The following is a 72,089-nucleotide window of genomic DNA, read 5'->3' as shown; positions in this document are numbered from 1 at the left end:
GTGGACACCCTTCAAATTAGTGGATTTGGCTATTTCAGCCACACCCGTTGCTGACAGGTGTATAACATCGAGCACACATACATGCAATCTCCATAGACAAACATTGGCAGTAGAATGGCCTTACTGAAGAGCTCAGTGACTGTCAACGTGACACCGTCATAGGATGCCACCTTTCAACAAGTCAGTTCGTCAAATTTCTGCCCTGCTAGAGCTGCCCCGTTCAACTGTAAAGTGCTGTTATTGTGAAGTGGAAACATCTAGGAGCAACAACTGCTCAGCCGCAAAGTGGTAGGCCACACAAGCTCACAGAACGGGACTAGGCCCCTTAGGGGAAATCTTAACGCAACAGCATAGAATGACATTCTAGACCATTCTGTGCTTCCAACTTTGTGGCAACAGTTTGTGGAAGGCCCTTTTCTGTTTCAGCATGACAATGCCCCCGTGCACAAAGGCGAGGTCCATACAGAAATGGTTTGTCGAGATCAGTGTGGAAGAACTTGACTGGCCTGCACAGAGCCCTGACCTCAACCCCATCGAACACCTTTGGGATGAATTGGAACGCCGGCTGCGAGCCAGGCCTAATCGCCCAACATTAGTGCCCAACCTCACTAATGCTGTTGTGGCTGGATAGAAGCAAGTCCCCGCAGCAATGTTCCAACATCTAGTGGAAAGCCTTCCCAGAAGAGTGGAAGCTGTTATAGCAGCAAATGGGGGACCAACTCCATATTAATGCTCATGATTTTGGAATGAGATGTTCGACGAGCAGGTGTCCACATACTTTTGGTAATGTAGTGTACATACACATTACTGTTAACAAAGTAAGATGCCATAAATTGACTTCCTGATATTTGTATTATTTTATTTAACCTTTATTTATCTAGGCAAGTCAGTTAAGAACAAATTCTTATTTACAATGATGGCCTATCATCATATGGCTTTCTATTAAAAGTGTACAGCTCCCATGGGGTCTTATCCCCAAGCTAATTCAACCATGCACATGATGGTTTCACACTACACACATGGCTACATGGGTAATATATGCAAACCCTGACATTTTATCCCTCCTGTATTGTTTGACTTGGAAATAGGAATTCCTGGAGGTCGTCCAAGATGTGCTTCAATAAACGTAATTGTATGGGGCTGAAGCAATTATCTGGATCAAGTCAGTTGGATCATGTCGATACTTTTAAGAGTTTTTAAAGATATTCATAACACCATGAACTTGTTTTTCCTTGACTGGGTGCAGTAATATGTGACATTTTGGGACCTAATACAGCACTTTTCGTTAGCAAAAGCCATCTTGCTTTAGATAATGACCAAGAAATGGCAATGCTCATTTCATATGAGAGATGGACTAAAAGGGCTTTCTGTTTGTGTGAAGACTCCTCTCTCATCCTTTCTCATTGATTTTCAGTATTACAGGGGAAAGCTGCGTTTTCTTTTATTCACTTAAAAATATATATTTGACTTCCTCATTTGCAATTCTAATCAGATTATCAAAAAGTTGACTGTTTAGTATTTCGACCGACATTGCTCTCGCCTTTTTACAGCTGGAATATTTTCCGCATTCCTCTGCCCAGGCATGGGGTGCATTATAATGGTGATAGGTAGAGGAAGAACCATATAAATCTATTTTTAGTTCTGTGGGAAGAACGTAATGCATTACATATACACTTTAACTCACTGTCTAAGCTGGTATAGAAGGAAACATGATCTGAGGCTATTTCTTACACTGTCATTTTCATACTATTAACACCTACTCATGTGAACACCTATTTTTCTATATACAAGATGATGCCATGACATTAATGGTGTTCTTGCTTTGCTCCAATATTAGATCACACCATCTGTTACCCTTGAGTTTGTCACAGGCTTATTTAAATGATTTCCACTGTTGTGGGTTAATTACTGGGTTATTGACAGATAAGCATTAACTATAGGCCTACTGTATTTACCTGCTACGTAAATTCACCTAACCTTCGTCGTTAGTTCACCTAAACACCAACTTAAATTCTCCCATTAATTCTCTTTTTTGTTGTTAAGCAACCTGGTCTTAGATAAAGATACAGTATAATACTATTATAATAATATATGCCGATGATGTACAGTACCAGTCAGAAGTTTGGACACATCTACTCATTCAAGGGTTTTTCTTTTTTTTTAAACTATTTTCTACATTGTAGAATAATAGTGAAGACATCAAAACTATGAAATAACACATATGGAATCATGTAGTAAGCAAAAAAGTGTTAAACAAATCAAAATATATTTTATATTTGAGATTCTTCAAATAGCCACCCTTTGCCTTGATGACAGCTTTGCACACTCTTTGCATTCTCTCAACCAGCTTCACCTGGAATGCTTTTCCAACATTCTTGAAGGAGTTCCCACAAATGCTGAGCACTTGTTGGCTGCTTTTCCTTCACTCTGCGTTCCGACTCATCCCAAACCATCTCAATTGCGTGGAGGTCAGGGGATTGTGGAGGCCAGATCATCTGATGCAGCACTCCATCACTCTCCTTCTTGGTAAAATAGCCCTTACACTCATCAGACCAAAGGAAAGATTTCCACCGGTCTAATGTTCATTGCTCGTGTTTCTTGGCCCAAGCAAGTATCTTCTTCTTAATGGTGTCCTTTAGTAGTGGTTTATTTGCAGCAATTCGACCATGAAGGCCTGATTCACACTGTCTCCTCTGAACAGTTGATGTTGAGATGTGTCTGTTATTTGAACTCTGTGAAGCATTTATTTGGGCTGCAATTTCTGAGGCTGGTAACTCTAATGAACTTATCCTCTGCAGCAGAGGTAACTCTGGGTCTTCCATTCCTGTGGCGGTCCTCATGAGAGCCAGTTTCATCATAGCGCTGGATGGTTTTTGCGACTGCACTTGAAGAAACTTTCAAAGTTCTTGAAATGTTCCATATTGACTGACCTTCATGTCTTAAAGTAATGATGGACTGTCGTTTCTATTTGCTTATTTGAGCTGTTCTTGCTATAATATGGACTTGGTCTTTTACCAAATAGGGCTATCTTCTGTATACCCCCCCTACCTTGTCACAACACAACTGATTGGCTCAAACGCATTAAGAAGGAAAGAAATTCCACAAATTAACTTTTAAGAAAGCACACCTGTTAATTGAAATGCATTCCAGGTGACTACCTCATGAAGCTGGTTGAGAGAATGCCAAGAATGTGCAAAGCTGTCATCAAGGTAAAGGATGGCTATTTGAAAAATCTGAAATATAAAATATATTTTGAGTTGTTTACACTTTTTTGGTTACTACATGATTTCATATGTGTTATTTCATAGTTTTGATGTCTTCACTATTATTGTACCACGTAAAAATAAAGAAAAACCCTTGAATGAGTAGGTGTGTCCAAACTTTTTACTGGTAGTTGTCAGGGCGACGTGTATGCTGTGAGCGAAGTCAAGCGCAGGACACCGAGCTACTGGCAGACGAACTTTACTTGCACAGTAATCAAAAATACAAACAAAACCTCCAAACAGGGAGGAACAAAATACGCATACACCCGAACACTGCCGACCTCACGGAAAACAATCACACACAATAACCAATGAGAGACAGGGGGTTATAAAGGGAATACAATGTAACATAATGGGAAACAGGTGAAAACAATCAAGACAAACTAGACAAACACTGAAACATAGATCGGTGGCAGCTAGTACTCCGGGGACGACGAACGCTGAAGCCTGCCCGAGCAAGGAGGAGGAGCAGCCTCGGCTGATTCCGTGACAGTAACCCCCCCTTGACGCGCGGCTCCAGCCGTGCGCCGACCCCAGCCTCGGGGACGGCCAGGAGGACGCGGAGCAGGGCGAGTCGGATGACTCCGGTGGAAGTCCCTCAACATGGAGGGATCTAGGATGTCCCTCCTAGGGACCCAGCACCGTTCCTCCGGACCGTACCCCTCCCACTCCACGAGATACTGCAGGCCCCCCATCCGACGCCTCGAATCCAAGATGGAACGGACTGAGTACGCTGGAGCCCCCTCGATGTCCAACGGGGGCGGAGGAGCCTCTCGTACCTCATTCTCCTGGAGTGGACCAGCCACCACCGGCCTGAGGAGAGACACATGGAACGAGGGGTTAATGCGGTAATTAATGGGCAGTTGTAACCTATAACATACCTCGTTCAATTTTCTCAGGACTTTAAATGGCCTCACAAACCGCCGACCCAGCTTCTGGCAGGGCAGGCGAAGGGGCAGGTTTCGGGTCGAGAGCCAGACCCGATCTCCCGGTGCATACACCGGAGCCTCACTGCGGTGGTGATCGGCGCTCGCCTTTTGCCGCCTGATAGCCCGCTGCAGATGGACATGCGCAGCGTTCCAGGTTTCTTCCGAGCGCCGAAACCACTCGTCCACCGCAGGGGCTTCGATCTGGCTCTGATGCCAAGGTGCCAGGACCGGCTGATAACCTAGCACACACTGAAAAGGCGTAAGGTTAGTGGAGGAGTGACGGAGTGAGTTTTGGGCTATCTCTGCCCAGGGAATATATCCCGACCACTTCTCCTGCCGGTCCTGGCAATAGGACCTCAGAACCCTACCCACATCCTGGTTCACTCTCTCCACCTGCCCATTACTCTCGGGGTGAAAACCTGAGGTAAGGCTAATCGAGACCCCCAGACGTGCCATAAACGCCCTCCAGACTCTAGAGGTGAACTGGGGACCCCGATCAGACACTATATCCTCAGGCACCCCGTAGTGCCGGAAGACGTGTGTGAACAGGGCGTCAGCAGTTTGTAGGGCAGTAGGGAGACCTGGCATAGGAATGAGACGGCAGGCCTTCGAAAACCGATCCACAACGACCAAGATCGTCGTGTTTCCCTGGGAAGGGGGAAGGTCTGTGACAAAATCCACCGATAGGTGAGACCACGGCCGTTGTGGAATGGGTAGGGGTTGTAACTTCCCTCTGGGCAGGTGTCTAGGCGCCTTACACTGGGCGCACACCGAGCAGGAGGAAACATAAACCCTCACGTCCTTAGCTAAAGTGGGCCACCAGTACTTCCCACTAAGGCAGTGCACTGTCCGACCAATACCAGGATGACCAGAGGAGGGTGACATGTGAGCCCAATATATCAATTGATCGCGGACCTCGAGCGGCACGTACCTCCGACCCTCTGGACACTGTGGGGGAGTAGGATCGGTAAGTAACGCCCGCTCGATGTCCGCATCAACCTCCCACACCACCGGTGCCACCAGACAAGACTCCGGAAGTATGGGAGTGGGCTCAATGGACCTCTCCTCTGTGTCATATAGTCGGGACAGGGCGTCTGCCTTAGCGTTCTGTGACCCTGGTCTATAGGTGAGCTTAAATACAAATCAGGAAAAAAACATAGCCCACCTTGCCTGGCGAGGGTTCAGCCTCCTCGCTGCCCGGATGTACTCCAGGTTACGATGGTCAGTCAAAATGAGAAAAGGGTGTTTAGCCCCCCCCAAGCCAATGCCTCCACACCTTCAGGGCTTGAACCACAGCCAACAGCTCCCTGTCCCCCACGTCATAATTGCGTTCCGCCGGACTGAGCTTCTTAGAATAGAGAGCACAGGGGCGGAGTTTTGGTGGCGTACCCAAGCGCTGAGACAGCACAGCGCCGATCCCTGCCTCGGATGCATCCACCTCAACTTGGAACGCCAAAGAGGGATCCGGATGTGCCAGCACCGGAGCCGAGGTAAACAGGTCCTTCAGATGTCTAAACGCCCTGTCCGCCTCAGCCGACCACTGCAGACGCACCGGACCCCCTTTAGCAGGGAGGTAATGGGAGCTGCTACCTGTCCAAAGCCCCGGATAAACCTCCGGTAGTAATTGGCAAAACCCAAGAACCGCTGCACTTCCTTCACCGTGGTGGGAGTCTGCCAATTACGCACGGCAGAAACGCGGTAAATCTCCATCTCCACCCCTGACGCGGACAACCGATGTCCCAGGAAGGAGATGGACTCCTGGAAGAACAGACATTTCTCCGCCTTTGCATACAGGTCATGCTCTAACAGTCTACCAAGCACTCGACGCACCAGGGACACATGCTCGGCTCGTGTAGCGGAGTATATTAGAATGTCATCAATATACACCACTACACCCTGCCCATGCAAGTCCCGGAAAATCTTGTCCACAAATGATTGGAAGACTGAAGGAGCATTCATTAAACCGTATGGCATTACGAGGTACTCATAGTGACCCGAGGTGGTACTGAATGCTGTCTTCCACTCATCTCCCTCCCTAATGCGCACCAGGTTGTACGCGCTCCTGAGATCCAATTTTGTGAAGAATCGCGCCCCGTGTAATGACTCTGTCATACTAGCAATCAGAGGGAGAGGATAGCTGTATTTGATTGTGATCTGATTGAGACCACGGTAATCAATACATGGGCGTAAACCCACATCCTTCTTCTTCACAAAAAAGAAACTCGAGGACGCAGGGGAAGTGGACGGCCGTCTGTATCCCTGTCTCAGAGATTCAGTGACGTATGTCTCCATAGCCGCCGTCTCCTCCTGAGACAGAGGATACACATGACTACGCGGAAGCGCAGCGTCTACTTGGAGGTCTATTGCACAATCCCCCTGTCGATGAGGTGGTAATTGAGTCGCCTTCTTTTTACAGAAGGCGAGTGCCAAATCGGCATACTCAGGTGGAATGTGCATGGTGGGAACTTGGTTCGGGCTTTCCACCGTTGTTGCCCCTACGGAAACACCTACACACCCTACGGAAACACTGATCAGACCATCTGTTGCCATGAAATGTTGGGGTCATGAGATGTTAACCAGGGAAGCCCCAACACCACGGGAAACGCAGGAGAATCAATCAAATACAAACGTAGTATCTCCTCATGACCCTCCTGCGTTTTCATCCTGAGAGGCGCTGTGACTTCCCTAATCAATCCTGACCCCAAAGGGCGGCTATCTAGGGCATGGATGGGGAAGGGCACATCAACAGGTACAATAGGAATCCCTAACTTATAGGTGAATTGGCGATCGATAGAATTCCCAGCTGCGCCTGAATCTACTAGCGCCTTATGCTGGTAGTGAGGAAAAACCTTGGGAAACACAACTTTAATACACATATGCGCAACAGAGAGCTCTGGGTGAGTTGGGTGCCTACTCACCTGGAATGACTCATCAGTGCGCTGCCTACCGCCTCGATTCCTAGGAGACCCTCCCCAGCACCGACCAGCAGTGTGTCCTCTGCGGCCACAGTTGGTGCAGGGGACGGCCTCCCTCCTGGTCTCTCTCCTGGTCTCCCTAGCATCAGCACCTCCGAGCTCCATAGGGGTCGGCTCGGAAGTGCTGGGGGATGGAATGGACGGCCCTGAATCCGGACGTCCGCGGGTAGCCAACAGGGTATCCAGGCGAATGGACATGTCCACCAGTTGGTCGAAGCTGAGGTTGGTGTCCCTGCAGGCCAATTCCCGACGCACGTCCTCCCTCAGGCTACATCTGTAGTGGTCGATGAGGGACCTCTCATTCCATCCCACGTTGGCAGCCAGCGTCCGGACGTCCAGCGCGAACTCCTGTGCGCTCCTCCTCCCCTGTCTAAGGTGGAATAGACGCTCATCTGCCGCTTTACCCTCTGGTGGATGATCGAATACTGCCCTGAAGCGGCGGGTGAACTCTGCATAGTTGACAGTAGCAGCGTCTATTCCCCCCCACTCGCCGTTGGCCCACTCCAGCGCCTTGCCGGACAGACAGGAGATGAGGGCGGACACGTTCTCGTATCCCGAGGGCACCGGGTGGATGGTTGCTAGGTAGAGTTCAACCTGGAGCAGGAAACCCTGACACCCGGCCGCTGTGCCATCATAATCCCTCGGGAGCCGAATCCCACTGGACCCCGGAGGTGAAGCGATGGGCATCGCCGATGGTGGTGGTATCGTTGGAAGAGGCGTAGGCAGACCCCCTCTTTCCCATCGCTCCATAGTGCTCACCACCCGTTCCATGGCGGTGCCGAGAGCCTGGATCATGGCCGCTTGGTGTTCGACGCGTTCCTCCATTGATCCAGCTGGCACCGCCGGTCCTGCTGACTCCATGTATGGTGTGTGATTCTGTCAAGGCAACGTGTATGCTGTGAGCGAAGTCAAGCGCAGGACACCGAGCTACTGGCAGACGAACTTTACTTGCACAGTAATCAAAAATACAAACAAAACCTTCAAACAGGGAGGAACAAAATACGCATACACCCGAACACTGCCGACCTCACGGAAAACAATCACACACAATAACCAATGAGAGACAGGGGGTTATAAAGGGAATACAATGTAACATAATGGGAAACAGGTGAAAACAATCAAGACAAACTAGACAAACACCGAAACATAGATCGGTGGCAGCTAGTACTCCAGGGATGACGAACGCCGAAGCCTGCCCAAGCAAGGAGGAGGAGCAGCCTCGGCTGATTCCGTGACAGTAGTGTATATAAACCCTGGATTGCTGATGCTATGTACTGGCCAATGAGAGGCTTTGAAGCCACCGGTCAGCCATATTGGAACTTTTAAAAAATTCTACTTTAAGGAAAATGTTTTTATATACTTTACTTTTTTAAATGTTTAGCTCACATAATATAATTTTAAAGTATGCATTAATGTGTATGTGGGGGAGTGCCAAGATGGAGGCATGGTGGCTTCAAAACAGCACCCCCTGTTAGTCATCTAGTGTATATATAAATCATTGGTGCATACATTTTACGTTTGGGTGGTACAAGCACCTTGCTCTACCAACTGAGCTAAAGAGGACTGTCTGAGTGTTATTGTTTTTATATACAGGGGCGTGACCTGCACATCTTCTCAGCTAGCCTGGCATAGCGTCAACCCAGGACTGATGGGCAAAAGGCTGGCATATGACAGATCTTTATTTCTCCAATTATCCCTCTGTGCAGGGTGCCGTTTCACTGTTTCACACTCCGGCGACATTCCAGATGGCTTTGTTAAGTTGGATGGGGCCTTGGCTGGCTCACTGGCAGACACCTAAAGATGACTCTGTTCTCTGTAAACAGTGCTTAGCAGAGGTTATGATGACTAAACACCCTCCAGGCATTCCGTTAGAAAGTGCAGGTTGATGTTTATTGTCCTGGAGGCAGAATTGAGCAATTTCCCCTTAGATAGGCCAGCTGCAATGTCAACATTTTCTATATTGTAACAATTAATGAATTCAAAATTCAAAATTGAAGGTTAGGGTTTGGCATTAGGGTTAACAGTGTGGTTAAGGTTAGGGTTAAGGTTAGTGTTAGGTTTAAAATCAGATTGTATTACTTTGTGGTTGTGCCAGCTAGTGACCACTCTGCAGAGCTTCCTCCAGAACAAGATTCATGACGAAAAACGCAAACCTGTTAAGAAATTGTTCTTCTTTGCACTGCACAGAAGCTCTGTCTCTCCTCTGTCTCTCCTCTGTCTCTCCTCTGCATTCCCATGATGCAGTGGTTGTAGCCGTTCTCTCTCTTGCTCCTGTGTGTCTTTGATCTTGGGTAACCTTTTGGACTATTAAGTCTCCTCATATTTCAGATATGTTTCCTTTCAATGGCAACATGTTTGCTTCCAAGAATCGTTTCACTGCCTTGGTATTCAGAAGGCTGCTACAGGGGTGCTGCACTGTAGTTGACCTTGTGCTCCAACCTCTTTGTATGTGTGTGTGTCTCGGTGGGGTTGATATAATGCAGAGAGACACGTTTCCTTTTCCTGTGGACATGGACAATAAAGTAATCTTCTCTCTTAATTGTGAGTGAAAAATACAGATACTGGAGGAAAGCGCTGGTTTAGTACAGTGTGAAATGGTTTGGGTCGTTCTAACCTCATTTAAAAATCCATGAAGAGTTACAGTAGCTTATTCCACAAGTCATTCCGACCTATAGCAGGCCTGATATGGATATCCTACTAGACCATGCACACACTGCCCTGGATAACATCACATAATCCAATGTAACGCAACATGATGCTAACAAGTCCCCTGCTTCCCTGACACTCCGAAGGAGATGTTTCCTGTTTAGATCACTCAGCACTTAGCTGCTCCGCCACTGGGTCAGGTCACCAAGGTTAATGGGTTCTGATCCGATCCATGGCCCTGCGCTGCATCCCAAATGGCACCATATTCTCTGCATGTAGTGCACTATTTAAGGAAATAGGGTGCCATTTGGGACGCACACAGCCCTGGGCTTTTAACGGCCTGCTGGAGTGCACCCACAACTTGTCGCCCTCAGCTCCCTTCCTTTCAGACCTCTAGGTACATCTTTATGAGACTGTGATTCATTACTGTAACAGTATTCATCAAAGTTGTGTAGTAGTGCAATGTCTTTTTCGAGCACAATTACTTGCGCAAATACCAGCCGGAGCAGGAGGGATGGCATAGTAAATATAGTGATTGGGTGAGATTGAAATGTATACAGAATCTACTCAATATAGTCCATTTAAAATCATATTTTTTTTACAGACCAAAGATATGTGAATAATGTTTTTCCACCATCGCTCCAAAATCCCTACACCACTGTGATAAAGCACTTTAGCGATTTGTCAGTGTGTTATCATTCTATCAGAGTTTTCCAATGCATGAAAGAGAGCGCCACCCGGTAAGAGGTGGATCCATAGAGTTGCTAGTAAAAGGTTGATGGAACAACTGCCCTAGGTCCCCGGTTAGAGGGAGATGGATCAGTAGGAGACGGGTAAAGAACACAGGTTTATTGCCAGGCTCAACACACACCAGCATTACAGGAGAATAGGAGTGATGTGTGAAGATAACGTGTGATGTGAAGTGTGATGTGTGGTATTTTAGGCATTGACGCACACACACTAAAGGAGACCAGAATAAATGTGTCCAGAGGTGGTAGTCCTTGGATGGAGAGTCCAGAGGTGAAAGGGAGCAGCACAGAGATACAAGAGCATCAGCTCTCTCTGTGCAGCTGGAGGAGACTAAGGTCAGAGCAGCCTTAACTGCTCCAAACCAGGTAATTGCCTGCAGCTGATTGGCTAGATATGTCTGGTGATTCTGATCAAGGTCAGGGAGTTGAGAGAGTTCAACAGCCAGACACCTTGGCACCGGAATGAGGAGGGGTGTCATTGTGGGCAGTTGAAAGCTCTTAGTTTTGGGGGAGCCACAGGGGGTTTCCACACGTGTCATTCAGTCAACCGGCCTTGCTGTACATGTACAGTGGTTATAAAGTACTTAAACAAACTCACAAGGAAGCCTGAGCAGGACTTTTATCCACAACATGCTATCTGTCAGTTCAACACCTGACCTGGTCGCTGGTGTTGTATTGAATATATATATTTAATTAATAGACTTTTAGCAAAGATAGTCTCTTTCAGAAATGAATGGGATGGCTCACAGAATTGTACTGAACAAAAATATAAACGCAACATGCAACAATTTCAATGGTTTTACTGAGTTACAGTTCATATAAGGAAATCAATCAATTGAAATAAATTAAATAGGCCCTAATCTATGAATTTCACATGACTGGGCAGGGGTGCAGACATGGGTGGGCCTGGGAGGGCATAGGCCTACCCACTGGGAAACCAGGCCCAGCCAATCAGAATGAGTATTTTCCCACAAAAGGGCTTTATTACAGACAGAAATACTCCTCAGTTTCATCAGCTGTCCGGGTGGCTGGTCTCAGACGATCCCACAGGTGAAGAAGCCAGATGTGGAGGTCCTGGGCTGGCGTGGTTACACTTGGTCTGTGGTTGGACGTACTGTCAAATTCTCTAAAAAGACGTTGGAGGCAACTTATTGTAGAGAAACATTCAATTCTCTGGCAACAATTCTGGTGGGCATTCCTGCAGTCAGCATGCGAATTGCACGCTCCCTCAAGACTTGAGACATCTGTGGCACTGTGTTGTGTGACAAAACTGCACATTTTAGAGTGGCCTTTTATTTTCCCCAGCACAAGGTGCACCTGTGTAATGATCATGCTGTTAACTCAGCTTCTTGATATGCCACACCTGTCAGGTGGATGGATTATCTTGGCAAAGAAGAAATGCTCACTAACAGGGATGTAAACAAATTTGTGCACAACATTTGAGAGAAATAAGCTTTTTGTGTGTATGGAGAATTTCTGGGATCTTTTATTTCAGCTCATGAAACATGGGACCAACACTTTACATGTTGCGTTTATATTTTTGTTCAGTTTATATAGATTCTTCTAACATGTGATAGGCCTGCAATTTTATCCACAATTGAAGTACATGTTACCCCACAGAATCAAAGGAATGGATTGGATATTCACTTGAGATTATAGTATGTGAATGTACTTTCTGACAGTAAATGCAGGGCAAGTTGCAACTGAGTTGACCCCTATGCTTGGTAATCTACCACACTGAGGTATTGAATTGGTTGGGGAAAAAGACACTCATTTGGATATACCAGACCTAAAGTCCTCTGATTACTGCTATCTGCTCCTTTATGTCAAAAATACAGTACCATTCATCATGCCGGCTCTCTGCATCTGCTTCAGGCTGTGTGTTATCTCCCTCCACAACAAGTGTTCATTCATACAGACTTGGCACAATTTCATTACATTATCAACACTCCGCCAAGGCCCTTTTCATCGGCACACCTGTTCATTGCGTTCTACCCTAAACCCACTGTAATGTTCACAAAAGATGACAGGGGGGCTATTTCAGCACATTCAGGACAGCACTCCATTTGTAGCAAAGCGACAGGCACTGAGGATGCGCGTGTGTGTGTGTGTGTGTGTGTGTGTGTGTGTGTGTGTGTGTGTGTGTGTGTGTGTGTGTGTGTGTGTGTGTGTAGTGTGTGTCTGTGTGTCTGTTTGCGCTTGCTTTGAGCAGCATAGCTCCCATGTGAAGTCTAGAAGTGTCAGACAGACAGTGAAAAAGCACAAGCTGCTCCTAGCGATAATGTTTTTTGTCCATTTGAAAGCAAAATAGAAACGGACAGAGCAGCTGATACCTGACCAATGTGTTCAGCTTTCTTGGAGATTTAAGCACATTAAGTAAGTAAAGCTTCGAGCCAGAGCGGCCCATAGAGCAGAAGCCTAACGATATATTTTGTTCTGTGTGATGCAGCTTGATGTACAAGTACACCCCCTGGACAGGACGGTGTATGTCAAATTACCTCACATAGTCTCGCAACACTAGTGTGGTAGGGTAATTAGAGAGCAAGTATTCATTCTGAATTTCTCAATAGGAAGTTATCAATTGAGCCGACATTGTAAAAATGACTATTTATATCAGTCCCCCCCCGCAACCTCCATCTCCATTACAGTTCTTGCACATAAAACCATTGGTAGTACATTATTAATCTCCTCATTATAACGAATAAAAAATACATAATCCAGGATTCAATTACATCTACAATTTCAGTGAAATCTAATCATTTTGATTGCAGATTTCTAGATTGAGCATGTGCCCTTATCAAATATCATAACACATTCATATGCAACAATTTTATATTCTTAGGTTTACATACAGAAACAGAAGTACTGTCTGAAAACAAAACAGATGGTAAGACATGAGTATCTCCAATAACTGCAAAGAAACATGCCGTAACCTGTTACATTACAGAAGTAAACAGAGATCAATGACAATGTTGTAGTTCTTGCTTAGCCATGTAGCCTATCATATGACCCCTGGGTATCATGCAACCTGATTTAGACCTATTTATACATCTAAAAGACAACCTCGCCTGGTCCCAGATCTGTTTGTAATTTTGCCAACTCCATTGCTCAAACATTTGGCATGACAATGAGTGACAAGGAGTTGGCATGATAGCACAAACAGACTGGCACTGGCTACCTCTATATTGCATCATAACCTACCCTTTAGTTGTAGCCTAGGCCCTGCATTGGTTTACTTTGTTTGTTTTGTCCCAGAGTAAGACTCAAAACATTTTTAAATAATTATAGGCCAATCTCAAAGCTGTCACCCCTGGTGAAAATACTTGAAACCCTTGTAAGTGAACAGCTAAAAGAGTTTTTATTTACTAACTCTATTTTATCAATGTATCAATCGGGCTTCAGGAAGAAGCATAGCACAATTACAGCAGCCATGAAGGTTTTAAATGATATCACTGAAGCCCTTGACAAAAAACAGCACTGTGTCTCACTTTTTATTGATCTCTCTAAGGCTTTTGATACAGTTGATCATGCTATACTAAGGCAGAGATTGTTGAGTGTAGGTCTTTCGGAGCATGCAGTTGCATGGTTTGCTAACTATCTGTCTGATAGAACTCAGTGCACTCAATTTGATGGGCTTATGTCTGTTAAATTGTCTGTCCTGAATGGTGTGCCCCAGGGCTCTGTACTTGGTCCTCTCTTATTCACTATTTATATTAATGATTTAGACAAAAATGTCCAAAATGCACAACTTCATTTTTATGCTGATGATACTGTTATTTACTGTTGTGCCTCATCTCTTACAAAAGCTTTCCAGAACTTGCAAACTGCTTTTATACTGTTCAACATACCTTGTGTCAATTGGAAGCTTATCCTCAATACTGACAAAACTAAACTAATGGTGTTTTCTAATGCAAGAAATAGACCTCTGAACCTTTCACCTGTTACTACCTGTCAGGGCAAGGAGATTGAGGTTGTAACCTCATATAAATATCTTGGAATTCTAATTGATGACGGCCTCTCTTTTAAATTGCATATTCAACAACTTACAAAAAAATTGAAGCTGAAATTGGGATTTTATTTTAGGAATAAGGCCTGTTTTTCTTTTGAAGCCAGAAGGAGGCTAGTATCAGCTACATTTATGCCTTTACTAGACTATGGGGATATTTTATATATGAATGCTTCCGCTCAGTGTTTGAGATCAATTGACACTCTTTATCATGGTACTTTGAGATTTATTTTAAACTGCAAAACCCTTACGCACCACTGTACTTTGTATACCAGGGTTGGCTGGCCTTCTCTAGTCACTCGTAGGCTCAGTCACTGGTATACTTTTATTTACAAAGCCATTTTGGGTTTACTACCTTTTATTTGGGCATTTTTGTTGTTCAGAAATGTGGTGGGTACTCTCTTCGTTCACTGGACTTTATCCTGCTAACTGTTCCAAATGTCCGAACTGAATTTGGTAAAAGGTCTTTTATGTACTCTGCGCCATCGTCTTGGAACACCTTACAAAATAATTTTAAACTGGAAGAACTTGTCCCGATTGGTGTTTTTAAATCTCTGATGAAGGATTTTGAGGCTGATTCCCTGACCTGTCAATGTTTTTAATTTGCTGTTTTTGATATTGTTATACTCTTGTGAATTCATGAATGGTTTTTACTAGATTACTTGTAGTTTTTCATGTTGTCTGTCTGTAATTTTTTTGTAATGACTTGGTGCTGCCTATCTTGGCCAGGACGCTCTTGAAAAAGAGATTTTAAATCTCAATGAGCCCTTCCTGGTTAAATAAAGGTTAAATAAAATAAATAAAATAAAATCAGTCACAGAAGAACTAGGCTAGTCCATCTGATCTGTATTATGATTGGCTGCAGAGCATTTCGTATTATTCTGTACGTAATCCGAGACACTCCATTTAGTATGATATGTTACGTTTCATATGGTATGTATTAATTTGTAGATGTCCATCACCCATTTCGTATGATATGTTACAAATTTACAATTCGTATGATAAAACGTACAATATGTTACGCATTTGCAAAATGTATGATATGTTATGAATTCTAGCTAGGTGGCTAACGTTAGCTAGCTGGCTAACGTTAGCTAGGCTAGGGGTTAGGGGTTAGGGTTAAGGTTAGGGTTAAGTTTAAGAGTTAGGTTGAAGGGTTAAGGTTAGGTTTAGGGGAAGGGGAAGGGTTAGCTAAAAGGGTTAAGGTTAGGGGAAGGGTTAGCTAACATGCTAAGTAGTTGCAAAGTAGCTAAAAAGTAGTAAGAAGTTGAAAGTGGCTAATTAGCTAAAATGCTCAAGTTGTCTGTGATGACATTCAAACTCGCAACCTTTGGGTTGCTAGACGTTCGTGTTATACGCCCACTCATCCACCCAGGCCTTTGTAACCATACCAAACATAACATATCATACTAATTTGAGTGTCCCGGATATACATTTACTATGTTACGTCTAGTTTATGAGACCAGGCTGTTGATATAGATCTCCCTCATACTGATACTGTATGTCCTCAGAGGGTCCTCACCAATGGGCCTGTAGTGTTCTAGTGCCCTAGGGGCCTGCCTGCCTGGTCCTGATATCCTATCAGACTTCAACTCCCATTTTCCATAGGCCTATTCATATCAGCTAAAACCTATTGAGTTGGAAACATCACTCAATATAAATCATGCAGTATGATTGCTATATTGCCTGGTGAATGGTAATGAGAATGCTCAACTGCTTCTAGCAAAAGTTGCCCCCTAGTGTTACAGTGCGTTTCATTCAAGTGCGACTCACTGACAACCTTGATATTTGTAGGGAGACGAAAACCAAAGCAGTCTGTAATAACCGGCAGAACGATTTTTTATGAGTTCTCCGGATAAACTCGATAAAGTCCAGATTTAGAACAATGAGATCAGTGCACTCCTATGTGCAGGGCTAATGGGGCGCGGATTATTCGAAGGTTCTGCAGACCCTCAGTTGAAAATCTTCAATTGGCAAATGTAAGGACACCTGATGAACGGTTCAGCGCGTGCACCCACACCGCCGGAAATCGCGCTCAAAAACCCACTGGCTCGTTGAGGACTACCAACGTTCAACGGAGACAGATTTATTCATTTCCATTAAGAATTTTAAATGATGACGCTCCAAAAGAGTTTGGGAAAACGATACACAGTAAGCGATGCGTTGCGCACAAAACTTACCAATACTTCTTAATGAGCACACTATACCTTTGTATTAGGATGTTGTAGTCAGACTGTAGTCTGATCAGTCACAGTTGTCAGTGCAGGTAAATGTTGCCTTTTTGCTTATCGACTGCTCGATTACCTTTAGAACAGCTGCATCTGGTTTCTTTAAAATGTTAATTGTGTGGATACTACTTGTGTATAATCCAACAAAACCCCCCACAAATAATAAGGTATATCTGAGTTCTTTAGATATTATCTGGCTTACTGTTTTGGAATGACTTGTTATTTAACTTGAATAACAAATTCATTTAGTATTTTCTCCTTCAGGGAATTTATGTTCGGTTTCTTTGTGTTTATGTAGGCTATGTTGATTATTACCTGTTTTAAGATAATAAAATAGATCTAGGGTGTATCTTTCCAGAAAAACAAAAATCTAAAGTAAGTATGTTTTAATTGGATAATGCTCAACAGAATGCATGGAAAATTACTTATCATTCATAAAATTATGATTGTCTTTTTCATTGATGCGTAGGCCAATAGCCAATCCTATTGAAAAATTCGGCTATAGGCTTCAGGCTGTCTAGGCGATTTTAATTAAATGATTTCCCATTCCTTTATTGAATCTTATGTGAATTTATGATAATTTATGATAATCCAATAGAAATCGACTGATTCGTCCATATGTTTAACATAAAGTCCCCATCCCATACTTTATCCATGAGGGTTAATTAATAAAATGTCGATTTGGAATTTAAACAGCTTCCTTCTTTAAGACTTCTAGCTCGAAAAGTGAGCAAATGGAAATTACATGGAAATTGCAAAGTGGTGTATTTCGGACATTAATGACACCATGGGGAATTGTGTAGGAGAGACCGTGCCAGCCATGGACTGCTGCACATCTTTTTCTGAAGTTCGGTGTTCGTAATGGAGTGTGCGCACGCGCGTACTAGTATCTGCGAACTCCAAAGCTTGGAGTGGGGGTTGGGGGCGAGGAGTAGCAGCCTCTTCCATCCTTCTTTTGAGATCACCATTACATGCGTTTGCACTCCTGTCCTGTAGATTATCTAAACAAAGGTTACATGTGACAGGAAAGAGAACACAAATCTGTGGATCTTTGAATAGACATATGGCTCTGGCCCCATAAAATACTAATAAAATCTTTATTTGGGGTGCTAATGCTAGAAATATTATTGAGGGGCTTCAGCACCTTCAAGCCGGTCCCTGGAACCACCGTCGCATGTCGCATGTTTACTGGATGAAGACAGATTAACACTGAGAAGAGGGCATTCAGGCACTGGGAGAGCTTCATCTCTTTTCATGAATCACCCTGTGCTTAGCCTCACATGAATGATAGGAAAGTATTATGTCCTCTTTTCACATAAATCGCATAATGTTGTCTTTTCTGTCTGGATGATTAGGATCAGTCATTAGTAACACCTACAGGTGTAGTATCTTAATTTTCTGCGTGCCTTCCTCCGGCACCTGTTTCGAATAGATATCCTGGATGGGTGGGAGCACGGTCCCAGTGATTCACAACCCGCTGGAGGGCCTTGAGGTCATGGACGGAGCAATTCCAATACCAGGCTGTGATGCAATCGTTCAGGACACTCTCGATGGTGCAGCGGTAGTATCTGGAGAGAATTTATTCAGCTGCCTTAGGTAGTAGAGATGCTGTTACGCCCTCTTGACAAGAGTGGGGCTGTTGTTGGTCCATGACAAGTCTTCGGTGATGTGGAACTTAAAACTCAAGACTCTCTCTACTGCAGTCCCGTTGATGTGGATCGGGGCATGTTCCCTCCTCTGCTTCCTGAAGTCAATGATCAACTTATTTGCTTTGCTGACGCTGATGGAGAGGTTGTTGTCATGACACCACAATGCCAGTTCACTTACCTCCTCCCTATAGGCTGACTCGTCATTGTTGGTTATCAGGCCTACAACCGTGGTGTCGTCAGCAAACTTGATGATGGAGTTGGTGTCGTGCAAAGCCACACAGTCGTGGGTGAACACGGAGTACAGCTGAGGACTGAGGACACACCCCTGGGGGGCCCCTGTGTTAAGAGTCAGTGTGGAGGAGGTGTTGTTGCCAGTCCTCACAGCCTGTGGTCTGCCCGTCAGGAAGTCCAGGATTCAGTTGCAGAGGCTGGTATCCAGACCCAGGGTTCTGAGCTTGGTGTCAAACTTGGAGAGAACTATAGTGTTGAATGCTGAACTGTAGTCAATTAACAGCATTCTCACATAGGTGTTCCTCTTGTCCAGGTGTGTTACGGCCGTGTGAATAGCGTTCGAAATGGCATCTTCCGTGAATCTGTTGGAGCGGTAGACAAATTGGAGTTGGTCCAGTGTGCCTGGCATACTGGCCTTGACGTGGGCCATGACCAGCCCCTCAAAGTACTTCATGATGATTGAGGTGAGCGTGACGGGGCGATAGTCATTTGGGCATGTCACCTTGTTTTTCTTGGGCACTGGGACAATAGTGGTCTCCTTAAAGTAGGTGGGGACTACAGTCTGGGACAGGTTGAAGATGTCCAAGAAGACACCCACCAGCTAGTCAGCACACACTCTGAGGACGCGGCCAGGGATGCCATCTGGGCCGGCAGCTTTGTGAGTATTCACTCTTTTGAGAGTTTTCCTAACATCAGCCTCGGCGAGTGAAAGGACTTGGTCGTCTGGAGCGGCGAGTGTCTTCCTGGATGGCTCGGTATTGTCTGCCTCGAAGCGAGCATAGAATGTGTTAAGCTCGTCTGGAAGGGAGGCTTCAGTGGTCACCGCACAGCTGGATTTGCCTTTGTAGTCCGTGATAAGTTTGAGTCTGTATTGTCTTTTTGCATCCCTAATGGATTGTGGAGCTTTTACCTGCTTGCCTTGTACGCTTCGTGTGCCACCGAGTCATCGGGGTTGGTTCTGCTGACATTAAATGCTGCAGTACGGGCTCATCCCAAATTACACTCTATTCTCTATATAATGCACTACGTTTTACCAGGGCTCTAGGGCTCTGGTCAAAGTAGTGCAATGTGTAAAAGAGTGCCATTTGGGATGCAGCCAGGGGTTCTATTTTCGTCTGGCCCTTTAAGACCCACAAAAAACAGGTCTAAACGGTAACACAGTTAATATTGGCATGGATTTTTTAGAGCGGAAGCGCAGCTGAGATGCACAGTGCCCATGGAAGAGAGATGTACCCTTTGTGCCGGTGAATCTTGTATTTAGAAACATAAAACAGTTATTGTTTCCCCAATTCCTGTATCACAGCAAATCCAATTAAACTATTGACATACACACAAAGAAACAGAGCTTGATTATGTATTCATGTCTGTTATGTTATGACATTTTAGGAGCGGGAAGTCTTACCACCAGCCAAATTTAGAACAGATAAGCAAGAGTTTAGGACAGCCGGAAAGAGAATCTGAATCCCAAATGGCACCCTATTCCCTGCATAGTGCACGACTTTTGACCAGAACCCTATAGGCGGTGGTCAAAAGTAGTGCACTACAGTATATAGGGAATAGGGTGCCATTGGGAATGCAGACAGAGAGTTCTATTTCAGAGTAAAGTGAAACTTTCAATACTCATTCATTCTCCCCCAGGGAGGGACATTATACATCTAACAGGCATTGAAGTCAATGAATAAAAAGTCTAATCTCACAAGCATTGTTCATAACAACTTTGACAGTGCATTTACAGTACAGTGACATTACTGGCTGGCGTTTGGAAACAAGAGTTTAAAAGGAAACAGGAGTTTATACCAAAGCATTCTGAGGATTGTTATCTGGCTGGGTTGTTTTAAAGTCCTACTCCAGTCTCCTTATCAGCTCATTTATCACCTGATTTACTTAAAGTTGCAATGCAGTGGTTCTTATCTTAATATCAAATCATTTCTGGGTGACAATTAAGTACCTTACTGTGATTGTTTCAATTAAAATGGTAAAAAAAGAAACAAAAATGGCTTTGCTAGGACTGTCTGGGAGTGATCTGAGTGGGGAGGGGAAAACAGAAAACTCTCTTTCATAATAATCTAGTTACTAAGGCCAAAACTCCATCCCACCAAAACAGGCTGAGATTTCAGGCAGTCTTTTCAAACAGCTCTTACAATAAAAGGGCATTATCCAAATTTTCACAATTTCACAGTATTATTCCAACCTCATAGTGTGGAAATATACACTATATGGCCAAAAGTATGTGGACACCCCTTCAAATAAGTGGATTCTGCTATTTCAGCCACACCCATTGCTGATAGGTGTATAACATCGAGCACACATACATGCAATCTCCATAGACAAACATTGGCAGTAGACTGGCCCGTACTGAAGAGCTCAGTGACTTTCAATGTGACTCCGTCATAGGATACCACCTTTCCAACAAGTCAGTTTGTCAAATTTCTGCCCTGCTAGAGCTGCCCTGGTCAACTGTAAGTGCGGTTATTGTGAAGTGGAAATGTCTAGGAGCAACAACGGCTCAGCCGCGAAGTGGTAGGCCACACAAGCTCACAGAACAGGACCGCCGAGTGCTGAAGCGCGTAGCGCATAAAAATAATCTGTCCTGTTGCAACACTCACTACCTAGTTCCAAACTGCCCCTGGAAGCAACGTCAGCACAAGAACTGTTCGTTGGGAGATCCATGAAATGTATTTCCATGGCCGAGCAGCTGCACACAAGCCTAAGATCACCATGTGCAATGCCAATCATCGGCTGGAGTGGTGTAAGCTCGCCGCCATTGGACTCTGGAGCAGTGGAAATGCATTCTCTGGAGTGATAAATCACGCTTCACCATCTGGCAGTCCAACGGACGAATCTGGGTTTGGCGGATGCCAGGAGAATGCTACCTGCCCGAATGCATAGTGCTAACTGTAACTTTTGGTGGAGGAGGAATAATGTCTGAGGCTGTTTTTCATGGTTCGGGATAGGCCCCTTAGTTCCAGTGAAGGGAAATCTTAAAGCTACAGCATACAATGACATTCTAGACGATTCTGTGCTTTCAACTTTGTGGCAACAGTTTGGGGAAGGCCCTTTCCTGTTTCATCATGACAATGCCCCCGTGCACAAAGCAAGGTCCATACAGAAATGGATTGTCGAGATCGGTGTGGAAGAACATGACTGGCCTGCATAGAGCATTGACCTCAACCCCATCGAACACCTTTGGGATGAACTGGAACGCCGACTGCGAGCCAGGCCTAATCGCCCAACATCAGTGCCTCACTAATGCTCTTGTGGCTGAATGGAAGCAAGCCCCCGCAAAAATGTGTAACATCTAGTGGAAAGCCTTCCCAGAAGAGTTGAGGCTGTTATAGCAGCAAAGGGGGGACCATCTCCATATTAATGGCCATGATTTTGGAATGAGATTGACAAGCAAGTGTCCACATACATTTGGCCATGTAGTGTATATAAAACACAGGAAAATCACGTTTTTGACTGCACTGGGCCATTAACAAAAGGTACATCTCAATAGGTTCTCTATTGCTCCTCTATTGTTCCTCAAGCAAGGGGAGGCAGATTACATCAATAATCCCCATTTGACCAACTCCTTTAATGCCCTACTCCTTGAAGTTTACAGTTGTTTTACCCTTTAGTGTGTGTACTTTGCTTTATTTATACTTGGGATATCGCTTTTCAACAGTAAAAGTAAAAGGAATCACTGGAGGACGTCTTTAAAGAGCCACTGAACATGCCGATTGGCTTGTGTGTTTGTTAGAGAGCAATCACCGCAGCTGTCTACCCCATGTTATTGGGCAAAAGGACATCGTCAAATCAAAACTCAACCCTCATTTACCCCTTGTGACGCATGGATGTTCCAAATTTATTCCAAAATTATCCTATTTACACATTGTAGTACATTTTGACACTAGAATAACTATTTCGGACTCATGTCGATGCCACATATGCCGTTTTCAAAGGCATTTTCAAAGGCAGTCGACAGGGAAGTGGCAGGTGGGATTTCAGGACCTTGGACAGTACCCCCTCCTGGTAGACCATCTGCTCCTCCACAGCAAGATTTACATCACAACTTTGACAGTGCATTTATATGGTGACATTAAGAAAAGTTTAAACCCCAAAAGTTTAAACCAAAGCATTCTGAGGATTGTTATCTGGCTGGGTGTGTTTAAGTGTGTTTAAAGCTGAGCAGAGACATAGTACTGTGGACTTGTAGGACCTAGGTCAGTACAAGATACTGCCTGCCCCAACTTTCACAGTGTATTCTTATGGGGACATTACGACCTGATGTTTTGGTGACAAACTAAACGATTATGATCAGAAACAGGACTTAAAACCAAAGCATTTGAAGATTGTGATCTGGGATGTGTTTAAAGTAGAGCCATGGCAGTGGCATCATAGTGATTTCAGCACCTTGGACAGCACCCCATATACCTTGTCTGTCCCACTCTCCATCCCACCAAGATTAACATCCTGAAAGCAACTGTCAATCAATGTCTGTGTGACAGGTTAGGTAAATGTGGGGACAGAGGCCCCTGCATCAATCAATGTCCTCCGCCTTCTTACACAGTAATATATTGTTGCTGAGGTTCCATCTTAAATGGTGACAGCTGATTGTTATACTACCTGTTCTTGCTACCTTGAGAAAATATGATGTTTCAGTTCATGGTCTCATGGTTCAGGAGTGAATTATAGGCCAATTGTTTATGTCAGACATGTATTTATTTATTGTGTTTAAGGCGGTCACATTTGATTTGTCGCTTCTCTGAGTGGGTACATCAGTTGCGTTTAAACTGGACAAGAATTGTGTTCTTGGTAAATAAAAATGGCATCCCCTCCATACACAGCCTTTCAGGAACTTTAAGAGTCTCAAAATACCACCTATTCTTCCTCTATTAAAGCCAAGAGCAGAGTTATCCCCTTGCCATGGTCCATCATATTCAGAGCCTGTTACTGTGTCTCAAATGGCACCCTATTCCCTATGTAGTGTACTTTTGATTTGCCATTTGGGACCACCTCCCTAATGGTCAAAATGCATTCCAGAGCAGGAGGCTAGTGGGGGGAATAGAGGTGCAAATAATATGCCTGGATGTCATAACATCTAATTGGATATGAAATGGAAATGGAGATAGGTTTGACCTCTTCCTTCACCTACAGGTGTAGGATCTTAATTTGACCAGTTTCTCACAGCAGGAAGAAAATTTTTACTGCAGCAACAGGAAATTTGAATTATTGTGTGGATTATAATTAATGGACATTCAATAATTTGATAAATTTTTAGTTGAGGCAAATCAAGTCTGGAATTTGAAAGTGTAAAACAACAGGGTGATCAAATTAAGATCCTATGCTTGTATCATCTTTCCATTTCTATTTCCTGTCATCTCTTTGCTCCAGGCTGTTGTTTGTTCCACTCATCAGGTAACAAGTACCCCTGTCTATCTTAATTTTCCTTATACATTTTGCATTAATGTCCCCTTTTCTAACAATAGGCTTAGCAAAGAGATCATTAACGGGTTTGAATGATAGAATCGGACCATTATTGGCTATGATAGGTGTACAGTGTATGTTGATGATGGATTGTTCGCCCACAGCTTGTGATACAGAGCCACAGGGATCTGTCAGTTTTATGATAATGCAAGATCACCATTGCAATCTCCACTCCTGAAAGGTCATCCATTTCCCTGGTGAGATGATAGCTGAGTAATAGCATCGTTTCCCGACATCCTGAGTGTAATTTGCCTGGCTCCCTACAAAAGTAAGCACAGTCAGCATAGTCAGTGAGTGATTTAGATGTCATCCATCAGTTACGTTAGGTTACATTATGAATGGAATAGCGGTCATACAATATCATACGAATTAGAGGATGTATAGTATCACACTTCTTACCTAGTCGAACAATAACAAATTAATTGGATGACGTAACTTATCATACGTTGGCGGATGCATAGTGGAGAACGTATAGTATTATACGTCTTTCTCTGAGACCAGGTTACTTGTTGTGTTATAACAAATAATAATACAAATATGCCATTTAGCAGCCGCTTTTATCCAAAGCGACTTACAGTCATGTGTGCATACATTTTTGCGTATGGGTGGTCCCGGGGAACAAATCTACATTGGTGGTAAGGAGAACTAAAACGACAAAGGTTAGCTCAAATTCAACAGTTGTCCCCAATGAGACTCGAACACGCAACCTTTGGTTGCTAGACAGTCACAGTATACACCCACCCATCCTCCCGATTAACCTCCCTGCTTTCGATTCAGGCCCATGGACCAACTTCACCCCCCCCTTGGTAAGTTAGTCTAGCAGCCAGCTATCTAAACTTGTATTAAGCATGGTCGAATTACCGACCGGGATGGGGCCCATTGGTCATCAGTTATCATATAAAAAACTGCAAGACCCACGAGCCACTGCGGCCCCTCATGATGAGTCCCAGGTTTTTTTTGCCCCCACTCCCATCAAAGTTGCCCATCCCTAAAGTCTAAAGTAACTATACCATTAGTACATCATACATCTTGGAGGTGCATAAAAATATGTATAGTATCGGCGCTCTGAATTACAGTAATTTGCCATTTTCCAAGCCTACTCTGTCTCATTATCTGAAACCGACAAACTGCGGGATTTGTGCTCATTTCTAGAAAGATCAACAACAGCATAACATTGGATATGTGATGCTGCAGCTGCCCTCAGTAATGGGTTGGGCCATATTTTCAGCTTCTGTTTTAGCCCAATAGACAGGTCATAAACTTGGGTCAGCATAGGTCATGTGAAAGAGATATGTGCCTTTCCAGTGGAAACAAATGGGGCATCTGAGTCCAAAGCAGAGTTATTTCAGTCTCTGAAACTTAGTTTTTACATTAGATTTGAGAGGGACTTGGTGCTCTTTAGAGGGTTGACTAAATGCTTCTTTCATTCCCATTTGAATCCCATGTTTAATGACAGCCTTGCAGCAACTTTGCTTGAATCAGAGAGGGAAATACTCCAAAGGGAAAAAAGGATTGTTTGGTGTGTGAGAACCTTTTGATGTTTGACAGTCTCAAAGCCCCACTGATTATATTTCAATACAAAGTGATGGGAGTGTTTGAGACATGCTTTCATTTCCCCAGGGAGGTCAAGTATAGAAAAGCAAGGGGTGTTCAAATGGCATTATATAAAAACCAGGTCAAAAGGATGATTAGTACACAATGCACACAACTACACACAGAGTAAAGGAGTGTTATTTTCAATTGAGTGATATCTTTATTGAGCCAATATGCAATTATGCATTCTCAAGAAATATGAAAAGCATTTTGAAGAAGTGGTTGCTGGTTGTTGTCTACATACTCTGATGTTATTGGCCTGATTAAGATTAAAGATACATGTTCATCTTTCAAGCACCCTGCCAGTAGCACCATACTATTAAAGATCTACTAAAATACACTGAACAAAAATATAAATGCAACATGCAACAATTCCCTATGTATCCCAGGCTGTTGATTGTGGCCTGTGGAATGTTGTCCCATTCCTTTTCAATGGCTGTGCGGAATTGCTGGATATTGGCAGGAACTGGAACACGCTGTCCTACACGTCAATCCAGAGCATCCCAAACATGCTCAATGGGTGACATGTCTGTTGAGTATGCAGGCCATGGAAGAACTGGGACATTTTCAGCTTCCAGGAATTGTGTAAAGGTCCTTGCGACATGGGGTCGTGCATTATCATGCTGAAACATGAGGTGATGGCGGCAGATGAATGGCATGACAATGGGCCTCAGGATCTCGTCACGGTATCTCTGTGCATTCAAATTGCCATCGATAAAATGCAATTGTGTTCGTTGTCTGTAGCTTATGCCTGCCAATACCATAACCCCTCCGCCACCATGGGTCACTCTGTTCACAACAATGACATCAGTAAACCGCTCTCCCACACGTCTGCCATCTGCCAATTACAGTTGAAACCAGGATTAATCTGTGAAGAACACACTTCTCAAGCGTGCCAGTGGCCATCAAGCATTTGCCCACTGAAGTCGGCGCCAAACTGCAGTCAGGTCAAGACCCTGGTGAGGACGACGAGCACGCAGATAAGCTTCCCTGAGACGGTTTCTGACAGAAATTATTTGGTTGTGCGAACACACAGTTTCATCAGCTGTCTGGGTGGCTGGTCTCAGACGATCCTGCACGTGAAGAAGCTGGATGTGGAGGTCCTGGACTGGCGTGGTTACACGTGGTCTGTGGTTGTGAGGCCGGTTGGACGTACTGCCAAATTCCCTAAATGATGTTGGAGGCAGCTTATTGTAGAGATATGAACATTAAATTCTCTGGCAACAGCTCTGGTGGACATTCCTGCAGTCAGCATGCCAATTGCACACTCCCTCAAAACTTGAGACATTTGTGGCATTGTGTTGTGTGACAAAACTGCATATTTTAGAGTGGCCTTTTATTGTCCCCACCACAAGGTGAACCTGTGTAATGATCATGCTGTTTAATCAGCTTCTTGATATGCCACACCTGTCAGGTGGATGGATTATCTTGGCAAAGGAGAAATTCCCACAAGCAGGGATGTAAACAAATTTGTTCACAATATTTGAAAGAAATACGCCTTTTGTGCGTCTGGAACATTTCTGGGATCTTTTATTTCAACTCATGAATCATGGGACCAACATTTTTTGTTCAGTGTATTTTGAGTCATACTTTAATCAAATATCAGGCTCAAAGGAATGTCTTTAAAGCCATGGATAAAAGCTAAATGTGCTGTCTCGTTGCTCTGGTCTACCATAAATGGTGTGACAGTGGTGTGCTGAGACCTTATTCCTCAGCGGAAATGGCCTTTCAAATGCCAGACTGAGTGGTTACATGAAAGGGCTCAGAGGGGGGGCAGTAGGATGTACTGCACACACACCTCTGTATTCTCCCAGAGAATGTTTGACAGGTTAAGCCATTGATGACTCACCTTCAGATGAGGGGAAAGCGTTTTTTGAAAGGTACTGTATTCCTTGAAAAGCAACTGTTTTCAAGCCTCTGCACACCTCCATTGTTGACTAAATGGTAATACGAACTAAGGGATGTTTTACTGGTACTTCAAAGTAAGTTAGATTATCGTTTTCAAATAGAGATGTATTATGAATTCAATGTTTTCTTTTTTTTCACTCCACTCTCCTTTCCCTCTACTCCCACCAAGTGGATAGTCGTAGTAACTAGTTACATTCAGTTTTACTGGCTCATGCAAATCATTATCAGCAGGGTAAATGTACCATACTGAGGATTTTGCTTATTCTCTGTATGAAACTCAGGCTAAATCAAATCAAGCAAATGAAGGAAAATGTCTCGTTGAAAATTCGGAAGGGACGCTAAAGACTGAATGATTCCATAATGCATGGTCTTTAAGTCGAGGCCCCACAGGCTGAAAATGACTTTTTTGCATCTACTTATCAATGTTGAGATTTTTGGGTATTTTGGTCGTTTAATTTTAGAACTTTAAAAAAAGTCAACATAAAAATGTAAAACTTGATGTACATGTATATTTTCTTTTGTTTATCATACTGTCATAAAAATTTCATGAATTTTAACCACTTTCAAATGGACATAAATCCAAAATGTCAAAGCTCACTACATTGAATCACACAAAATTTTAAAGCCCATTACATAGAGAATGTTACAAATGGGACTATATGTAGTAACTTACTTTGTAGAGATGGTGATTGGGTTTAAATAGGCATTTGACGATTGCTTGTCTAAATTCAATGTACTTTTCTTTAACTGCCATTTTCCGAAAGTCAGACAGTTCCCACACGCCAGACTGTTCCCACACGCCAACTAATTTCCTTAGATATATTCTCCAGACTTGTATAGAGTATAAATGTATATAAATTGTTATTCTAGATAACGTTTTCTTTGGAAAAATTTACCAAAAACTCATTTCACATACATGTCTTTAGTATTTTACAGATAGAAAGATGAAAAAAGTATAAATCAACAATCTGCTCTATACAAGTCCAGTCCTGGAATGTCTTACCAATATGAAACCAAAATATTTAGGCTGACATCATCCAGTGTCCAGAAAAATGTATATTGCCTAATTTGCATATTTTAACATAATATTTCAGAAAAGTCGTAATACAAAATAGTTATATATTGATATATATACAGTACCAGTCAAACGTTTGGACACACCTACTCATTCCATGGTTTTTCTTAGTTTTTACTATTTTCTACATTGTAGAATAATAGTGAAGACAGCAAAACTATGAAATAACACATATGGAATCATGTAGTAACAAAAAAAGTGTTCAACAAAAAAAATTTATTTTATATTTCAGATTCTTCAAATAGCAACCCTTTGCCTTGATGACAGCTTTGCACACTCTTGACATTCTCTCAACCAGCTTCACCTAGAATGCTTTTCCAACAGTCTTGAAGGAGTTCCCACATATGCTGAGCACTTGTTGGCTGCTTTTCCGTCACTCTGCGGTCTGACTCATCCCAAACCATCTCAATTGGGTTGAGGTTGGGGGATTGTGGAGGCCAGGTCATCTGATGCAGCACTCCATCACTCTCCTTCTTGGTAAAATAGCCATTACACAGCCTGGAGGTGTGTTGCGTCATTGTCCTGTTGAAAAACAAATGATAGTCCCACTAAGCCCAAACCAGATGGGATGGCGTATCGCTGCAGAATGCTGTGGTAGCCATGCTGGTTAAGTGTGCCTTGAATTCTAAATAAATCACAGACAGTGTCACCAGCAAAGTACCCCCATACCATAACACCTCCTCCTCCATGCTTTACGGTGGGAAATACACATGCGGAGATCATCCATTCACCCACACCGCATCTCACAAAGCCACGGAGGTTGGAACCAAAAATCTCCAATTTGGACTCTAGACCAAAGGACACATTTCCACCTGCCTAATGTCCATTGCTTGTGTTTCTTGGCCCACGCAAGTCTCTTCTTCTTATTGGTGTCCTTTAGTAGTGGTTTCTTTGTAGCAAGTCGACCATTAAGGCATGATTCACACAGTCTCCTCTGAACAGTTGATGTTACTTGAACTCTGTGAAGCAATTAATTGGGCTGCAATTTCTGAGGCTGGTAACTCTAATGAACTTATCCTCTGCAGCAGAGGTAACTCTGGGTCTTCCATTCCTGTGGCGGTCCTCATGAGAGCCAGTTTCATCATAGCGCTGGATGGTTTTTGTGACTGCACTTGAAGAAACTTTCAAAGTTCTTGAAATGTTCCGTATTGACTGACCTTCATGTCTTAAAGTAATGATGGACTGTTGTTTCTCTTTGCTTATTTGAGCTGTTCTTGCCATAATATGGACTTGGTCTTTTACCATATAGGGCTATCTTCTGTATACCCCCCCTACCTTGTACACAACTGATTGGCTCAAATGCATTAAGAAGGAAAGACATTTCACAAATTAACTTTTAAGAAGGCACAATTGTTAATTGAAATGCATTCCAGGTGACTACCTCATGAAGCTGGTTGAGAGAATGCCAAGAGTGTGCAAAACTGTCATCAAGGCAAAGTTTGGCTATTTGAAGAATCTCAAATATGAAATATATTTTGATATGTTTAACACTTTTTTGGTTACTACATGATTCCATGTGTGTTATTTAATAGTGTTGATGTCTTCACTATTATTCTACAATGTAGAAACCAGTAAAAATAAAGAAAAACCATTGAATGAGTAGGTGTGTCCAAACTCAAACTTTTGACTGGTACTGTATATTCAACTGGTAAAAGTTCATTGTGATATGACTAAGGGGAAAAAATAACCCTATTAGGGTGTGGTGCCTATTGGGGCGGCAGGTAGCTTAGTGGTTAAGAGCATTGTGCCAGTAACCGAAAGGTTGCTGGTTCTAATCCCCGAGCCAACTAGGTGAAAAATCTGTCGATGTGCCCTTGAGCAAGGCACTTAACCCTAATTGCTCCTGTAAGTCGCTCTGGATAAGAGTGTCTGCTAAATGACTAAAATGTAAATGGTGCCTCACCTTAAGTTCTCATTGTTATTTTACAACTGTATCAGTCTAAGACCTTAGTTGCTCTGCCTCGTGTTGAGTTAGACAGACAGATGGTCAGGACTAATTTCCACATGCCTAATTCATACCATACCCTGGCTTGGCCCACCTGTCAGTGTTTATATTGACTCAGCTGAGGTGTGCATTAAGAGTTGCACTAGGGGCAGTAGTGAACCATGTCCATGCTGACAGCTACCATTGAAATGTTCTGTCTACCTGGTCTAGCTAAGGCTGCGTCCCAAATAGCACCATATTCCCTACATAATACAATAGGGTTCTGGTCAGAAGTAGTGCACTATGTACGGAATAGGGTGCCATTTGGGAAACAGTATCCTTCAGCAGTCTCATGCCTGCTTGCAGATATAAAGCCCAATATTTCTGCCTCTCAGAGAGAATGAGAGACATTGTATGCGATAGATAAGCCTTCTTAGATCGATATTCCTCATTTACACTAGCCCCATTGCTACATTCACTCACTGTAACATAGATTATTCTCTTTATTCTCTGTCTCAACAGTTTGCGCCTTATTAACTTTTTGTAAGAAGCAATTACTTTGTCAGATTATAGGGTATTTTATGTTGGATGGAATTGGAAATCTGGTACAGTAAAATATATTTATATGTCAGTGAAATCATGGAGGATCAAATGAATGTTTATGGAAAATCTCTTTTCAAGCGTTCAATTACAGACAAAACAAGAAAATAGCAGTGATAATTAGCAGTGTGGCCTCTACTTTAGGAACATTCTCCACTCGGTTTTATAACTACTCTCTGTGTTAAGTGGCTTTTCATCTCCCAAATGACATTGCTTAAAAAGGTTTCCTGAGTATAGGTCCAAACCGTTCACCTTTCAGAAGCTCAATTACTGCCATGGGCTGCACTATTTCACCTTGATTGTCAGTCATTATCCTAACAACCCCCAATAATTTTGATTAGAAAGGCAGGTGAAAAATACAAATACTAATTTAAAGTTTGCCAGAGCAAAGAAACTCTGTGCCCTCTATTGTGTAGCAGTTATTACAAAATATATAACATATATAATTATGTCTAGTGTACTTGTTAGAATTCTTATAAAGTATCATACTGAAAAACACATTTTCACCAAGGTCTCTGTGACAGTGTAAAATATTTGTTCTGAAATAATAATATTTAAGCACTTTTTTGTGTGTTGCAGGGTGACCTTTGATCCATAGTGTGGATCATCCTATCCCTGGGAGAGATTGTGTCCAGCAGAAGGGGGATATCTGGCACTGTCTGGGGATGGAGATGGAGATGGAGAGGTACCATGGGGACAGCTTCACAGGGCCCAACATCACCAACAGCACAGGAGCCCCAGCCAGCGCTCTCCCAGTGGTGGTGTTTACAGACAGGATGGTGGTGCTGGTGGTTCTACTGGGGCTCCTCACCCTCCTCACTGCACTGGTCAACGGTGCCGTCATCACAGCCATCTGCACCACCAAGACGCTCCACCTGCCTGCCAACTACCTCATCTGCTCGCTGGCGTTCACTGACTTTCTGGTGGCTATCCTGGTGATGCCGATCAGCATCCTCTACATTGCCACGGAGACCTGGTCGTTGGGCCAGGTGGTGTGTGAGGCCTGGCTGAGCGTGGACATGACCTGCTGCACCTGCTCCATCCTGCATCTGTGTGTCATAGCGCTGGACCGCTACTGGGCTATCACCAAGGCCATCGAGTATGCCCATAAGAGGTCAGCCCGCCGGGCAGCTGTCATGGTGGGCATTATCTGGGTCATCTCTATCTTCATATCTATACCTCCCCTTTTCTGGAGACACAGTAGCCATGGCCCAAAACAGTGCATCATAGAGCACAACCATGTGGGCTACACCATTTACTCCACTTTTGGGGCATTTTACATCCCCATGTCCCTTATTCTCATCTTGTACTATAGGATTTACAATGCCGCAAAGACACTTTACCAGAAACGGGTCTCGTCGCGGCACCTGAGCAGCCGAAGCACTGACAGCCAGAACTCTCTGAACCACTGCCGCGTGGCACACACCTTCTGCATATCGGACCTGTCCACCTCAGACCCCACTCTGGAGTTTGACAGGCTCAATGTCACCATCCGTATCCCTTCATTTGAGACAGAGATGGAGGCGGCAGATGAGAAGCACCAGATCTGTACCTCCCGAGAGAGGAAGGCAGCACGTATTCTGGGCCTCATCCTTGGGGCTTTTATCCTCTGTTGGATGCCTTTCTTTCTGAAGGAGCTCCTTGTAGGCTTACAGGTCATAACTGCCTCCCAACATGTATCTGACTTCTTAACCTGGCTGGGCTACATCAACTCACTCATTAACCCTCTCCTTTACACCAGCTTCAATGAGGATTTTAAGTTGGCCTTTAAGAAACTGCTCAGACGAAAGGAGCATGCATAGGTTTGCAGGCCCAGGTTGAATGTACAGTATTGTCCCATCAGGGAATGTATGAGGGAAAGTGACATGCAGTGTGTCCATTGGCTATATGACTTGTGTGATGTGGTTTTCTAAATAAAAGTCTTAAATGTTCTGCTTCTTGTTCTTTGCTGAAACACAAACTTTGACCAAAAATAATCATGGCTCATAAATGCACATCCATACACAAAGACATACAGTCATGTCCAAAATTATTGGCACCCTTGATAAAGATGTGCAAAAAAGACTGTATAAAATAAATAATACCAATACTGAACTACAGTATATTGTATGCTAAAACAATGGGACAATTATTTGATTTGATCCTAATACAATTGCTCAGAGTAAGAGATTTTGTTTAACAAGTAATAAGCCTTTTTCTAAAATGTTTTATGAGATTGGAAAACACATTAGGAGAGATCTTATACCATTCCTCCATACAGAATCCTTCCAGATCCTTGATATTCTTCATTTGAATTGTGAATTGTGCATTTTGAATTGTGCTTGGGGTTATTGTCTTGCTGGAAGATCGACTTGCTGCCAGGTTTCAGCCTCCTGGCAGAGGCAATCAGGTTTTTGGCTAAAATGTCCTGGTACTGGGTAAAGTTCATGATGCTGTTGACCTTAACAAGGGCCCAAGGACCAGTGGAAGCAAAATAGCCCCATAACATCAAAGATCCGCCACCATATTTTACAGTAGGTATGAGGTTATTTTCTGCCTATGCATCCTTCTTTTGACACGAAACCCACCACTGGTGTGCGTGGCCAAAGACCTCTATTTTCATGTCATCTGACCATAGCACTGGTTCCAATCCAAGTGCCAATACCGTTTAGCGAACTCCGGGCGTTTGCATTTGTTGGAGGACATGAAAATAGAGCTCTTTGGCCACGCACACCAATGGTGGGTTTCGCGTCGAAAGAAGACTGCATAGGCAGAAGAACCCCATCTCCAGGCCATCAGACTTTCAAACAGTAATCACTAGCTGGCCTCCAGCCAGTACCCTGCCCTGAACCTTAGACACAGTCACTAGCCGGCTACCAACCGGTCCTATAAAATGACTGTTGTATACACTTTTTCTATTCACAAACTGTCTATACACACCATTCACATACAGTGCCATGCAAATGTATTCAAACCCCTTGGACTTCTTCGCATTTTATTGTGGGATTAAAAGAGTATTACACAAAATACTCTCATGTCAAAGTATTATTATTATTATATATATATTTTTTTATTGATATAAATTAAATAACTAAAATATAGTCATTGCGTAAGGATTCTGCTACCTAAGTCAATACATGTTAGAAACACCTTTGGCATCGATTACAGCTGTGAGTCTTCTTTGGTAAGTCTATAAGCGCTCTGCACACCTGGATTGTGCAATATTTGCCCATTATACATTTCAAAATTCTTCAAGCTCTGTCAAGATGTTGGTGTTAATGGCTATACAGAATTGTTCAAGTCTTGCCATAGATTTTCAAGCAGATTTAAGTCAAAACTGTAACTTGGTAAGCAACTCCAGTGTAGATCTGGCCTTGTGTTGTAGGTTATAGTGTCTGGCGTAAAGGATTTTGCCTATGCTTAGCTCAATCCCGTTTCTTTTTATCCTGAAAATCTCCCCAGTCTTTGCCGATGTCAAGCATGTCTATACCATGATGCAGCCACCACCATGCTTGAAAATAAGGAGGCAGTTACTCAGTGATGTGTTGTGTTGGATTTGCCCCAAACATACAGCTTTACATTTAGGCCAAAACGTTTATTCCTTTGCTGTTTTTCTTTTTCAGTATTACTTTAGTGCCTTGTTGCATACAAGATGCAAGTTTTTGAATATTTTTATTCTTTCTATTTGTATTCTTCTTTTTACTATGTCATTTAGGTCATTATTGTGGAGTCACTGCAATGTTGTTAATCCATGCTCAGTTTTCTACCATCACAGACATTGAACTCTGTAGCTGTTTTAAAATCACCAATGGCCTCATGGTAACATCCCTGAGCAGTTTCATTCCTGTCCTGCAGCTCAGTTCAGAAGGACGACTGCATCTTTAATGTGTTTAGGTGGTTAAATATATAATCCACAGCATAATTATTAACTTGACCATGCTTAAAGAGATATTCAATGTCTGATTTGTTATTGTTACCCATCTACCAATCACTGCCCTTCTTTATGAGGCTTTCGAAAAGCTCCCTGGTCTTTGTAGTTCAATCTGTGCTTGAAATGCAATACTTGACTGAGGGATCTTACAGATGTTGTATTTATTGGGGACAGAGGAAGTTCATTAAAAAATCATGTGAATTGTTAAGCCAAAATGTACTCCTGAACTAATTTAGACTTGCCTAAAATGGATGAATTATGTAACAACTATATTTTAGTTATGAATGTTTTATTTATTAAAGCAATAATTTACAACTTTGACATTACAGAGTATTTTGTGTAGATTGTTGACAAAATATTACAATTTTAATCCCACTTTGTAACACAATAAAATATGAAGAAATCCAAGGGGTCTGAATACTGTATATCCCGGACTCTGTTCCAGAAGCTAATTTCCTACATTATCAAATCAAATCAAATGTTATTTGTCACATGCTTCGTAAACAACAGGTGTAGGTTAACAGTGAAATGCTTACTTATGGGTCCTTTTCCAACAATGCAGAGTAAAGATGAAAGATGTTTCTTTTTTTTAATACAAAATAGAAATAAATACACAGTGAATAACGAATAGCAATAATGAGTAAAAATAACATGGCTATATACAGGGAGTACCAGTACCGAGTTGATGTGCAGTGGTACGAGATAATTGACGTACAGTAGCTATGTACATACAGTGCTGTGAAAAACTATTTGCCCCCTTTCTAAATGTCTCTACTTATCAGATCTTCAACCAAAACCTAATATTAGATCAAGGGAACCTGAGTGAACAAATAACACAACAATTACATATTATTTCATTTATTAAATAAACAAAGCTATGCAACACCCAATGGCCCTGTGTGAAAAAGTAATTGCTCCCTTACACTCAATAACTGGTTGTGCCACCATTAGCTGCAATGACTCCAACCAAACGCTTCCTGTAGTTGTTGATCAGTCTCTCACGTCGCTGTGGAGGAATTCTGGCCCACTCTTCCATGCAGAACTGCTTTAACTCAGCGACATTTGTGGGTTTTCAAGCATGAACTGCTCATTTCAAATCCTGCCACAACATCTCAATTGGGATTAGGTCTGGACATTGACTAGTCCATTCCAAAACTTCAAATTGGTTGCTTTTTAGTCATTTTTATGTAGACTAGATTGTCTGTTTTGGATCATTATCTTGCTGCATGACCCAGCTGCGCTATAGCTTCAGCCTGACATTCTCATGTAGAATTATTTGATACAGAGCAGAAATCATGGTTCCTTCTATTAAGGCAAGTCGTCCAGGTTCTTAGGCAGCAAAGCATCCCCAAACCATCACACTACCACCACCATGCTTGACCGTTGGTTTAAGGTTCTTACTGTGGAAGGCAGTGTTTGGTTTTCGCCAGGCACAATGGGGCCCTTGTCCCATTGTGTGTGTGTGTGTGTGTGTGTTGGGGTGTCAGTTGAGTCCGGTGTGTGTGCATAGAGTCAGTGCAAGAGAGTTAGTGCAAAAAAGGGTAAATGCAGGTAGTCCAGGTAGACATTTGATTAGCTATTTAGCAGTATTGTTTAGCAGTCTTATGGCTTGGGGGTAGAAGCTGTTCAGGGTCCTGTTGGTTCCAGATTTGGTGCACTGGTATCGCTTGCCATGCGGTAGCAGAGAGAACAGTCTATGGCTTGGGTGGCTGGTGTCTTAGAAAAATGTTTGGGCCTTCCTCTGACACCACCTGATATAGAGGTCCTGGAGCTCAGCCCGAGTGATGTACTGGGCTGTCCTCACCACTCTCTGTATCAAGCCGTACCAAGCAGTGATATAACCAGTCTAGATGCTCTCAATGGTGCAGTTGTATAACTTTTTGAGGATCTTAGGGCCCATGCCAAATCTTTTCAGTCTCCTGAGGGGAAAGAGGCGCTGTTGTGCCCTCTTCACAACTGTGTGGGTGTATGTGGACCATGTTAATTCCTTAGTGATGTGGACACTGAGGAACTTGCAGCTCTCGACCCACTCCACTACAGCCCCAACGATGTGGATGGGCCATGCTCGCCCCTCCGTTTCCTATAGTCCGCGATCAGCTCCTTTGTCTTGCTGACGTTGAGGGAGAGGTTGTTGTCCTGGCACCACACTGCCAGGTCTCTGACCTCCTCCCTATAGGCTACCTCATCGTTGTCCGTGATCAGTCCTACCACTGTCGTGTCGTCAGCAAACCTGATGATGGTGTTAGAGTCGTGCGCAGCAACACAGTCGTGGGTGAACAGGGAGTACAGGAAGGGACTAAGAACACACCCCTAAGGGGCCCCCATGTTGATGGTCAGCATGTCGGATATGTTTTTTTTGTTATTTTATTTTATTTATTTTATTTATTTATTGGGGGGGTAGATCAGCTTTAATATTGCAGATAGATTGTAACTTCCATCAATGTAATTGTCTGCATCACTTCCAATCCCCCATATGTTTTTTTTAATCTCGCAAATACATATATATATATATATATATATATATATATATACACACATACATACATACATACATACATACATACATACACATACATACATATATACACATACATATACATTTCCTTTTTAAAAATATATTTCCCTTCATTACTTTCCAACCCCACCACCCTAATTGGAGTAAACTAGTGAACAACAATGCTTAGGCCTCTACTTCCAGCTTATACATACTATATACATTTTATGGACACAGTAAATTTTACAATAATTATATTGTAAATATATACCCTCAACCTCTGCGGATATGTTGTTGCCTACCCTCACCGTGGCCCGTCAGGAAGTCCAGGATCCAGTTGCAGATGGAGGTGTTCAGTCCCAGGGTCCTGAGCTTGGTGATGAGTTTGAAGGAGACTATGGTGTTAAATGCTGAGCTGCAATCAATGAACAACATTCTTACATAGGTATTCCTTTTGTCCAGGTGGGTGAGGGCAGTGTGGAGTGCAATAGAGATTGCGTCAACTGTGGATCTGTTGGGGAATAGAGCTAAGCACAGGCAAAATCCTAGAGAAAAACCTGGTCCAGTCTGCTTTCCAACAGACACTGGGACATAAATGTACCTTTCAGCAGGACAATAACCTAAAACACAAGGCCAAATATACAATGGAGTTGCTTACCAAGATGACATTGAATGTTCCTGAGTGGCCTAGATACAGTTTTGACTTAAATCGTCTTGAAAATCTATGGCAAGAATTGAAAATGGCTTTCTAGCAATGATCAACAACCAACTTGACAGAGCTTGACATATTTTAAAAATAATAATGTGCAAATACTGTACAATCCAGATATGCAAAGCTCTTAGAGATTTACCCAGAAAGACTCACAGCTGTAATTGCTGCCAAAGGTGATTCTAACATGTATTGACTCAGGTGGTTGAATACTTATGTAATCAACATATATTAGTGTTTTATTTTTCATATATATATACATATATATATATATATATATTTTACAAATGTTAGAATTTGCTTCCACTTTGACATTAGAGTATTTTGTGTAGATCATTGACAAAAAAATGACAATTAAATCCATTTTAATCCCACCTTGTAACACAACAAAATGTGGAAAAAGTCAAGGGGTGTGAATACTTTCTGAAGGCACTGTAGCTATTCTAATATATATACTACTGTAGATTGCATTTTAGTTACCCTGCTTACACACACTGCATATTTATTTATATACTGTATTCTTGACATAGCACACTCTAACATACCTACAATACTGCTGTACATATCATTCTTAGTATATTTTGTGTAAATGAATCAGGTATAAATACATATAGATTGCATTTGGATTACTGTTACAGTGGTGCTTGGGTTGTTAATTGGATGTTTATTTTTTATTATATATATATACACTGCTCAAAAAAATAAAGGGAACACTTAAACAACACAATGTAACTCCAAGTCAATCACACTTCTGTGAAATCAAACTGTCCACTTAGGAAGCAACACTGATTGACAATAAATGTCACATGCTGTTGTGCAAATGGAATAGACAACAGGTGGAAATTATAGGCAATTAGCAAGACACCCCCAATAAAGAAGTGGTTCTGCAGGGGGTGACCACAGACCACTTCTCAGTTTCTATGCTTCCTGGCTGATGTTTTGGTCACTTTTGAATGCTGGCGGTGCTTTCACTCTAGTGGTAGCATGAGACGGAGTCTACAACCCACACAAGTGGCTCAGGTAGTGCAGCTCATCCAGGATGGCACATCAATGCGAGCTGTGGCAAGAAGGTTTGCTGTGTCTGTCAGCGTAGTGTCCAGAGCATGGAGGCGCTACCAGGAGACAGGCCAGTACATCAGGAGACGTGGAGGAGGCCGTAGGAGGGCAACAACCCAGCAGCAGGACCGCTACCTCCACCTTTGTGCAAGGAGGAGCAGCAGGAGCACTGTCAGAGCCCTGCAAAATGACCTCCAGCAGGCCACAAATGTGCATGTGTCTGCTCAAACGGTCAGAAACAGACTCCATTAGGGTGGTATGAGGGCCCGACGTCCACAGGTGGGGGTTGTGCTTACAGCCCAACACCGTGCAGGACGTTTGGCATTTGTCAGAGAACACCAAGATTGGCAAATTCGCCACTGGCGCCCTGTGCTCTTCACAGATGAAAGCAGGTTCACACTGAGCACATGTGACAGACGTGACAGAGTCTGGAGACGCCGTGGAGAATGTTCAACATCCTCCAGCATGACCAGTTTGGCGGTGGGTCAGTCATGGTGTGGGGTGGCATTTCTTTGGGGGGCCGCACAGCCCTCCATGTGCTTGCCAGAGGTAGCCTGACTGCCATTAGGTACTGAGATGAGATCCTCAGATCCCTTGTGAGACCATATGCTGGTGCGGTTGGCCCTGGGTTCCTCCTAATGCAAGACAATGCTAGACCTCATGTGGCTGGAGTGTGTCAGCAGTTCCTGCAAGAGGAAGGCATTGATGCTATGGACTGGCCCGCCCGTTCCCCAGACCTGAATCCAATTGAGCACATCTGGGACATCATGTCTCGCTCCATCCACCAACGCCACGTTGCACCACAGACTGTCCAGGAGTTGGCGGATGCTTTAGTCCAGGTCTGGGAGGAGATCCCTCAGGAGACCATCCGCCACCTCATCAGGAGCATGCCCAGGCGTTGTAGGGAGGTCATACAGGCACGTGGAGGCCACACACACTACTGAGCCTAATTTTAACTTATGATAAAAATTACAGACCTCTACATGCTTTGTAAGTAGGAAAACCTGCAAAATCGGCAGTGTATCAAATACTTGTTCTCCCCACTGTATTTGTCAATAACGTTTTTTTTTCTTCTTTGTATCAATATGACATTACACCATTACATAACACTAATAATAACAAAAACATAACATCAAATTATTGCTTTATTATCTGTGTACTTGTTTGACATTTTATTGCATTGTTAGGCGCTAGTAACATAAGCATTTCGCTGCGCCTGCTATAACATTTGCTAAACTGTGTAGGCCATGAGCGCAGACGAAGGATGTCAAGGATCTGGAAAGATTCTGTATGGAGGAGCGGTCTAAGATCCCTCCCAATGTGTTCTCTAATTTACATTTTACATTTTAGTCATTTAGCAGACGCTCTTATCCAGAGTGACTTACAGTTAGTGAATACATATCTTTTTATACTGCCCCCCCGTGGGAATCGAACCCACAACCGAACCCACAACCCTGGCGTTGCAAATGCCATGCTCTATCAACTGAGCTACATCCCTGCCAGCCATTCCCTCCCCTACCCTGGACGACGCTGGGCCAATTGTGCGCCGCCCATGAGTCTCCCAATCGCAGCCGGCTGCGACAGAGCCTGGATTCGAACCAGGATCTCTAGTGGCACAGTTAGCACTGGGATGCAGTGCCTTAGACCACTGCGCCACTCAGGAGCTCTAATCTCATAAAACATTTTAGAAAAAGGCTCAGAGGTATTGAAAACAGGGGTGCCAATCAATTTGATCCCTATCTTTTTGAGAGAAAAATATATTACTTGTTAAACAAAATCTATTTTTCTTTGTAGTTAGGATAAAATATTATAATTTTCCACATTATTTGAGCATACAATATATCTCAGTAGTATTTGTATTATTTATTTTATAGTCTTTTTTGCTCATTTTATCAAGGGTGGCAATCATTTTGGACCTGACTGTACATTGACACCAATTTTAAAATAGCCATGTGAGTTATTTACCGCACCTTCAAATGTTTATTTTTATCCACTTCATTCACTGGAGGTATACCTCCGTATTGGCTACAATAGACAGTAGCCCATGTGAGTGACCAAAGACCTGTACAAGAAACTGACATTTGCACCCATCAATTGTATTTTTGTTCTCCTAAAGGGCATGATAAGACTGATAGATGAGTCCCTTACCTGATTGTGGGACCAGCATGAAGCTTATAAATCAGAGGGGTGATTAATACAATCACTAGTGATGTTTTGAACTGATAACCTAATGTACAAAAATCATGATAAAGAACCAGTTCATAATTTATTGGCCACTTGATGTCTTCAAGTTTTGTTGATTTATAATAGTTGAGGCACATACAAAAAACATACTGCATGCAGCCTGCTACCACATCGTTTTTAAACCTGCTACCACTGTACCAGCGGTGGAGTGCCCCGCCAAGGACTACATTGGCACTTGATTCTGCGTCAGTGCGTAAACGATTCTGGTCACATGCTGTTTGCGTACGCGGCAGTGGTACGCGACTGAGTTGGGTGTGAAGATGGCGGACGAAGAGGCCGAACAAGACAGCGCGCATACACATAGCAGTGCAACGATTGGGGCACTTCGAGAGAAATTACAAGAATTAGCAATCGCGCTGAAGAACAGTAAGGAATCTCCGACTCAGTCGTCTTCTCAGTATTGCCAAGACTTTTGCCAGGTTAGTTATTTATTTTGCTGTGCGTGCTGGTCATTCCAAAATAACCCATCGAGCCTGTGAGACATTAGCTAGCTAAAGCTAACATTCGTTGCCAATCAGACTAACGTTAGCTAGTTGGTTTTCATACTGTGTGTGTGTCGACATTGAATTATCATAGGCGCAATGAGGTGTATCATCATCCTTGCTTTGTCATGTCTAATTTACGCAGGGACTTATACAGCTGTTGGTAACACTAAACTATAACAATGACTGTGTCCGTTTTGTAGCTACCTAGCTAGCTAGGAATGCAGTTAGTATAACGTTAATCAAGTAAATAGCTAGCGACATTAGCTAACTAACAAATTGCTTTGTTCTGCTTTCATTGTAATGGGATATGCTTTGCACACACTAACGTTACACCGCAGCTTTTGTTGATGGGTCTGAAATAAATGTGGAGTGTCCCTGCATGACCTCGGATGATCAAAAACGTAACTGTAGCTACCCAGCTAAGTATCATTGTTCCTAAATGTAGGTTATGAAATCAATTTCTTCTTAGTTAGCTAGCTAGGCTATTCTGTCACTCAAAGTGTAAACTCCCCCCAACCCCTCTCCACATGACCAGTTGTTTGCCTTACTGTGAGAATATCAAAGGGATCCTTTTGATTTCGTCGAACACATTCTCCCATCAAGTCTGATGCACTACTGAAGTTGCCTCACTGGTATCCTGGCCCTTTCATGTGACTATTGGTTCATAATAATAATTTGGTGGGTGCTTAGATTTGTCCTATTTCACACATGAACAAGTGTGTATTAATACGCACTATGTGTATTGGAAATGTGTTTTGGGCATATCACACTCTCCCAGAGACACCCTAGGAGAGTGGGGTCACGGCCAGGGTTAGCCCAATATTGGACTAAAGGAGCGTAACGTAACTCCTTATTTTAAGGACCTTACATGTTCTGTTTAAAGGGCGAATTGGCTCTGGAAGCCAAAACAGCCAAATACTCCATCTAAACTTGCATCGATTACGGTTCTAGAAATATTAATCCCTCAACTTTCATGTCGCATCAAAATAATTTCACAAATGCAAAATACACAATTACTGTTTTTAACAGTTGCAGCCGACAGTATTTTTCAGTGACAACACGTTTGTGGCGTCTGTCTTGCGTTGACACATATGTTCGGAGCCGCAGGTAATTAGCACAGGTACTTTGCCATGATCAAGGACTAGGCCAGGGTCTGCCATTATAAACGGTAACCAATTAAGTGCTCAAGGGCACATTGGCAGAGTTTTCACCTTCTCAGCTCGGGGATTGGAACTAGTGACCTTTAAGTTACTGGCCCAATGCTCTAATCGCTATGCTACCTGCTGCCTTTTCTTTCCTGTTGTGTAAGCCTGAAGGTTGCTACGGTAATCATTTGCATAGTAACAGAAACATGAACATAGGTCTTTACCATGGTGTTTACAATGTTAAATCAGCTAAACGGTTGTTCAATCATGTATAATCCGCTAAACCAATACTTATTTTTTTTAAATTTCTGGAATGGTAATAATTTGCATAGTAACAGAAACATGAACAGTGATCTATAAAGTATAAACTGTTTACTTTTGTAAAGAATATTGTTCAATCAAAAATAGCCTGGCTATTTCTAAGACTCTGTAGGCTACATGCATTTTTTTTCATTTCAAGTGCAGTGTGTTTGATAGGTAATCACTGCCAATATTATAATAATAATATGCCATTTAGCAGACGCTTTTAACCAAAGCAACTTAGTCATGCGTGTTTACATTTTACGTATGCGTGGCCCCAGCGGGAGTCGAACCCACAACCCTTGGTGTTGCAAGCATTCCCATTTTGGAAAAAGCTTAAAGGATAAAAGGGAACCGATTTCAACCCAAGACCTTGGTCTTTCTAATAATGTTGAATAGAGTCATAGTTATAAAAAAAAAAAAAGTGACACAGCTCCGGACTCCCCAAATATCATGCTTTGCGCTGTTACCCACAACATTTTACGGAGAGGAGAAATCAAATGACGATATCGCCTGCATTTAATTCAAATAAAATCAAATTTTATTTGCCACATGAGCCGAATATAACAGGTGTAGACATTACCGTGAAATGCTTACTTACAGCCCTTAACCAACAATGTATTTATTTTTAATAAAAAGTTCAATAAAAACAACAACAAAAAAGTGTTGAGAAAAAAAGAGCAGAAGTAAAATAAAATAACAGTAGGGAGGCTATATACACAGGGTACCGGTGCAGAGTCAATGTGCGGGGGCACTGGCTAGTTGAGGTAATATGTACATGTGGGTAGAGTTCAAGTGACTATGCATAAATAATAAACAGAGTAGCAGCAGTGTAAAAAGATGGGGTAGCCTTGATTAGCTGTTCAGGAATCTTATGGCTTGGTGGTAGAAGCTGTTGAGAGGCCTTTTGGACCTAGACTTGCCGCTCCGGTACCGCTTTCCGTGTGGTAGCAGAGAGAACAGTCTATGACTAGGATGGAGTCTGACAATTTTGAGGGCCTTCCTCTGACACTGCCTGGTATAGATGTCCTGGATGGCAGGAAGCTTGGCCCCAGTGATGTACTGGGCCGTACGCTCTACCCTCTGTAGTGCCTTGCGGTCGGAGGCCGAGCAGTTGCCATACCAGGCGGTGATACAACCAGTCAGGATGCTCTCGATGGTGCAGCTGTAGAACTTTTTGAGGATCTGAGGACCCATGCCAAATCTTTTCAGTCTCCTGAGGGGGAATAGGCTTTGTCGTGCCCTCTTCACGACTGTCTTGGTGTGTTTGGACCATGACAGTTCGTTGGTGATGTGGACACCAAGGAACTTGAAGCTCTCAACCTGTTCCACTACAGCCCGTCGATGAGAATGAGGGCGTGCTCAGTCCTCTTTTTTTTCCTGTAGTCCACAATCATCTCCTTTGTCTTGGTCACGTTGAGGGAAAGGTTGTTATCCTGGCACCACATGGCCAGGTCTCTGACCTCCTCTCTATAGGTTGTCTCATCGTTGTCGGTGATCAGGCCTACCACTTTTGTGTCGTCGGCAAACTTAATGATGGTGTTGGAGTCTTGCCTGGCCATGCAGTCATGGGTGAACAGGGAGTACAGGAGGGGACTGAGCACACACCCCTGAGGGGTCCCCGTGTTGAGGATCAGCGTGGCAGATGTGTTGTTACCTACCCTTACCACCTGGGGGCAGCCCGTCAAGAAGTCCAGGATCCAGTTGCAGAGGAAGGTGTTTAGTCCCAGGATCCTTAGCTTAGTGATGAGCTTTGAGGGCACTATGGTGTTGAACGCTGAGCTGTAGAATAGCATTCTCACGTAGGTGTTCCTCTTGTCCAGGTGGGAAAGGGCAGTGTGGAGTGCAATAGAGATTGCATCATCTGTGGATCTGTTGGGGCGGTATGCAAATTGGAGTGGGTCTAGGGTTTCTGGGATAATGGTGTTGATGTGTGCCATGACCAGCCTTTCAAAGCACTTCATGGCTACAGACGTCAGTGCTACGGGTCGGTAGTCATTTAGGCAGGTTATCTTAGTGTCCTTTGGCACGGGGACTATGGTGGTCTGCTTGAAACATGTTGGTATTAGACTTAGTCAGGGACATGTTGAAAATGTCAGTGAAGACACTTGCCAGTTGGTCAGCACATGCTCGGAGTACACGTCCTGGTAATCCGTCTGGCCCTGCGGCCTTGTGAATGTTGACCTGCTTAAAAGTCTTACTCACATCGGCTACGGAGAGCATGATCACATAGTCATCCGGAACAGCTGGTGCTCTCATGCATGCTTCAGTGTTGCTTGCCTCGAAGCGAGCATAGAAGTGGTTTAGCTCGTCTGGTAGGCTTGTGTCACTGGGCAGCTCCTGGCTGTGTTTCCCTTTGTAGTCTGTAATAGTTTTCAAGCCCTGCCACATCCGATGAGCGTCGGAGCCGGTGTAGTACGATTCAATCTTAGTCCTGTATTGACTCTTTGCCTGTTTGATGGTTCGTCGGAGGGCATAGGGGGATTTCTTATAAGCGTCCGGGTTAGAGTCCCGCTCCTTGAAAGCGGCAGCTCTACCCTTTAGCTCAGTGCGGATGTTGCCTGTAATCCATGGCTTCTGGTTGGGGTATGTACGTACGGTCACTGTGGGGACGATGTCATCAATGCACTTATTGATGAAGCCAGTGACTGATGTGGTGTACTCCTCAATGCCATCGGAAGAATTCCGGAACATGTTCCAGTCTGTGCTAGCAAAACTGTCCTGTAGCTTAGCTTCTGCGTCATCTGACCACTTTTTTTATTAACCGAGTCACTGGTGCTTCCTGCTTTAGTTTTTGCTTATAAGCAGGAATCAGGAGGATAGAGTTATGGTCAGATTTGCCAAATGGAGGGCGAGGGAGAGTTTTGTATGCGTCTCTGTGTGTGGAGTAAAGGTGGTCTAGAGTTATTTTTCCCTCTGGTTGCACATTTTAATATGCTGGTAGAAATTAGGTAGAACGGATTAAAGTTTCCCTGCATTAAAGTCCCCGGCCACTAGGAGCGCTGCCTCTGGATGAGCGTTTTCCTGTTTACTTATGGCCTTATACAGCTCATTCAGTGCAATCTTAATGCCAGCATTGGTTTGTGGTGGTAAATAGACAGCTATGAAAAATATAGATGAAAACTCTCTTGGTAAATAGTGTGGTCTACAGCTGATCATAAGATACTCTACCTCAGGCGAGCAAAACCTCGAGACTTCCTTAGTATTTGATTTTGTGCACCAGCTGTTGTTTACAAATATACACAGACCGCCACCCCTTGTCTTACCTGAGTCAGCCATTCTATCCTGCCGATGTAGCGTATATCCCGTCAGCTGTATGTTGTCCATGTCGTCGTTCAGCCACGACTCAGTGAAACATAAGATATTACAGTTTTTAATGTCCCGTTGGTAGGATAACCGTAATCTTAGGTCATCTAATTTATTTTCAAATGATTGAACATTGGCTAATAGGATTGATGGAAGAGGCAGTTTACTCACTCGCCGTCGGATCCTTACAAGGCACCCCGACCTACGCCCACGATATCTCTCTCTTTCTCATGCGAATGACATGGATTTGGGCCTTGTAGGGTGTCTGTAGGATATCCTTTGCGTCCGACTCGTTGAAGAAAAAGCGTTTGTCCAATACGAGGTGAGTAATCGCTGTCCTGATATCCAGAAGCTCTTTTTGGTTATAAGAGATGATGGCAGAAACATTATGTACAGAATAAATTACAAATAACGCGAGAAAACACACACAATAGTACAATTGGTTAGAGGGCTGTAAAACGGCAGCCATCTTCTCCGGCGTCACTGCATGAGCTTTCTGTCTACCTGTGTGGGCACCAAAATGTATGCATTGGGAACGCCCTGCATTCTGTGGTGATTGGCTCGTGTCAAAAGTCAAACCGACGAAACCATCAGATTATCCGGGAGAATTTCAACAAACTGCGTCCAACACACTCCCGACATGCTCCGAATTTTCATTCACCTACAGTCAGGTCCAAAATTATTGGCACCCTTGATAAAGATCATCAAAAAAGACTATAAAATAAAGTATACAAATACTGAGCTATATTGTATAAAATAAAAATATTTTGTACTAATACAATTGCTCAAAGAGATTTTGTTGAACAAATAAAATTTTTTTTCTCAAAGATGAGGGTCAAAATTATTGGCAGCCCTGTTTTCAATACCTCACCATGCGAGGATAATGCCACTGAACCTTTTTCTAAAATGTTTTATTAAATTGGAGAACACATTGGGAGGGATCTTTGACCATTCCTACAGAATCAGATCCTTGATATCCTTCGTTTGTGCTTATGGACTGCCCTCTTCAATTTAAACCTTAGGTCCGGAGACTGAGATGGCCATTGCAAAATGTTGATTTTGTGGTTAATTAACCATTTTCTTTTTGGATTTTGATGTGTGCTTGGGAATATTGCCTTGCTGGAAGTTCCAATTGCAGCCAAGTTTCAGCCTCTTGGCAGAGGCAATCAGGTTTTTGGCTAAAATATCCTATTACCGGGTAAAGTTCATAATGCTGTTGACCTTAACAAGGACCCTAGGACTAGTGGAAGCAAAATAGCCCCATAACCTAAACGATCCACCACCATATTTTACAGTAGATATGGGAATATGTTCTGCACAATACATCCTTCTTTCGATGCAAAACCCACCGCTGGTGTACATGGCCAAGGATCTCTATTTTCATGTTCTATTTTCACCAATGCACTTGTATCTTTTGAATCGGGGGCCGATGTGTATCGGTGAATCATTACATCCCTAGTACTTAAAGGGATACTTCAGGATTTTGGCAATGAGGGCCTTTATCTACTTCCCCAGAATCAGATGAACTCGTGGGTACCATTTTTATGTCTCTGTGTCCAGTATGAAGGAAGTTAGAGGTACTGCTAGCAGATACCCATAGACTTCCAGCCATTGCGCTAACACTAGTTAGCATTGGCTCGCGAAACTACCTCTAACTTCCTTCATGGCAAAATCCCGAAGTATCCCTTTAACTCTTCTGAGTTGGCTAATCTAAATTCACCTTAACAGTAGCAGACCTTATTAGCATCCTGTTTCTTACTCTGTTGAAATGTGTTACTGAGTATATTTTTTTTAATCTTTGATGTTGCAGCCATTGTTGCAGTAGAATATCAAGCATGGATGATTATCTGTGGCTAGAGGCAATGACTGTCCTTGTGCTGTGTGGGAGAATGTAAGGACACAGAGAGAACAGATGAGCAACATGGTTCTTCATCTTAACACTTAAATAATGTACATTTGAATTCAGCACAGTGTGTTTTACAAAATAGCATCTGTTTTTGAAATAAGTCTCTTTTGGAGATTCATGATAATACACCATTCTTTTTCAAACAGCCTACATTGTTTTGCATTTTCCTTTGCTGTCTGTGTTGGAGAACTACTTGTGTTCCACCCTAGCACGCTCGGCTGCACCATGCACCACCACCTTGGTGAATGATCCTTAAAAGAGCACTATCCCCAGGTGCCCAGCTGGGTTCCTAGATACACTGTGCCAGTGTTCTCTGGAGAGTGGAGACATTTGAGACGCGCCGCTGCCCCTGGTCTCAGCATGAAGAGTGATGAATATGGATGATCCCACTTTGCTGTTAAGGCATCTGCATGTAAGGTTCGGTTTGCTCCTAGCAGAACTCGGCTAGGCGAAAGTGAACGTCTGTGCCTTGCATACTCCCTTAAAAGACCTTTGCTTGAAAAACAAGAAAAAAGCAGCAATAGTAATGTTTGTTCCTCTTCAGTCACCGTAGCCAGCATACACTTCCTAAAAATAGTCAGAATTAATCTAAGATGACTCAAGAAATCTGTAATTAATTTAGACGTTTTTGCAGAGGAGGTCTTAGTCATGCAATTCTAAATATAATTTTCTCGTGTGAATTTTTTTTGCATGAAAATGATTAGTCTCTCGTTGAATGACAACAAACACTTCGTTGACGAATCCCTACTGTTGACCTATTACAGACAAAGGGGTGTGGACTTTGGCTACCGAACTTTGGCTTGCCCCCGAAAAAACTAAACCAACAGAAACGTCACAATATCGTTATAATATATGCACGAACTGTTTCGGATGGGAAGCATGCGGACGCCTTTAGTTTGGCTGATCTGTCTGGCAGTGTGCTTTCTACCAGATGTCTGCCGGTGCCAGCCCAGGTCCCCCTCCTTCCTCTAGATCAAAATGGAGGGGTAAACACGATTCTGTGTATCTAGTTTACATTAGGCTTATTCCAACCATGAGCCTTTGTAACAAGGATGTATTTCTATTACATTATATAAAGATTGTAACCTGTAGCCTAGATAAGATAACACTTGATGGTTTGATTTATTTTCAATTGTTACTTTTCTTTCGATTTCGGTCTGACAGATGTGTGATGAGGCAAACAACCAATTAGAATACATTTTGGCCAATGCATTTGATATACTCTGTCACTGCCAAGGTATCAGACAGTAGGGTATGTTTATAGGGGCTGTGTGTGGAGAGAGTTTAATGTCACATGCACAAGTACAGTGAAATGCCTTTCTTGCAAACTCAAAACCCAACAATGCAATAATTAATAACAATGTATTACTAGAAAGAAAAAAACAAACACGAGAAATAAGAAATATAAAATACACTAAGCAAGCATACTATAGACAGGAAATATACCATATTTACATGTGCAGGGATACTGGAGTGATGGAGGTAGATATGAAAGGGGTACGGTGACTAGGCAACAGGATGTAAGATAAAGAGAAACAGCAGCTTGCATGTGAGTAGGTGTGCGTGTGTGTAGAGTCGGTATACATTTGTGTGTGAGTGAGCAAATGACGAAGTGAGTGTGTTGGAGTGACAGTATGTGTGAGTGTGTAGGGCCCTGTGAGTGTGCACAGAGACAGTGCAAATACAGAAATAAAAGGTCAATAAAGATACAAGGTCAACTCGGTCCGTGTAGCTATTTTGTTAGCTATTTATCAGTCGTGTTGCTTGGGTATAGAAGCTGGTCAATAGTCTGTTGGTGTCAGCAGAGAAAATAGTCTACAGTGCCTTGCAAAAGTATTCATCCTCCTTGGCGTTTTTCCTCTTTTGTTGCATTACAACCTGTAATTGAAATGGATTTGTATTTGGATTTCATGTAATGGACATACACAAAATAGTCCAAATGAGGGAGAGGTTGTTGTTCCGGCACCACACTGTCAGATCACTGACATCCTCCCTGTAGGCTGACTGATTAGCTGATAAGGAGAACAGAAGGGTAGATCCTCGTCCAGTCACAGTTTACGGTAGGCACACTGGGCAGCTCACGATGAAATGAAATACACATGACCTCTGATCTCAGCTGTCTGTGTCTGGCAGCTGTGATATGTCTCTTTCAGAACGTTTGATGTTGATGGGTTATATCCTTGTGCTGACACACTTTAAATAGAACATTTTACCAGCGTGTGGTGGTGCGTTGGTGTATCTGTGTCAGTGACAGTCAGTGTGTTGTTTACAAATGATCTGTGCATGTGATGTGGCGCGTTGTTTTTATCAGCTAAGCAGCTAACTATTCTAGCAGTAAAGATGAGCACAGGCTGTAGGATTGTTTTGAATGCCTTTTTAAGAGTTGTTTGTGATCCACTCACTGCTGTGTTCCACTCGAGAGCCAACCAGAGCCCAGGTGAATTAAAAAGCAGCTGCCATAAACACCTGTGTAGAGAGTGCGGGAGACTAGAGAGAAAGTCAGACATTGATTTTTAGGCAGCTACTGTAGGCTATAGTGTGTCTAAGTACACTGCGTATTTGTAACCTTTAGTTTTACAGGTGGCATCAAGCAGGATGTTGTTTTTTGAGTTGGAGGTTATCAGTCATTCTTCAGTAGTGTAGCCAACTTGCCATTGGGTGAGAACGTGTTAATGGAGCTGCTTGTGGCTCAGTTCACCTCCCTGGCTGCACTTCTCCCAGGTGACTGGCCTGTCAGGCCTCTAATCATGTCTTCCTAATGAACCCCTCAAAAGACCACACATTGTGCTCACAACCTAATTAGCATATCTCCTCTTCCTACCTTCATTTTATAACAAGTAAAGGTGCTTTTTGTAATTTTGAGAGATGAATCTCAATGCACATGGAGACAATATCTTTTCTCCATAAAATTGTTGATCAGTAAAGATGTTGCTGTTGCGTTACTTCCTCCAAGTCAACAGTAAAAGGCATGTTTGGTCACACAGAAGGGAAGGGGTTCAATAAACCAACTGTTTGTTGTGGTGGTTGAGTTACAGGCCTGCTGAAGCGCGTTCTGATGTCTAACAGCTATCCTCTCACCTTGTTACCTTGTATGGGTCATATCAGGTCATGTTCTAGCGTCTAGCTAGCCTCCGCTCTGGCCTTTATTTCCTGAAGAGCAAAAGAGGGTACTCTTACTGGAGTGAACTCTCAATAACTTCACAAATCTGCGAAGGCTTTTTCCACGTGCAGGCTTTTGTTACCGAGCCATCTGCGACAAAGTGCAGCCAACCACCCATGCAATGGCGTTAACATACTGTTTCTATGCCAAGGTGCACTGAGATTGAGTAATTCCACAATACTGAGGTATAACACACATATAGCGTAGGCTAGGCTACATGTTCCTCCAATAATGAATTTCCATGTTTCATTTACTATCCTAAATTAAGATATATAATTATGTTGCCATATCTATTGCATGTACAGTGCATTCGGAAAGTATATAGACCCCTTGATGTTTTCCACATTTTGTTACGTTACAGCCTTATTCTAAAATTGATTTCCAGACAGTACCGCATAATGACACAGCAAAAACATGTTTTGAGAAATTGAAATATTACATTTACATAAGTATTCAGACCCTTTACTCAGTACTTTGTTGAAGCACCTTTGGCAGCTATTACAGCTTTGTGTCTTCTTGGGTATGACGCTACAAGCTTGGCACACCTGTATTTGGGAAGTTTCTCAAATTCTTCTCGGCAGATCCTCTCAAGCTCTGTCAGGTTGGATGGTGAGCGTCTCTGCACAGCTATTTTCAGGTCTCTCCAGAGATGCTTGATCGGGTTCAAGTCCGGGCTCTGGCTGGGCCACTCAAGGACATTCAGAGACTTGTCCCGAAGCCACTCCTGCCTTGTCTTGGCTGTGTTCTTAGGGTCGTTGTCCTGTTGGAAGGTGAACCTTCGCCCCAGTCTGGGGTCCTGAGCACTCTGGAGCAGGTTTTCATCAAGGATCTCTGTGCTTTGCTCTGTTCATCTTTCCCTCGATCCTGACTAGTCTCCCAGTCCCTGCCACTGAAAAACATCCCCACAGCATGATGCTGCCACCACCATGCTTCACCATAGGGATGGTGCCAGGCGCGCTGTGCCTTTTTACTGAGGAGTGGCTTCTCTCTGGCCACTCTACGATAAAGGCCTAATTGGTGTGCAGAGATTGAGTGCTGCAGAGATGGTTGTCCCTCTGGAAGGTTCTCCCATCTCCACAGAGGAACTCTGGAGCTCTGTCAGTATGACCATTGGGTTCTTGGTCACCTCCCTGACCAAGGCCCTTCTCCCCCGATTGCCCAGTTTGGCCGCGCTGACAACTCTAGGAAGTGTCTTGGTGGTTCCAAATGTCTTCCATTTAAGAATGATGGAGGCCACTGTGTTCTTGGGGACCTTCAATGCTGCAGAAATGTTTTGGTACCCTTCCCCAGACCTGTGCCTCGACACAATCCTGTCTCGGCGCTCTACGGGCAATTCCTTCGACTTCATTGCTTGGTTTTTGCTCTGACATGCACTGTCAACTGTAGGACCTTATATAGACAGGTGTGGGCCTTTCCTAATCATGTCCAATCAATTGAATTTACCACAGTTGGACTCTAATCAAGTTGTAGAAACATCTCAAGGATGATCAATGGAAAAAGGATGCACCTGAGCTCAATTTCAAGTCTTATAGCAAAGGGTCTGAATACTTATGTAAATAAGTTATTTCTGTTTTTTATTTTTAATAATTTGTTAACATTTCTAAAAACCTGTTATCAATTTGTCATTATGGGTTATTGTGTGTAGATTGATGAGGAAAACAAATGTAATCCACTTTAGAATAAGGCTGTAACGTAACAATGTGGAAGAAGGGAAGGGGCCTGAATACTTTCCGAATGCACTGTATTACTACTTTTCGTGATGTGGACAGTATGTGTTGCTGCATTACACAAGCTGACGGTTTGATCACATGGAATTGGGGGGAATTACACCCTTTTTACCTCATATTGGTAATTTTAGTGTAAAAGTTTATAGTCAACACGATGACACAAGATCAATTGCTTAAAACTGATCAATATCTTTGGTTTTGTACTGTTCCTTTCTCTTTCTGTTTTGGTAAACCCTGTATCAAAATAAAACATTCCAACATGTAGCTGACTGTTTTGCAGGTTGTCCTCTAACCAGTGATGTAAAATGATATCCAGTTCCCATGTGGTTTTTGAGTTGTGGTACTTTCAACAGCGCATAGCTTCTGTGTGTGGTCAGTGTTACAGGCTGTCACTTCCTCCATCTATGCAATGGAAAGCGGCTACACAGCTTTTCTGTTCCATAGGACTTTGGCAAAACATCGCTTCAAGTTGTGTTAAACCCCATCCGCCATTAAGTGGTTGGTAGCTTAACACCGTCTGTTATTCTAGTGGTCTTAACAGGGTACATAACAACTGCTTGTAATTTCACATAGGCTACAACAAACTTTTATAGGTTAATTGTAGCAATTTGTTCCCCTCCTGTTGCAAATTGCTTTCGGCAGTAGAGTAGTAGGCGCTATATTACATCTAATGATATCAAACCTCTGCATTTGTAGTTTATTAGTAGCTTCAAGAGAACTGACTGGGTGGGTGTAACCCCCCCCCCCTCTCTCACTGTCTCTAGACTCTGGTGGAGTATGCTGGTCGATGGAGGATGGAGGAGGACCCACTGCCCCTGGTGGAGGTGTACACCGTGGCTCTGCTGAGCTACGCCCAGGCTTCCCCCTGCCTCTCCTCCCAATGTGAAAACGTACCCCTCGTACTTGAAAGGCTCTCACTGTAAGTACGCCCGTCTTATTGGAGGGGTGTAACGTGCTTGCAAGATTAGTACCATTACATTTTTTAGATGAACCTCATTATACACCCTGCATGTAGAATAAAAACATTGGTTAAAGTAGCTAATAGTGCTTTTTACTATTCTTGATTATTACAAGTCAGATCTGGCTTTATTCTTCAGATGATCATGTTTAAATCACTGCACAAGATCCAAAGGGTTTAGTCATCATGAAATGAGCTGTTTGGGTTGCCTGATTTGGTTTCCTGTTGGTTGTACAGGAGCTGTCTGGAGCTGCTGCTCTCCCTGCCAGAACACTTCCCAGATGCCTTGTGGGAAGAGTTCAAGTCATCTGTTCAGGTAAAGTGCAAAACTGTCATGCAGAGGGTGAAATGTTTCTCTTTTTATATTCAGTGAGATATCTTGTCAACTACCCTTGTTTTACTTTAGAATTACTGTATTCCTGAATTAGTTACTTTATTTGTTCAGGGCGTTGTCTTTTAAGATAAGATAATTAATTATAATTTTGTCTGTTTAAGAGATCTACTACTTATGTGTTGTTTGGTTGCACCATTTTTAAATGCATAATTGCTTCTAAAAGTACTTTCAGTGATGAGAATGGTGTCACTGAGTGAATCCTGTGTTGCAGTCAGCCCAATCCCAGCTGCAGGAGAATGGCATCACACAGCTTTCCCTCCTGTCTACCGTGGCCCAGGAGACTGGCGTGTGGACCAACGGCACCCTGCACAGTCTCCTCTCTAACGAGTCGCCACAAACCGAGAAAGGTGAGCGTTCTTTTAATATGCTGCATCTAAAATTGCACACTATTCCAAATATAGTGCTCTAAACTATGTAAAAAAGTAGGGTGCCATTTGGGATGCGCCCGGCATTGTTATTAAAAGTCTTGTACATTTCAACCAGGTAGCTTAGTGGGTAAGAGCATTGTGCCAGTAACCGAAAGGTCGCTGGTTCTAATCCCCGAGCCGACTAGGTGAAAAATATGTCGATGTGCAAGGCACTTAACCCTAAATGCTCCTGTAAGTCGCTCTGGATAAGAGCGTCTGCTAAATGACTAAAATGTAAATGTATTATCTCTGAACCTGAATATCCCCATCATTCCCTTTAGTTCATAAGTTCCTTGAACTGGAGGGACCCATTCTGTTGGAGATGAGAGTAAAGCACCTTATCAAGGAGAACCATCTGGAGAGGGCTGCACTGCTGGCAAAGGCATGTGCAGAGTATCCTGAGTTTGAAGGAAAAGGGCACTTTAAGCAGATGTACCTTGTCTGCTTGTGTGCTGTCTCAGCACAGGAACCACTAATGGAGGAGGTAAGTTATTTGAGGGAGTCTGTAAAAAAACAATGTTTTTCAATATTTAACTGTCAGGCCCGTGGTTTCATTGCACTATTCAGAATTGCTTGGTCTTCTCTATTGTTTTAAATTTGATGAAATTGAGGATATCATCCACAAGAGGGCAGGCCATTCCATGGAGATATTTAAATGTTAATGTCTGTTCATGGCAGCTTAAAGCTGGAATCCGTAGCGGTGAAACTGCCATGTCCGTTTGCGATATTGCAAGAGCTAAGCCATTTTGTTGTTCTCAGACATCATTGCACGCACGATACAACAGAGTATGTACTATGATTATTAATTTTTTACCATGATGCAGGATGCTCCTCTGCCCCGTTTAAAAAAAGAAACAATTACAAATGTGCCTGGGGCGACCAGTGGCGCTGTTTCACCTTATGCAGATCTTAGCTTTAAGGCAGACCTACAAGGAAGCTATTAAATACCACAGACATCTAGTGGACAGTGAAATATGTTTTGAATGCAATTACTCTTGCTTTTCTACATAGCTCTCCAACGTGGATTGCCGCGATGCACTAGAAATGATCTGTAACCTGGAGTCAGAAGGGGATGAGAGGGGAGCCTTCAGCCTATGCTCCGCCTTTCTGAAACAACAGCTTCTCCAAGGAGACACTTACTGTGCCTGGTAACAATGCAACATTTCATACATCAAAGCCCACCTTATTGAAGGCCTCCTATCTCTGTGTTTGACATATGCAATGAATGAATATTGTTTTATTAATCCTTCCTACTTAAAATATATCTATTTTTAAAGCATTGTCTGTACTTTACTGTAATCTAATCTCTCTTCAGATAAATCTGGGATTATAGAATATATCATGATTATTATTTATTCCCTCTGCAGGGAGCTGACACTGTTTTGGAGCAAACTGCTGAAGCGGTTAGAGTCATCTGAAGAGACTTTCCTAGACAGATGTCATCAGATGTCTTTGCTGTCCAAAACAGTCTTCCACATCCTCTTTCTCATCAAAGTCATTCAATCAGAAGTAAGCTTCATTCCAGATACATAAATGGTTTTGTTCAATGTGCATGCAGACACACAAAAACATTCACATTGTATATACAGCACTCTACGCCTTCTTGCTATGTATTCATATTCAAATGGAGTTAAGTGAGACTCAAAGAATATCCCTTTTTGTTTATTTTACAGGTGGACAAGGTTGGACTGCCAGTATGCGTTGACATGTGCATACGGGCTCTACAGTTGGAATCAAGTGATGGCAACACCAAGGCCAACATTTGCAAAACCATCTCCTGTTTGCTGCCCACTGATCTGGAGGTAAAGCGGGCCTGCCAGCTGACGGAGTTCCTCCTGGAACCCACAGTGGACTCCTACTACGCCGTGGAGACACTCTACAATGAACCAGACCAGAAGCTGGAGGAGGAGAATCTTCCCGTGCCCAACTCGCTCCGTTGTGAGCTTCTGCTGGTGTTCAAGACCCAGTGGCCTTTTGACCCTGAGTTCTGGGACTGGAAGACACTGAAGCGTCACTGCCTGACCCTTATGGGCGAGGAGGCCTCCATTGTGTCCTCTATTGACTTGCTGAATGACAATGAGAGCCCAGAGGCATCTGAGGAGGAGGACACAGCCCAGGGTGAGGAAGGGTTCAGAGACGTCACGGACTGCTTTATTGACACCACACATGAACTGAATGAAATAGTTGATAAAAGACAGAAAATCCGAGAGACAAAGAAACTGAGAGAGAAAGGGTTCATCTCGGCCAGGTTTAGAAACTGGCAGGCATATATGCAGTACTGTGTTCTGTGTGACAAGGAGTTTCTGGGTCACAGGATTGTACGTCATGCACAGACTCACTACAAAGATGGACTTTATAGCTGCCCGATATGCGCTGAGACCTTCACCTCAAAAGACACATTGGAACCACACGTGGCATCACACGTAAAGCTATCATGCAAGGAAAGACTAGCTGCAATTAAAACAAATAAAAAATTGGCTAATCCCAAAACGGCTGCTCCTGTTATCGCGGCTCTGAAAGCGAAAACTGAAAATCTACTTTGGACAAAAGATGCAAATGGCGAATCCCAAGAACACAATGGGCAGTCGCTTCAGACAGAAACAGTTCAGACCAAAGTCTCTGGACTTAAGACAGAAAGCAGCACTGAGGAAAACACATGCCCTATTGCAAACTGCAAAAAGGGATTCAAGTATTTCCGAAATCTTCTTGTCCATGTGAAAGCACATGGAGAAAACGATGAAGCAAAGCGCTTCCTTGAAATGCAGCGTAAAAAGGTGATTTGTCAGTATTGTCGTCGCCAGTTTGTTAACGTCACCCACCTTAATGATCATTTGCAAGTGCACTGTGGTGTCAGACCTTACATTTGCATACAGTTGAACTGCAAGGCCAGCTTTCTATCCAACACGGAGCTGCTTGTACACAGGAAAGAACATGTCATATTTAAAGCCAGATGCATGTTTCCTAGATGTGGAAAGATTTTCAATGAAGCCTACAAGCTTTACGACCATGAGGCACAGCATTACAAAACGTTCACCTGCAAAGTCCCTAACTGTGGTAAAGTGTTCCATTCTCAGTCACAGTTGGATCTCCACCAAGAGGAACATGTCACAAAAGAGGAGGAATACCCAGCTACAGACTCTGACCTTTCTCATTCTCTGGACCAGAGGATTCTCTCTGATCAGGCTTCCTTCTCAGAGGAGGTTGAGGCTTCTCATCCACCAGCATCTGTTGCGGTGAAGCACTCGATTGAGAACCTGCTGAACGCTTCTCAAGGTCCTGTTCAAAATGATCGACGATACATGATTAAAAGTCAGCCACAAGAAAAAGACCTTTACCCATGTTCAGAAAGTTCGGTGATTCGGTCTATCACAAATGCACAAACGCATGACCCAAATCAACTGAGACATAGACCCCAAGACCCCTCAATGGCTGCTGGATATGACTATATGAGACCCAAATCACAGCCACATAATCCATTAGCTGGGGATTTGCACAATGCCTTACAGCCAAATGTGTTACAAGATCAGGACCAGGGTTTGCTGAAAGGTGGAAGTTATGGATCCAGGAACTACAATTCTGACTACCGAGTACCAGTGCAAGCACAACAACAACAGCATCCACACATATCTGTTAACAACATGTCAGCAGCAAGCCAGACCTCCCATTACATGTCAACTCCAATGCCTCAAACTCTCCCATATGCATCTCCTACACTTCTTCCACTAGTCACTCGTTTGCCAGCCACTGGTTGCAGAACAGAGAATTCATTAACACAGTGCCGATTACCAAGCACTCCTGCCCCACAGCAGAGCCCATTACCAAGCACTCCTGCCCCACAGCAAATCCCATTACCAACGGCTCTTGCCCCACCCCAAGGACAGAAAGAGAGACACCACTGTGCTTTGGAGACATGCGATCGCAACTACAGCTCCTACAAAAGTGTTACCAAGCACATGAAAGCAGTTCACCCGGAGTTTTATACTGAATGGAAACTTGCGAAAAAGAAAATCAGGGATCAAGAAAAAGCTGAAAAGGCCAGGAAAGCTGCCCCATCAAGTGTGCCTCTGATTGGGAACCATAACTATGTTGCTCCACTACAACATCAACAGGCTAATGGTGCCCTAGTTCAGAGGCAGAATGTCATTCAGCCACCCCCGTACCCAAACTCACACCACTCCTATGCTTCCCATTCAGCTGCTGTCCAAAGCCAGGCTTTTCCCAACCAAATGGACAATATCTTAGATCCAATTGTACTCTCCCAGCTAGGAAACAACCACAATCAATATGCACCTCCTAGTATGCCATGGCTACAAACACCAGGAAACAATTGTTATGCCTCCCAAGTATACCCTTCAAACATTCAAGGGATGCCACAAATGGATGCTGTTGGTGGAGGAATGGATGTTTATGTTATTCCATCCCGTCATATGATGGGATCTAATATGGAAAGAGCAGCAGAGTCACTGCTACCATCACCTATGGATAATGGTCTTCAGCCTGTTTTCCCCTCTTACATGGACATTCTGAAAGACTCAAGTCTTTCAAATCAGCTGGGAAATTCTGCACCTTCCTACACACCACAGACTCAAAATAATCCAGGTTCTAAAAGTAGAGGATTGCAGCAAACCAACATGGAATCCCACTTTGCCCCTGCAGGAAACTTGCTAGCAAAAAGCAAAAGTGAATCTCAAGATGGCACGATAAACTCTGGAGATGCAAAAAATCAAATGGGCAAAAAAGTCAAGCGTAACAAAAGAACAAAGTGGCCTGCAATTGTTAAAGATGGAAAATTCATTTGCTCAAGGTGTGGTAGAGAATTTACAAATCCCAAATCACTTGGAGGCCATTTATCCAAGCGTGCACACTGCAAAGCTTTTGATGAGACGGAACTCCTGACAGCAGACTTGCCTTCATCCTTTCTTGATCTTCTGAATTCAGAGCAACTTCTCAATACTCAGCCCCCACCATCTTCACTGTATAACCCTACTGCACCATTTGCAAATGACGGCGAACAACCTGATGAGATTCTTAAACAAATTATGGATACTCCAAATATTCCCTCAGCAATTCCCCAGCCAACATTCCAAAATGCGTGTGGCCCCTACGGACCTGGTGGACGCTTGCCAGAAAGTACAGTTATACAGCACACAGGAAATATCCAAATGAAGCATGAAAATGAGTCTTATAGAGATGGTTATCTTCCGCGGTCATGTGACCCTGGGTTTGGAAGCAGTGCATTCTCTGATCCACTTCTCTTTCAGATGCTTGCAGAAAACAACCCTACGGTATCACTTCACAGACTTCCCACAGACCATATTGATCATTTACTCAGATCAGAAACACTAATGAAGATGAAAGAAGTAAAGGGAACTTCTGATTCTGTCTCCAATTCAGGAGGGCTGTCTAATGATGGACTTCTGGCTGCAATGGCTAGTTTGGCACAAAATGTTATGTCAAACCCCATGTTGCAGATCACTTCTCCAGACCCTCAGCCTCAACACAGTCCAGCAGCAACAAGTAGCAAACTGGCAGAGACACAGAGGAAGAGTACGGAACAGAATGTCAAGAAAAGATTGCGTGAACAGATTTTAGCTGGAGACTTCCAAAGAAGAAGCAGTTTATCTCAGACAAGCAGCACTGACACAAATGACAGTTTGAGTCCGGTGTCAACCAATCCAGCAACCAATGTTGTACAACATTTTGGAGTTCATCAAAGTCCTCAGCCTTCCAAGACGATTGATCACGGAATCCCCTCTGTATCCTCTGCCCAAATGAACGGAGCCGCAACCATGCAGAGTTTCACTCATTTCAGAGAGGCTTCCTCTCAACACCATGAGGCACCTGCACCTACCAGCATTGTTGCAAATGATGTTGATATTGGTCCCAATCTAACACCTGTAAACCAACAGCACTGGATGGTGGACATTCAGACTGCATTAGAGAGGCTAGACTTAGACAAACAGGTCTGTGATTTTGCTCCAACGTATTCCTCCACAAAACCTAGCTGCACAGATATTTGCAATGATACTGAATCATTCGGGCCTAAGGTCTCAATAGAGAAGGACACACAGATTCCTGATGGCTGTATGAAGCCATTTGCCTGTGAGAGTGACAACTGCACTTACAGGTCCATGACAAAAGGTGCCATTTTAAAACACCTCACCAAGACTCACAATTACACCAATGAGATGATCAATTTGATTAAGAAAGACCATGGGAAATTTGCCCCGTTCTCTTGTCAAATGTGTGATAAGACTTTTACGCGAAATTCAAACCTTAGGGCACACTGTCAGACAGCTCACAGATTAACACAGCAGGAGATTGCTCAACTAAAAAAGTGCCAGTCAAGCAACACGGTTGGATTTGTTAATAATGACAATAAACCAAGTGTGCATTCAGAGCCTCCTTTGTCTGGACAGATGGTCACAGCTCCCCACACAATAACAGATAATATTACACATCAATATTCACTCCCGGATGTTAACCAAAATCAAGATGTGACTGGAAAGAACTTGTTTGCTTCAGGAGAAAAGACAAAGCAAGAATACCACTCACAGCCTTTAGAACAGCAGACTTCTCGAGGCATGGCTAACTTGAGATTTCATGATAACAGCCTCTCCATGGGAATGCAGCCAATGCAAAGGATACCCATGCATGATCAGACATTGACTCCATTAATGTCAATGTCTGAATATCAAATGAATGCACACTGCTCAACAATACCCCAACTTCCCTTAATGACTGCTCCTGATACAGATCAATGGTCAAACGGACAACACATACCAGTTCCTTGTAGGCCTAGTCATTACAGTCAACAATCTGGAGGCTATCTGACAGAAAGAGCTGCTTCAATGACACCGGCTCCATCAGATCCCCTTCAGGTTTGTGGTCCCTCGCTAGAAAAATCCCCCAAAATCAAGCAGCAGAGAGGACCAAAGCCTAAAGTTGAAATTCCCAAGAAGACGAAAGAGAAGAAGTCTGAGGCAAATAATGCTTTCAGTCCATACAGGCCATATCGCTGTGTTCATCAAGGGTGTGCTGCAGCCTTTACCATTCAGCATAATTTAATCCTCCATTACAGGGCTGTGCATCAGTCTGATCTGTCCACATGTGAGATGAAAAATGAGAATGAGCAAAATGATGAACAGGATGAGAAAAAGGACATCAAGCAGGAGGGGGTTATGGAAGAAGAACCAGAGGGTGAAGTCACCCAGGTAACGGAATTCAGATGTCAAGTGAGCGACTGCTCGAGAGTATTCCAAGATGTCCCGAACCTGTTACAGCATTACCTCCAGCTTCACAAGTTCAGCCTGGATAAAGCAGGATCTCTAATGTCCAACATCAACCTAGGCAGATTCTGTTGTGATCAGCAAGGGTGCACGGCGTCATTCACTGCTTTCTGGAAGTACATAGGACATGTTGAAAAAGAACATGACAAGGCAAAACTATCCAAAATGGAATCTGTGGATGGGATGTTCCAGTGTGATGTTGATGGCTGTGACCACGCTTATGCTACAAAGTCAAACCTGCTGAGGCACACCATGAAAAAGCATAATGACCTTTACAAACTCCAACTGATGAACCAACAGAAAAGTGAAGATCTTGGCAAACCCAGCTCCAAGAATTCCCATTACCAACTGACTAAATCAAGTGATGGGAAAGAAAACCGAGAGAGCAACAAAAAGATTACACAAAAGGGAGGTGACAAAAAGAAAACAACTGAGAAGACGGAAAAAGGTCATTGGACTAAATATGGAAAACCTTCCTTGAAAACTAAGGATGAAGCGTCTGCAATGTGCATAAAGAAGACCACTTTGCAATACCCTTGCATGATAAAGGGCTGTGATTCAGTGATGAAGTCCGAACGGAGCATCATGAAGCACTACATGGGGCACGGACTGTCCGAGCGATACTTAGAAGAGCAGAGAAGCCACTTCATATTCTGCAAGAAATACCCCAGACGTAGAAACCCCCGGTCTGCCAGGAGCGATGACTCCAAGTCTGAGACGACCTCCGAGATATCCGACAGTGAGGACACAGCAGACACGGGCCTAGAAGGAAGTGAGTATGATGAGTATTCAAAACCTGCCTTACGGAGAAGGGGAAAGGGCGGACTGTCTGACACCAAACCTTCGTACGATGAAACTTCAGAAACTATATCTGATGGCTCTGTGGTGGTGAAACGCAAGAGAGGGCGGCCACGGAAAAGTAATTTAGAAAAAATTGTCAAACGCAAGAGGGTGTCCAGACTGACCAGGAGTAATGCAGTTAACTGTGGAGAAAATGGATCAGACTACGACTCCTCTAGCACTGCCCTTACCCAGGATGAAATGAACGATCAAAATGAAACATTGACCTCCTTTAAGCCCATGGGATTCGAGATGTCTTTCTTAAAGTTCTTGGAGCAATCAAACCCACCTAAAAATTCTCTAAAGAAGAGGATTCGACTAAGAAATGCTACAGTGTTGTGCAAAAGGTCAGATGCATATTTGCATTACCCAAAAGGCTTTGATACCCTTGAGTTCAGGAACCCTCAGAAGCTGACGTCACTTAACAATGTGAAAATTGTTGTAGACAAAGCCTTTTCAGACGTTGCTGATATTCTGTTAAAGCAGCTCCAGGAAATGCGACCCACAGTGATATTAGAAAAATAGATTGCGATTAGTATCAACTGAATGTTTTGCTTGTCAAAACACGGTAACTCAGGATTAGAATGGTTTTCAACCTGCAGCAGAATGGTGCCCAAAACAATAATACTTAGAATTTTCATTTTTCACTGCAAAATATAAATCCATCGTTTTTTTTGTGGACTATGTAAAAGTTGTTTTAAAACTATACAATAATACAAGTTATTTACTGTAACCTTGAGTCTGTAAAAATCCTTTATTTCTCTCTTATACAGTGTATATTGAGCTCATTTTATATGATGTTATGAGTAGGATAAATTAAGCATGCTTGTATTTATGAAGCTTCTCAGCACATTATATGGCCTTTGCAAACAACATAGGATGTTATGTATCCCCATGGGACATTTAATGAAATGATCCTTCAAACAAATGGAATGTGATGTTGTGTATAGTTTGTGAATGTTGTTTCAACATGCCTTGTAAATTTTAATTTGTATGTAGACAATGTTGTGTGTACATATTGTTTTTTGAATCAACTACTGCCACCAGCAGTCTAACTTAATTGACATAAACCGTTTTATTATAGCTTGGATTTCTCACTGGTGTTTCTTTTCATCACGTGGTCAGATGTCATTTTGTTTTAATTACAGGGGTTTTAGAAAACATATTCCCCCAGAGAAAGAATAGTTTTCAGGGAAATTGGTAGAATGATCTATAAAAAAACATTACATGGCCAAGACACACGTAAAACCACACACACACACATAAGTACAAGAGATACATTGCACAAGTAAGAATGCTGGAGCTCCTATAATCAGCAAAGAGTCAGTAAAGTGCTTGGTGTAAAAGAGGAATGTAGTTTAACAACAATAGACTTGTGATATCACATGACCACTAAACAGCATGCAGGTTTTATGGGTTTCTATACATCATTAATCAAGAAAGATCAGCGGAGTACTGCGTTACTTAAAATTCAACAATATTGATATTTATACCAATCAAAGTTATGTTTATCATAAAAGCTAGCACAGGCACTATCTATCCCATGGACGCAATGGAATTAATCGACCAATTTATAGAATAGAATTACACTGACAGTCATATTTACGTAAATGGCCTCCACTAGGGACCATGACAGTATCTATTAAAAAAGGTTAAAGGTGAATAACTTCAGGTTTTACATAGTTTCTGAAATCATTAAAGTTCAAAGAAGTCCTGATTACTGAAATCATTAAAGTTCATTAAGTCCTGATCATACTTAATAAATTCGGTAATTGAATGCAATTTAAAAAGCTGCAATATGTAACTTTTTGGCCGACCTGACAAAATTCACATAGAAATGTGAGTTAGATCTTTCACGCTCATTGAAAGCAAGTCTAACAAGCGGTAGATCTGTTCTATGTGCGCTATTTCTATGATATTTTACTTTTGGTTTTGTACACCAGCTTCAAACAGCTGAAAATACAATATTTTTGGTTATGGAAAATATATTTCACAGTGGTTTAGATGGTACAATGATTCTCTACACTATACTCGCTTGTTTTGTCACATAAACTGAAATTAGGCTAACTATTAGAGTTTTAGCAACCAGGAAATGGCGGTGCAATTTCTGCATAGTGCGTCTTTAAGAGGGGATGGATTGGTTTCCCTTTGTAGCTGGATCTTGTGAGCCCATCGTATCTTTAAGTGTGGGCTGAAGTGCTGAGGTACTGTTGCTGATGGGGACAGTGTGATGACAATGCCGACTAGCCCTCTCTTCAATAGGGATGTAGTGCTTGCTGAAACACTTCCAGCACTGTTTTGATAGAATGTACACCATCTCTGAGACATTCAGCACAATACACAATATGGATGTACAGCCCATGATGTAAAGAAAGACCTTCTTCTCAGTGGCTTTGGCGATGTAGCAGTCGACCGTGTTTGGGCAAGGGTCCAGGCTGCAGCGAAGCAGTCTGGGAACGTCAAAGCCACTGTAGAGGAAGTAGAAGGCCAGGAGGGAGCCCACCTCGAAGGTAGTCTTGAAGACGAGGCTGAGGATATAGGTGAAGAGCAGGCCTCCGTCAATCCTGCCTTTGTCCTCATAGAGCTTCTTGCCATGCCTCCTCTCCCTGTTCTCGCGGTAGGCCACGTGTAGAGCCACCAACAGGGAGGGAGTGGACACCATGATGAGCTGGAGGGCCCACAGGCGGATCTGGGAGATGGGGAAGAAATGGTCGAAGCACACGTTCTCACAGCCAGGCTGCTGGATGTTGCAGACAAAGTCCTTGTTCTCGTCCTTCCAGACCTGCTCAGCAGCAGCCACGTACACAAGGATGCGGAAGATGAAGACGATGGAGAGCCAGATGCGCCCGATGACTGTGGAGTATTTGTTCACCCCACTCAGGACGTTCTCCAGAAACCCCCAGTTCGACATCTCTCTAATTACATGAGCCTGTGGATGATGGATAAACTGTAGAATGCAGTGTGCGTCCCAAATGGAACCATCAAATGGAACCATAATCCCTACATAGTGCACTACTTTTCAAAAGTAGTGCACTATGTAGGGAATAAGCTGCCATTTAGGACAAAACTCTGTAGATACAAGGCCAATACTAAATTCTGCCTGTTATGAAGAGGGCATCATCTAACAATATAAATCGATTTCAATCATACATTGCACATAGGACATAATAAAGTGAGTTCTACTGTGGATTTTTTGTTGCTCCGTGGCTACATTTCTATTTCACCATTATTCTCTCCACTGTAACTAGTATTATAAATTATATACTTGTTAACACTGTAGGCTACTTACACATATTACAGTGTAATAATGTTATGTAAAGTGTTACAAAATAAAAATAATGTTTGATAGCAAAATAATGGAAAGGGCAAATATCAAGTTGATAACAAATCTGAATAGGAAGGAATATGTTCCTCTTTAATACGCCTGTTGCACTTTTAACAATGAGAACAGTACTGGCTCTGTATTTCCTGGGTAGCAGTACAGTAGCATCCCATCATGTATAAATGAATTTCCCTTTTACAAAAACCGAAAGCTTCTACCTTTACTATTACTCTCCAGTGAATAAATTGCCATTGATTAGTTCATTTATTTCAAGTACTCTATCAACTTGATCTGTGATAGTGCGCTTTTTCTAGTAGCATAGGCTAAACCTATCTTAGGATCACTATTATGTTCAGACAAATACAATATTGAAAGAAAATAAAACTATTAACTCACCGATTACCGGCTATTGCAGTTCTTTCTGTTTCTTTCAGGAGCCAATTTTCCGATGCTGGCTACTGCAGTAGATGTGCACCTTAAACACACCTGTCGAAGAGGCCACACCTATTTTGTACCCAGAGGGCTTATTATTTGAATAGTCTATTGCGGACGAGCAGCACTATAAAAGTCCTTAGCATACCCTGTATGTGTATTTTTCTATTAGCATATATGGCCTATCATTCTCTTTATTAGATTGTAGGTTTAACATTAAAGACTGTTTCTGGAGGTGTGTTGGGAAATGTGACAAAGGTAAACAAAAATAATCCTATATTTAAACCTATGTCTATTTTCAATATGCCTTTAGACTTAAAACCTGTAGCCACCATTCATAAGTCACTATGTGCATTCATCTGTCGTCAAACCTACATTTTGTTCTGGGAGAGTCGAGTGTAACAATGGTCACATTAAACACACATGGACTGAACATCAGTGGTAGGAAATATCAGTATATGAGTTCAAATTGCGTTGCTGAAAGAATAAGAAAGTCATATAGAATTGTATCTAAGTTAAATTGTTATTTGAATGTCCCTTTCAAATGTTGACTTCAATGTGGCTACTGGTCATTATTTTTTTATAGGCATTCCAGGTGTCGTATGACGACTGTTAATAATGGATAGCCACTTTTCGTCCTGTGCAAGGCTAAATAGCTATTACAGTTTTTCTGAATACAGGGAAATAACGTATACACAATTATTTATGCTGAGTCTTTTGTACAGGCTACTGTAAAGCTAAATACCAAACCAAAGGCTGTTCCACATACTGTCGAAACCAGCCTGTGCCATAGCAGTGTACTCCATCCACGTGGTGGCGCTGTATAATTGGATCATACAAACATACATTTCTTGTTGCATTCGTTGACTGTTATGACTTTCAAAACAAATGGACGTGTTGTGCATGCGCTTTTGATTGTTCAGAATGTTTTCCATCATCAATAACGTTTCCTCAAACGCTTTGCACTCTTTCCTACAATAGGGTTGCGTGAAAAAGACTCCACAGAACTGTACAATGGCATCTGGAAGCGATAAGGATGCTTCGAAAGAAGGGAATTTCAGGATTCCTGGCCTGAGAGGAGCGAAGACCACCACGCTTTTCCGAGCTGTCAACCCTGAGCTCTTCATTAAACCAGTAAGGCCTACTGACGAACTCCTCGGCTACAATTTTATTAGGCACACATGAGTATGTTATCAGTATCGTTTGTTGTTCACATGTCACTACATTTGTGCTTTATTTATTTTACAGAACAAGCCTGTGATGGCCTTTGGACTTATAACAATCACCTTGTGTGTGGGCTACCTTGGCTACCTTCACGCCACCAAAGAGAACGACCAGCAGCTGTATGAAGCTATTGACAGTGAAGGGGAGAAGAACATGAGGAGGAAAACCTCGAAATGGGACTGATCACATCAGATATGCAATATATCCTGAACATTATTGTGGGAAAATGGCTTGGGCTGAAAGCACTTGATCTGTGTATAAAATGATTATGGTTATTACATTTTGTTAAAATTAGGCAATAGCTATTGGATTCATTTATTAAACTATTGAAGCCTCAATTTACATTAGAGAATAAATACAACAAGGTAAACCCATAGAAACCCTATAGAGGATTCCACATCAAGAAAGAGCTGACCAGTGTTGAAACAGCACCATAGATTGCATCACAATTAGTTTTTTTCTTTTTCAGACATGCATTTGGAGTCAAATGTACTTATATATTGTTTTGTTCTTCTACAGTGCAGCATTTTAAGTACTTTAAACATATCTCTGTAGCTAGTTTTAAATAAAGCAAGATATCCCACCCTATGGGTTGGGAGTTAATGCTTCAATAATGATGTACTTTGTGAGGTTAGGTCCACTGTAAAAGCTAAAATGGACAGAGTCAAAGAGCAAGGGAAACCCAACGTGGGAATCAAAGCTTCACAGCATCCTTCCTGTGTGTCTAAAGGAGGTGATAGACGCACTGCAAGAAAGTGAGAGCCCACAAGCTGTACTCTCACAGCTTTGTATGGCAGCACTGATAAAGCTGAAGCAGTTGAGTACTCACTCAAACATCATTGGTATGTCCAAACCTCCTTTATTAGATTCACTCCAATAATACTCCTTATCAATGATAGCAGTCTGTAACAGATGTTTAAGCGACTATCACATTAAATTGTAGATATAGGAGAAAACATACACCAGTATTACATGACAGAGTTTCAAAATGAGAAGAAGTGTATTAAAGCTGCTACCGAGGAGGCGTGGGGCAAGGTCAAATATATATATATATATATATATATATATATATACAGTACCAGCCAAAAGTTTGGACACACCTACTCATTCAAGGGTTTTTCTTTATTTTTACTATTTTCTACATTGTAGAATAATAGTGAAGACATCAAAATGATGAAATAATACATATGGAATCATGTAGTAACCAAAAAAGTGTTAAACAAATCAAAATAGATTTTAGATTCTTCAAATAGTCACCCTTTGTCTTGATGACAGCTTTGCACACTCTTGGCATTCTCTCAACTAGCTTCGCCTGGAATGCTTTTCCAACAGTCTTGAAGGAGTTCCCACATATGCTGAGCACTTATGTCTGCTTTTCCTTCACTCTGCCATCCGACTCATCCCAAACCATCTCAATTGGGTTGAGGTCAGGTGATTGTGGAGGCCAGGTCATCTGATGCAGCACTCTATCACTCTCCTTCTTGGTAAAATAGCCCTTACACAGCCTGGAGGTGTGTTGGGTCATTGTCCTGTTGAAAAACAAATTATAGTCTCACTATGCCCAAACCAGATGGGATGGCGTATCACTGCAGAATGCTGTGGTAGCCATGCTGGTTAAGTGTGCCTTGAATTCTAAATAAATCACCAGCAAAGCACCCTCACACCATGAATGTCAAATTAATAAATAGAAGCCCAGCAAAGCATGCATCTTTTTGGCCTATCACCATTAGTCAACTGCAATAAATCTGCATTAGCCACATTGTATTTGTTTGTGTAATAATTGCAGTCTGTTTGATATCTGAAAATAAACTTCCATGAGGGTTTATGTGTTTATGCCAGAGATCATAAGCCCCTGTCATATAGGCTGGTCACTTGTTGATTAAATGAGCAAATTAACATGCATACGTCTCAGATAGTTATAAGTAGTAGCCTACCCAATTATGTTTTATCAACAACAACAAAACTTTGGTAGATAAAGTTTTCTTTTATAAATGTGATGTGTATGGGACAGGAATGCCAGGAATGATTTACATTCACATTACGATTAAATGTCTATTATTTAAAATCATAATGTGCATGCCATTTATTGTTCTCTTGCCTGTTCTATCATGAATCTTAAAATATTTAAATATACATACAACGTTGCATTGATTGCAAATAGTGCACAGAATATCAACAGCTAGGCGTCTCCCAATGTATGTCACGTTTTCTTGTTATCTTTCCCCGCCCTCCAATTTTGAAGTTATAAATGAGGGCTCGCAGCATCTACTCAATGGAATTGCTCAGCCGCATGATCCCCTTCTCAGTGGATGCAACATGGCGGAAACAAGTGGACTAGATCCCAAGTGTCTTTTCAAATCGAAACTAAAATAGAATGCTGTCTTTTAAATGGTTTTATTTGGGAATTTTAAATGGTTTTATTTGGGAAAATGAGTGGATCGTTTCTAAATTGTTTGGCAAAAAATAACCATGAAGCTTTCAACATTTGAATAGAACTGTGAGAACCCCACCATGAGCCGCCGCCAAGCAACAAGTAATAATCGAGTTTAAGAATTTGTTACACATTTACAAAGTTATAATGTTGCTATCTACTGTAACGTGTGGCGGTGGCGTTTGTGATACAATGAAAGGTGTAAAGTATGTCTGCAAATAAGCTCTGTTCTGAATGATGTATTGTAGTGACAATAGTTTTGCTACATTTTGGCTGCAGACTGCAGAGTTGGGTTGGGAGGGGGCTAGGAATGCGTCGGGCGCTCAGATTTCTACATTAGTGGGAAAAGGCCAATGAAATTGTTCCCAGGCATGTTTCTAATGTAAATATTCGTTTCCCACAAATCCTTTCAGAATTCCAAGGGTCCTCCCCCTCCACGCCGTTGCCTCCAGATCATGTGTTGAACTCCGGAACAGTGGTTTCCCCTGGTAGGCTATAATAGACGTGCACTCAATTTATCATGGCTACAAGGTGCAAAATGTAACATTCAAACTGACAAAACAACAATAACAACACGATGTTAATTATACAAACTGTAACAATGCGACCATTAAATGATTATCTCAACAACAGGTGCCTTTGATCAGCATGGATATCCTCTGGTTATGTTCCCTATGGATGCTCATGGCAACCTTTCAGATCTAACCAAAGCAGAAGTGGTTGACTTCATACACTACTTTCTCTGTTTGCACAAGTTTGTACCAAGGCTACAATTTAATGTGTGTGTTTTTAGATGTAATTTTAAGATTGTAGTCATGTTAAGCCTTTCTAATACCACTTTTTTATAGTAAGAAACAGGAGGAGAGCTTGGTTTCAGTTGTGGCTGATTTGAGACAAGCCACTCTTACTACAACTAGGATCATCGCTGAAACTCTTCTCCTTGAGGTATCTTTTTAAGCATTTTGCAACGAGGGGGGAATAAATTGCCATATGAAGCAATTCTTTAGGCAGAATGTCTTGTTTTGTACGACTCATAAAGATTATACTGGATGACACATTTTATGTTCTAGATGCATTGTAAGGTATTGCTTTATTATACAGTAACAAA

The 72,089-nt window shown here is 42.8% G+C and overlaps 4 protein-coding genes across 4 annotated transcripts; 3 read left to right on the top strand and 1 right to left on the bottom strand.

The window, feature by feature from the left end:
- Positions 1-16,632: 16,632 nt before the first annotated feature.
- On the top strand, positions 16,633-33,149 carry LOC121549308 (5-hydroxytryptamine receptor 1E-like). The gene is made up of 2 exons (XM_041861170.1): positions 16,633-16,719; positions 31,822-33,149. The coding sequence occupies exon 2, from the start codon at positions 31,908-31,910 to the stop codon at positions 33,042-33,044; it is 1,137 nt and encodes a 378-aa protein (XP_041717104.1). The 5' UTR covers positions 16,633-16,719; positions 31,822-31,907; the 3' UTR covers positions 33,045-33,149.
- Positions 33,150-41,903: 8,754 nt separating this feature from the next.
- LOC121549036 (zinc finger protein 292-like) lies at positions 41,904-64,655 on the top strand. The gene is made up of 8 exons (XM_045210253.1): positions 41,904-42,074; positions 54,449-54,603; positions 54,880-54,958; positions 55,248-55,383; positions 55,725-55,927; positions 56,455-56,591; positions 56,811-56,952; positions 57,117-64,655. The coding sequence occupies exons 1-8, from the start codon at positions 41,916-41,918 to the stop codon at positions 64,095-64,097; spliced, it is 7,992 nt and encodes a 2,663-aa protein (XP_045066188.1). The 5' UTR covers positions 41,904-41,915; the 3' UTR covers positions 64,098-64,655.
- Positions 64,656-65,630: 975 nt separating this feature from the next.
- Positions 65,631-67,184, bottom strand: LOC121549307 (gap junction beta-7 protein-like). The gene has a single exon (XM_041861169.1). It carries the CDS (start codon positions 66,565-66,567, stop codon positions 65,695-65,697), a length of 873 nt encoding a protein of 290 aa, XP_041717103.1. The 5' UTR covers positions 66,568-67,184; the 3' UTR covers positions 65,631-65,694.
- Positions 67,185-68,191: 1,007 nt separating this feature from the next.
- LOC121549306 (small integral membrane protein 8) lies at positions 68,192-69,164 on the top strand. Its single transcript, XM_041861168.2, has 2 exons — positions 68,192-68,460; positions 68,575-69,164. The coding sequence occupies exons 1-2, from the start codon at positions 68,341-68,343 to the stop codon at positions 68,731-68,733; spliced, it is 279 nt and encodes a 92-aa protein (XP_041717102.1). The 5' UTR covers positions 68,192-68,340; the 3' UTR covers positions 68,734-69,164.
- Positions 69,165-72,089: the final 2,925 nt, after the last annotated feature.

The sequence above is a fragment of the Coregonus clupeaformis genome, chromosome 33 (assembly GCF_020615455.1).
Source record: "Coregonus clupeaformis isolate EN_2021a chromosome 33, ASM2061545v1, whole genome shotgun sequence".
NCBI classification, from domain to species: Eukaryota; Metazoa; Chordata; class Actinopteri; order Salmoniformes; family Salmonidae; genus Coregonus; species Coregonus clupeaformis.
This window is presented reverse-complemented; position numbering and strand designations above follow the sequence as displayed.

Coding starts and splice junctions, on each gene's coding strand:
- LOC121549308 (XM_041861170.1), top strand. CDS start 31,908: ATGGAGATGGAGATGGAGAGGTACCATGGGGACAGCTTCACAGGGCCC.
- LOC121549036 (XM_045210253.1), top strand. CDS start 41,916: ATGGCGGACGAAGAGGCCGAACAAGACAGCGCGCATACACATAGCAGT. Junction 54,959..55,247: donor AGTTCAAGTCATCTGTTCAG/GTAAAGTGCAAA, acceptor CCTGTGTTGCAG/TCAGCCCAATCCCAGCTGCA. Junction 55,384..55,724: donor GTCGCCACAAACCGAGAAAG/GTGAGCGTTCTT, acceptor CATTCCCTTTAG/TTCATAAGTTCCTTGAACTG.
- LOC121549307 (XM_041861169.1), bottom strand. CDS start 66,567: ATGGTTCCATTTGATGGTTCCATTTGGGACGCACACTGCATTCTACAG.
- LOC121549306 (XM_041861168.2), top strand. CDS start 68,341: ATGGCATCTGGAAGCGATAAGGATGCTTCGAAAGAAGGGAATTTCAGG. Junction 68,461..68,574: donor CTGAGCTCTTCATTAAACCA/GTAAGGCCTACT, acceptor TTTATTTTACAG/AACAAGCCTGTGATGGCCTT.